The sequence below is a fragment of the Corythoichthys intestinalis genome, chromosome 3, assembly GCF_030265065.1.
Source record: "Corythoichthys intestinalis isolate RoL2023-P3 chromosome 3, ASM3026506v1, whole genome shotgun sequence".
Classification (NCBI taxonomy): domain Eukaryota; kingdom Metazoa; phylum Chordata; class Actinopteri; order Syngnathiformes; family Syngnathidae; genus Corythoichthys; species Corythoichthys intestinalis.
Genome location: NC_080397.1, coordinates 9,198,495 through 9,270,583, shown reverse-complemented (window position 1 = coordinate 9,270,583; position 72,089 = coordinate 9,198,495). Strand labels below are relative to the sequence as shown.

Below are 72,089 nucleotides of genomic sequence, written 5' to 3'. Positions count from 1 at the left end.
CAACTATTTTTGTCAATCAAAAAAAACTTTGCCTCATAAAGACCTGGCATCTACATACGTAACATTTGGTATAATATGTGTGACCTACCTACATGACCCAAAATGTGATGTCCATTTACTGTATGCAGATGCCAAGTCTCAATTATAAATATATATATTTTTTATCATTAATAATCCCCCTATTTTTATACATTTTAATGGAAAAAATACAATATGAATTATGAAAAAATTAGGGCTGTCAAACAATTAAAATTTTTAATCGAGTTAATCACAGCTTAAAAATTAATTAATCGTAATTAATCGCTATTAATCGCAATTCAAAACATCTCTAAAATATGCCATATTTTTCTGTAAATTATTGTTGTAATGGAAATATAAGACAAGACGGATATATACATTCAACATACTGTACATACTGTATTTGTTTATTATAACAATAAATCCACAAGACGGCATTAACATTAACATTCTGTGACGGGGATCCACGGATAGAAAAACCTGTAATACTTAAAAGATAAATGTGAATACAAGTTTTAGTAAATTTGATAGTTTGTATATTGTGACTAAATATTGCCATCTAGTGTATTTGTTGAGCTAAACTTAATGTTTGAATAGAGTATTATTTTGCATAGCTATTTTGATTGGGAATGCCAGATCTCTTTGCATTGAGCGTTTTTCTTTTTGTGAACATTATTTTATTTTTGAGAGATAGGAATATTATTTTTGTTGCACTTTCACTAAATGATACTGTAGCGACTTAAATGTTCTTAACTGCCCAAATGCATGATGGGAATTTGAGCAACCATGAGTCACAGTGGTTGCTGCAAATGGTATATCTTCTCTGCGTTGAGTTCAATACATGGTGCTAAGAAAAAGATTATCTCCAGTTGTTCTTCCCCATGTCCCTTGCCACAATAGTTATAACATTTGTGAAAGAGATGCTACCACTTATTCCATTAAATAGCGCGGCTCCAATAAATGACTGCGTTTACCAATTCGCCCTTCTTGGTAATTGGCGGTGCTAAGGACCGGCGATTCATGTTGGCTCGTTGTCGTCGGTTGGCTCAGTTCGTCCGATTTCCTCCTGAGGAAGACTGCGGCGTACATATAAACACCGAGAGGCGTTGGATGGCTTTTTGTGGGTACTTTTATTAACAAAACAAAAGCATGTGGGGGGCGCAGCACTTGAACCTGTGCTAAAAGCGCACTATCTCTACTCTCGCTCGACCACTTTCTTCCTCACTGCTCAATCTGACAATGCCGGTCACATTGAAAATAACAGCGGCCCCCTTGGCGGGTGCCGGTAAAAATAGGCGTCCACTCCACTTGCTTGTCTCTGCACTTAGCTCTCAATATACTTCAAACGGCGTAATTGTAGTCTGTTCGTGGCAATGCTTGAGTGGGTCGATCCGTGCATGCGTTAATTGCGTTAAATATTTTAACGTGATTTTAAAAATTAATTGCCGCCCGTTAACGCGTTAATTTTGACAGCCCTAGAATAAATAAATAAAAACTAAAGTACACTCTGGTTATGCCCCCATTAACACAAGTCGATAAATATAACCATTTTTAAAATTCAATTTTTAATTTTTTTTTTTTTTTAATTAAACAATAAATAATTCAAGAAAAACATTTTAAATACAGAGGATAGTTAGGCAGTTTCATCTTTTTCTATCTAAGGGATAGAAGTGATCGCTGTATAGTCAAAAATTTTATTTGGAAATTAAGTTGAAATATATTATTTGGAAAATAATAAGGTTAAAAATAATGTTTACTTTGAAATTCATGATTAACTCATGGCCTGCCATTGATAATGACAGAATGGTCATCTTGACGTGCCATTGCCGGTGCTAGACGTCCAATCTATTTTGACTGAGACAGGCTGGCAGTTAAAGCAACACTATATGTTTCCAGTTTTGGTCTTTTTTAGCGACGCCAGTGGACAAGAGCGGTACTCTTTTGCCTTAAGGAAGACTGCGTTTCCAACGCACAAATGTGTCGTAAAATCATCAATCAGTCAAAATTCATCTCCCTGTCGCCTGCAGATGAATTTAACGACATTTCTGTTTCCAGCGGCTGTGTGAAGGATGAATAGTAATAAGGTAATGAATCCATATGATGGTTAGCAAACATGTGGCTTAGGGTGGCTAACACCCCCACCTGAACTCATCATGCTAGCGAGTGAAAGCAGGGCCAATGTTTATTCTTGAGTATCCTGGTAGCCTCCTTTTTTTTTTTTCCTCCTCGGATAAAACTTTTTATTTTGTTGTTCTGCCATTCTTGCAGAATTCGTGCGAAAGCGTTCGCGTCGACTTCAGTCTTTTTAATGAGTGGTGAAAGGGGTAAGTGACGGATGCCGTAAAGCAGTCAGCACATTTGTAGTTTTTTTTTGTGTGGCAGGGTTCCTGCCACCTTCCTGAAACTTCATTAGTGCTAGTGAAAGCAATACAGACCCCCTCAAGATATAAAAGACGTGTCATTCAACTAGTTGTCAGTTGAGATATCGCAGATGTGACGAAAATATTTTATAAAATAAAGGTTGAAAAATGACCTAGTGTTGCTTTAATAATCACTTTGCAATGCCATCCTATAAGTTGAATGAGTGCCCTATAAAAGGTTTAGCCAATTAATTGATTTAATGACAATATTACTGTAAATTTCCCACCTGCGATCCTCAGGCCTCTCTGGAACATGTCGTAGGCCGTCCTGGTGTCAGGGTGGTAGAACTCCAGCAGCGAGTCATCTTGAAGCAGAGCCGATCGACGGCAGCTGGGATCGCCCTAAGTAACAAATGACAACACTAAAATCCAAAATGGCCGCTAAAGGTACATGTGCGTCCATGAACGTACATTGACAGCTACAGACTGTGCCTGAAGGTCACAAGGAGGCCGCATAGGGCGAGGACGGGTCACCAGCCAGTATGCGGTAAGGGACGCAAACGCTCCTAAACCCAGCAGGGAGAGCGAGGACAAGGATAACGATGAAGGCAGGGACGGCAGTAGACTCCAGTCTAGTCTTGTCTGATCTGATTCGGAGATTTTCAGTCCCACGTTTGCTCGAAGTGTCTGTAACCACTCCTGGAAATGCATCGCTGAACAATAGAGAAACAAGTACATTTAGCTTCTGACGTAACTTGATTTCTAAACCTGTTTATTTAACTCCAATTTTTTATAATACTAATTCTTCAAAACTGAAGGCACACTTAAAATGCTTTGTTTGCCCCTCATATTTGACAGTGCATCTGAGGTATAAATTTTGGTTGTGCGTAATGACTTCAAACCAATTTTGTTGGAGCATTAAGGCTGTTGTTGGCAAATGTTATAACAATTTGCAATTTCAGTTAAAAAAACCAGTGGCTTTTATATTGATTTTTACATGTCATTTTATGTAATTAACTAACTATCCCATAATAAAGTGTTGTAACCTGACATTTATAGCCCATTGTAACCAGTGTGAAACCGTCCAGCCAGTGCGGCAGGAGAGCATTGGTAACCACTAGGCTAAATGCCCAGGCTAGCAGCTCTAGCCGCTAGCGTGCTCTGTTGAAGGCACCGGGATGGAGTTTTCCTATGCGACGCACAACTTAAAGGGTACCACGGATAGAAAGACGTAGTTCTCAAAAGATAAATGTTAGTATAAGTTATAATAATTTGATATTAAAACCCCTCAATGTTTTCGTTTTAATAAAATTTGTAAAATTCTTTTAACTAGTAGGTCGCCATTGTTGTTGACATCGCAGGGCTCTGACGTCACATGAGTACCAGACTTCCACAGTGTCACTCTTTAACTACATAAACATGTCATCTGTTCTACCCTTCCAATTTGAACCCGAGTGGAACATTAACGAGAAGGACAGCAAAAGCAAAATGAACAGGAAAGACGGAAATTAGACGAATAGCGTTCATGTACCAAGTTTGCTAGTGACAGCACTCTCCTGCTATAGTGACGAGAGCAGGAGAGTGTTTGATGTTAAAAACTGTTCGTAAATCTTCACGGTAAAACTATTGTGTGATCTAACTTATTCCAGTATTATTATGAAGATAGTTAGCATCAAGAGCTGTTGTGTTTGATTATTTTTGCTGATAGCCTGGGGCGTGCATCACAACACACTAAAACATTGATGCAGTTTGCCTCTATCGAGACCAGAGGTTGCGCTAGACATTTTCGTTGTCTGTCATTTTGACTGACAGGGTCATAAAAATCCGGTCATAGTCTATTTTTACCCGTCACTTAAATTTTTAAAATGATAATGATGACATATTCAATAGTTTAGTTTTTATTCATTTTTAATTAATATTGTAACGCTTGCTTGGCAGCGAAAAATTAGACACGGAAGTCGTGGTATTTTTCTCCCTTTTTACTCTGCTTACCGCCAACAACTCCGCCCCCAAAGAAAAAGAGGCAACGATATAGACCCCAATCACCAACGTCACACAATGATCTTAATTGTGGTTGTCAGCCCAAAATATTCTAAATATATATTAAATGCATCTTACCAGATATAAAATGACTACTACATAGTCTGTGGTGATCGTTTGGTGCCCAGATTTCTTGTCGAATTACAGCAGTCCATCGCGCTCTCATCTTCGGGTCTCTCAGAATACGGTAGAACTTAAGTCTCTCCGTCTATCTTCTCTGTTACAGCAACCAACCGCCACACACGCCTTCACCATTTTGATTATTAATATTAACGAGCAGAAAAACACGCTGTAATAGGAGGCATGTACGTAGCGGTAATGTGTAAACATGACGATATGGCGGCTCCAGTCAGGGGGGCGGAGTTGTGACTGGGGTGGTCATGTGATTGGGGTCGATACACAGGTGGCAATCTTGTCCATCAATTGGATGACGCACTGGCACACCGGGTGCATCGATAAGAACCTCGCGTTGATGTGTCAATCACGGTGCCGCTGCCAGACCCCGGTGACGCTACAATATTCTGACAGAAGAGCCAACGACGTCATGCATTAAGAGAGACAATAGCTAATTAATATGCTAACTCGCCACCCTGTGGTCTGGGCTGTGAATTGCAACCTGTCAAAATGACGGACGGACTTCAGCTTTTTCCGTCACCGTTTTAAAAAACCGGTCAACGACGGAAAATATCCGGTTAACGCGACCCCTGATCGAGACGTCTAATGGCGTCTAATGACATCTTACCTTTTTTTTGTCATGTAAAAGCAGGTGTCCAGATTGTTGATCATCCTGCTGGTGTTCTCAGATTTATCAGACTTATCAGATGTTGCTCACATAGCTTGCTTCCCGGTGAATAAGCGAAACAAAAAAACGAATAAATGTATTAAACTTTATTTAATTGCTGGCTGTTCGTATCATTTTCTGCCTAACATAATGATGCCTTATTTTGCACATTGAGATCTAAGAGGCAGAGAAAGGAGAGCAGACACATGCGTTCAGATTCGTAGCTCGGACCGCGCCGTTTATTGGCAAAAGCTTCGGCAAGTCCTTCACAACAAACATAGTGAAAATACAGGGTATTCCAAAATGGTTGACCCCATTCTAAATGCCCATATCTCGGAAACTACTTGATGGATCTTAATGAAACGAAATATACTTTATGTTGGAGCCTTGGAGGTCATAATTTTTATTGGTTAAATTTTAAAAGAAAAGTATAAATATTTGTTGGTTGTATGACAGATTTTCATAAATGTTCAATATGAGCGCCGCCTGCAAAATGCCTTATCAAAATGCCTTTTCTTTTGAAGTGAACAGCATTTCTTAACCTGAAAAGATAGAAATGCCAAACGTTGCACACAAAAACTTAAAACGTTTCTACAAAAGCGGTGAAAATTTGAGGTCATTCCTACCAAAATTGTCCAAATTATTGGCCTACAAAATGGAGTCAAACATTTTGGAACACCCTGTACAAAATATAATAATATTCATATCTCTCATAAAAATAATAGTCACAAAAAGAATAGTGCTTCAATCTGTATTAATGAGGCCCTATTCTCACACAGTAATACAACAATGCAAAGAGAACTGGCATTCACCAATTCACAATCAAAATAGATATGCAAAATACACATAAAACTTACTCAGACTTTGGTCAAACTATTTAAACAGTAGCAGCTCGTTTAGCTCAACAAATACACTGGATGGCAATATTTAGTCACAATATACAAACTATGATGCTGGGAGCCATTATCAGGAGTCTTGTATGTTGTGAAGACAACATACAAATGAGGACAAGGCACAATGGACCCGCACTAAAAAACAAACTACTGCGTCAGTCGAGGGAAAAAACACACTCATTGGCTTGGTCTCTAATTAATTTAAAACTCACCATTGACACCTTGTAGAGTATTTGAAATCATTACCTTACATAGTTAAAGAGTGACACTGGAAGTACGGCAGCGTCCCCATGTGACGTCACCAACAATGGTGAGCTACAAGTTTATTTTTTGGTTTAAAATTTTACAGATTTTATTAAAACGAAAACATTAAGAGGGGTTTTAACATCAAATTATTATAACTCGTACTAACATTTATCTTTTCAGAACTACACGTCTTTCTAACCGTGGTACCCTTTAACTTTTACACACATATTTACTATACAGTATTTTGTGATATGCTAGCATATGCTTTATTACCAAAAAAAAAACTATTGCAGTAGTTTGAAGCAGTAGTAGTTGAAGTGGTGAAGTACATTTGACATTTTTGGGCCACAAGCTGCTAAGTTTTCCTCCTGCTTTGAACCCTGTGGTTTATATAGTACAGGTAGTCCCCGGGTTACAACGTACCCGGCTTTAAGACGGCAGATTCTCGTCTGCCATTTTGTCTCCAGCCTTTTTTTGGTTGGTTGGTTTGTTTGTTTGTTTTTTTATTATGTTGACTTTTGTTTTGTGATGCCTGCTTTTATTTTGCCGCAGGAAGCATAAAGCAGGTAGTACTTCCGCACGCAAGAGAGCATGTACACGCGAAGAAGATCATATTTGCGCACACGAAGAAGAGCGCGCACGCACACACACACACACACACACACACACACACACACACACACACACACACACACACACACACACACACACACACAAAGTAAGAGCGCATTTGCTCCCACTAAGAAGTCGCGCAGCTGAGTGAGAAAGAGACGGGATAAATTACAGCTGCAAGCCTGCACGCACATTTGTTGCTTTTGAAGCATCCACAAAGGCAACACCTGTATATAACACCTTTTGCACCGTTTATTGTGGGTTTTCAATTGTTGTAAAATATTTAGGGCAGGTTTATCTGATTACTTTTGATGTTGTGCGGATGCAAACTGATACACGCTAAGCGTTTGTGTGGATTGTTATTGCTCTATCAGCAGCTAGTTATAGACGCAAATTTGAATTGCTGCTATTGAAGCTGAAACTGATTTAATTTCCTTTTCTTTTTAGTTTCATTCTGCAAGTGTCGATGTCATGAGCAGCTGAATAAAGTCACACGGACGTCTGACATCGTCTTTTCAGAGCTTAGCTCGCTGTCAAGCTAGGACTTAGTTTTAAAGTCTTGGTGAGGACAGTACAATGACATATAAGACATGTTTTTGGATAAAGGTTAAGGGGGAGTTAGGTATACTTAAAGGGTTAATTCCTGCTAATACGGAAATGTGGGTTACGTCGCCAGCGCAGGAACAGAGGGCGTAGGTTTGCATAGGGACGGTTGGGACAAAACAATAACTTGTCGGGATGCTGAAATTGTCCCCACCAGCTTTTAAACAACCTTATTTGCGTTATATAATGACTTCAGTTATATAGGTCATTTAGATTGTCTTCCTATATGTTTTAGTAAAGTGGTGTTTAGTAACTGTCCCCACCATTATTAAGTGAATTATTTTCATTATTATTATGTGTACCTCTTTTCACTAGCTGAATGTGCTAGTCCATTTTATGTCTTTTCTTTTTTTTACTCCAAAACGCACATTTGATTGGCTGATGACTTGACACCCCCCCCCCCCCCCCCCAAAAAAAAAAAAAGTTTTTTCAGTTATATTTATTTATTTAGACAATATTGAGTGGTCTTCAGACAAATCTTTGTTTTTAAATTCCTGGATAGTTAATAGATAGTTAATAAGCTTGTATTTATTTTGTGTGTTACTATAATGTAATTGATGTTCAAATAATGCAATTTAAATTTACATATACATATTTTGCATTGATCATTATGAACGTCCCGTCCCCAGCAAAAAGTGTACATGCAGGTTATGCCATATCGTCCATACCAATGTTGAGATCAAACCTACGCCCTACGTAGAAACGGAACTCGTTCGTAACCCATATACAGGTAGTATATGGATTTTTACAGGCCACCCTGCCTACTGCCCATAGTTAGCTGGGATATGCTCCAGCACCTATAAACATCACTGAAGAAGGATTTATAATGAGCTTGAGTATAATGAGTCTTTTTGTGTAAATACCTCATAATACAATGTGAACGCTTGAAGTTAATAATTTAGTGCGGCTTATACTGTACATTTAAACAATTTAAAAACATTTTGTGAAAGTTTGTTGGCACATCTTATACTCTGATGTGCCTTATAGTCCAAAATTAGGGCAGTAGTAGTTTAATTAGTAGTTTTGTAGTTGTAATTTAATTTAAACGTATTCATTTAAGTAGAACATACATATAGCATTAAAACATGACAAATTAATGAATCAAACAAAACTACAGGGCTGCAGCTATCGATTATTTAGGAGTCGATTAATCGATGAACTAGTTAGTTACAATAATCGAGTAATTGGATAGGGAACATAAAAAATTACAATACCTCTAGCTGAGCCTCAAACGGTGTACAAAAATCAATGAGGATCTAAGTACGACAAAAGAACACTTGGCTAACTTACATAGCAAAAGTCAGCTAGCTTAAATGCTATAAAATGCAAACTTTTTTTATTATTATTTTCTTTTTACAATGCTGTCAACAAATCACTCTAACACATATTCCCACAAAAACGGCTCATTATACCTATAAACTAAGTTACGAATTAGGGCTGCAGCTGCTGATTATTTTAGTTGTCAATTAATCGATTAACTAGTTCGTTCGAGTAATTGAGTAATTGGATAAGGAACATAAAAAATGACAATGCCTGAGGTGAGCCTCAAATGGTATAAATAAATGAGGACTAAGTACAACAGAAGAACAATTGGCTAACTTACATAACAAAAGCCAGCTAGCTTAAATGCTATATAATACTAAGGTTTTTATTTGTTAGTTGTTTTTTTTTTTTTTTTTAACAATTTTCTTAATAGTTCAAACACAGTTTCGCACAAAAAGAAAACAGCTAAAAGTACCTCAAAACTAAATTACGAATGCATAAAAAAACATTAGCTCAAACAAAAACTTGGCTTATGTTGGTTTTATGAGGTAGCAACTGGATTCAGCCATGCAAAATGAGTTATATTTACTGCTGCCACTGGAGGGCAGTGTATGGACCCAAAATAAAACTAAATGCAAACATTCAAAACAAACCATTACAACGCCACGTTAATTAAACGAATACTCGAAGCAGCTCAATTTCATTCGAAGCTTTTTTCTAATCAAATTACTCTAGTTCATCGATTAATAGTTGCAGCACTAGAAAAATAGTAATGTTAAACGCAGTGCATTGATACACGAATTATGGTTCGAATAGGACAGTAATTAGACATTTTTAAACTACAAAAGCAAAGTCATTGTTGAATTTTCGTTGCTGCTTTCAGCTTTGCTGAGGAATCGGATGAAAAGAGCGAGTCATGCTGGGACACACACTTGGCATTGCAAAGAGAATCTGGAGCAAGACCAGGAAGTAATAATGAAACCAGTGGACCCCAACCCCCTCTTAGCCACGTTGTTCCACTTTTCCACCAGACGTGAGGAGTACGTCACCCTGCTTACAATTGTGAACATTTGCTGGCGAGATAGGGTGAGGGGGAGGAACGGGCAACGACCCATCCTCAATGCCCACCCCCGTTCCTCTGTGTCACTTTATTTTGTTCATATTCCAATTTAATGAAAGCGGACAAAGCAGAATGAGGGAAACAAATTTTAATTGAGACTATTTAGTCCCTTCAACAAGCTCATCGTCTTGACAGAAGTTTGATCTCATGCCAGCCTGGGTATTTTTCCCAAATACATGAACACACACGAACAGGACAACCTTTCACCCACTTTCATTCTTTTTTGCCCAGTAAAAAAAGGGGAAGCTTTACAACCACTTGGCTCTGTGGGCAAAGTGGTGCCCACACTCATCTTTGTTGGATTCACAGACGACCATAGCATTGCTTTTACAAGCCTGTCACCAGTTTACACCTCAAGCAGACGATCTGCAAGTTTAACTCATTCGTTGCCCGTTAGTGCTAGGTTATTTGAAGGTATGTGTATATACAGTATACTGTATATACAGTGGGGCAAATATAGTATTTACATGGTGACTCTCCGAGAATGTGAAAAATTTCAAATTTGCATTTGCGTCTCCATTCGAACAATGTCGCAATTCCGCATGAAAACGATGTAGTATTAATGCCAGGACCTAGGGGGCAGTGCAGATTTACGAGGCGACAAAGAATGATGCTAATAATAATTGCTCCCACAGTTGATTTCTTTACACCAAGCGTTTTACCTATTGCATATTCAGTCTTCCCAGCCTGGTGCAGGTCTACAATTTTGTCTCTGGTGTCCTTCAACAGCTCTTTGGTTTTGGCCATAGTGGAGTTTGGAGTGTGACTGACTGACTGAGATTGTGGACAGGTGTCTTTTAGGGCTGTCAAACGTTTAAAAATTTTAATCGAGTTAATTACAGCTTAAAAATTAATCGTAATTAATCGCAATTCAAACCATCTATAAAATATGCCATATTTTTCTGTAAATTATTGTTGGAATGGAAAGATAAGACTCAAGATGGATATATACATTCAATATACGGTACTGTATTTGTTTATTATAACAATAAATCAACAAGATGGCATTAACATTATTAAAGGGATCCTCTGTTTTTAAGACAAGTAATTCTTAAAAGATACATTTTAGTATGAGTTATAATAATTTGATATTAAAAGCCCTCTTAATGGTTTTGTTTTAATAAAGATTGTAAAATTATTTTAAGTGATAGATTGCCATTCTTGTTACGTCGCAGTGCGTGACGTCACTGGCCCCGTTGCCGAAATTCCAGCGTGTCACTCGTTAGCTTTCCCAAGTATCGTCAGTTCTCCCCTTCCTATTTGAACCAGATCTGAAAAGTAAAGAACAGGACAGCACTGTCCGTCGTTCACAAGATGAGCTTCAAGGAAAAATGCGTGCAGCAAAAACATGATAAGACAAAAGTTGGGCAAAACTGGTGATGCGAGAGAGTCCTGTTGGAAAGTCCGGTTGGGAGCGAGAGTGTATGCTGTCCGGTTTTATTAGCAGATATTCAAGGTAAGCATATTGCGTTTTCAAACTTATCCCAATATAATTATGTAGATTGTTAGCATCCAGAGCTGTCATGTGCTTACAGTACAGGCCAAAGAGCACACCTTGTGTAATCCATGTCTTGTACATTGTAACGCGTGGTAGCTAGGATACGTGTATAAAAGTACCAAAAAGGGGAGAAGCTTCCACTTATGCAAATTTATTCACAAAAAATAATAATATTCCCACCTTGACCACTCTTCACTTGGGAGCTCAGCAGTACGCAAACACGCGTTGCCTGACAAACTCCCAGAGTCACTGTCGTCACTGGAGCGTGCCATAGTGCTTTAATTATTTAGTATGATTTGGGGAAAACTCCCACGAAGAATAGTCAACAAAAAAGACCGCAATAGTAATCCAAATCCGCGTTTTTTACTGACTCGAAGATCCAGGAATTAGACCGATCCAATGGCAATGTCGCAGCCGTCGATTCCAAAAAATAGACTGGTCCTAAAAGCCGCTGTGGGACAAGCGAATAAAAAAAAATGGACAGATCCGAAACCAATATTGCAGACGCGGTGGGACCGTCGGATCCACAAAGGAGACGGATCCCTTACTTGACTGAGGATCAAGGAAAAATGTTCGGGCACTAGTTGTAACGCGTGGTGGGTAGGATACGTGCATACAGGGACCAAAAAGGGGGAGAAGCTTCCACTTATGCACATTTATTCACTAAAAATAATAATTCCACCTTGACCACTCACTTCACTCCCCTTATTTCCATTTGACTGGAAATTGCATCCAAAAGCAGCACATCGTGGCGTTTTACTTCGCGAGTTTAGGCAGCAATAAGCAATTGTTGAACACGAAAGATGCCAATGACGTCATCACTGCGAGCCCGCAAATCATGGCACCAACTAACGGTCAAAATATGGACTAAATATTATAAAATATTGCCATTGATTTTACATTTTATGTGTTTTGAACAACATATTTTAGTACAAGAGAACAATTGTGGTTTATTAGAGCCTACATGTATTTAAGTTAGAGGATCACTTTAACATAATGTTAAAGCAATCATGGATAGAAAGACTTGCACTTCTTAAAAGATAAATGTTTGTACAAGTTATGGAAATTTATATTAAAACCACTCTTAATGTTTTCGTTTCAATAAAATGTAAACTTTTCAATCAAAAAATAGACTAGAAGTCCGCCATTGTTGATGTCAATAATTACACAATGCTCATGGGTGCTGAAGCCCATAAAATCAGTCGCACCCAAGCGCCAGCAGAGGGCGCGACAAAACTCCAAAAAACACAAGTAACAAGTGGACATTGCACTTTGCTGTCATTTTAATCTGTTTGAGCGGGGCATGTGCCTTAATTGCGTCAAATATTTTAACGTGATTAATTTAAGAAATTAATTACCGCCCGTTAACGCGATAATTTTGCCAGCCCTAGTGTCTTTTATACCGATAATGATTTAAAACAGGTGCCATTAATAAAGGTAACGAGTGGAGCCTCGTTAGACCTCTTTTACAGCCAGAAATCTTGCTTGTTTGTAGGTGACCAAATACTTATTTTCCACTCTAATTTGGAAATAAATACTTTAAAAATTAAACAATGTGATTTTCTGTTGTTTTTTTTTCCACATTCTGTCTCCCATGGTTGAGGTTTACCCATGTTGACAATTACAGGCCTCTCTAATCTTTTCAAGTAGGAGAACTTGCACAATTGGTGGTTGACTAAATACTTATTTGTCCCACTGTATATTATTAATCGTCATTAACAACTTCTGTCGCCACTATCGTCAAGTTTAATCATCTCTACCGTGCTGATGTCATCCTAAAGATGTGATAAATCCCCACATAACATGAACGGTTGTTGCATAAATAAACAGTTCATGGAAATTAAAAAATAATAATAATGATAAGTGGTAAGGAACACACATACTTTGTATGTGGCTAATTATTATGGTATTCCTAAGTACTTGGTATGAAAAAGTATCTGAACCATTTGGAATTTCTCACATTTCTGCATAAAATTACCATCAAATTTGATTTGATCTTTCTCAAAATCACACAGATGAAAAAAACGTGTCTGCTTTAACTAAAACTGCCCAAACATTTATAGGTTTTCATATTTTAAGTACATAAAACTTGTTAAAGATTTTTAACAAAAGTTCTGAGTATAAAACATAAAAAGAATTTCTCAGTACACAAATCAGTCAAAAGTCCTGTTCATTCAGATGAAAAACAGTGCTGCTGATTGATTTTTTTTTTCTTGTGGGCAAAGCGCTGATATAAATTGGGTCAATGACTCATTTATTTCCTTTAAACAAACGAAACGACAAAATCAAATTAGGAGGCAGACTGTAATGAATCAGTTTTCTATCTTAAACAGTTGTTCATGAATACAATCCAAATTTCAAAGCACACTCTCTTGTATGACAATTTACAGTGTGAATGGAAGTTTGTGTTGAAAGGAGACTTATTTGAATGGGTTTATGTGTGGTTTCTTTCTAAAAAGAAATGAGACAACTTTACTATCTAGCAATAACTCAAGTGCTAAAATGCTTCTCCAAAACACACTTAAGACTGATTAGTAGAGGTGGGAATATTTGGGCACCTAACGATTCGATTACGATTCAGAGGCTACGATTCGATTATAAATCGAGTATTGATGTACACACACCCAAGCTATTAGCTGCTTTTAATGTTTCGTACATTAGTTCCAAAATTGTTCAAAAATCCTCTGAGGCTAAACTAAACTACTATTTCAGTATCAAGTTAACAGTTAAAAACAGTAAGTAAAATACTCAAGTCCCCATTCTGTATCAGCAGCTTTAAACTACATTCAATTCGTTTAATGTTGTGAATCAACCATTAAAGTTGTTAAAATTGCTCCCGTTATTCCATAATTTCCCTTCTGTCTACTTTCGACATGTGAAAGTTTTAAAACGGTTTCATCATTTAAAGAAAGATTCATGTCAAGATTTTGCTGATTTAGGAGTATTTTAGATAAAAAATTAATTAGGTTCGCCACAACAGAGCCTTCCAGAGAAGTCTACTGCTTTAATATGGCAGCTATTTACTCATGCCTTCAAGTCTGACATTTCGCATCTAGTTCTCTATACATGTTTTATCGCCGCCGTCATCATCTGTCATTTCACATCCAGTTCTACATATATTTGATATTTACCGTGGCATTATTGTGGCCGTATGTTTGTAGCGGCTGTCGACCGCAGTCAGGTATTGTTTTTTTTTTTTTTTTTAGTTGAACATGATATTTACTCTCTGTCCGTTCCCCATTGCGTCCCGAACACCGCGTGGACTGTGTTTTAGTTCCGTTTTACCTGGTATAATTCAATAATCGGAATTTGGAATGTGAATCGTTCTCTAATTTTCCACAGCCGAATCGCGAATAATCTAAGAATCGGAAATTTCGCACGCCTCTAAGGATCATCACTAACTAGCTTAGCGATCCGTGCTAAGTCGTAACGTCTCATCAACAAAGAATACAAACAGTACAATTGGCTTCATTATTCACCTCTGACAGTGGATCTAACAACACAAAAGTCAAACTAACTGTGACACTTCGTAATAATATTGATTCAGCAATCCAGCCTGAGTGAACTCTCTCTCTCGCTTGCTCTACTAACTTGCGCTGGCACAGCCTCACAATACACCTATACAATGACCCGAACGCAACTGCTCATAGCTAGGGTTGGGCATCGAGCATTGAGCATCGATGGGACCCGGTTCTAACACTCCGGTTGTTAGGGCCTTCGCCCCTCCTTCCTGAGCCCTGCCTCAGGTGAGGGGAGTTTTGCCCGATTACAGGTCGAACGTCAGACGGGTGGAGCGGCCAGCTGTAAGCAATCATCATCAGCCAGCTTAAAAGCCCAGCGGAAGTACCACCACGTCACCTGAACAACTGTCTGTTTTCCACGCCAGTTGATTCTCGCATCCCTAGTGTATCTATTGACTTTGACCTCCGGCTCACAATATCTTTTCATTGTTTCCAGGACCTGATCAGCGCGCCCCTCGTCGGATACTTCTGCCAACCCCTGCCTGTCAAACCCCCAGCTGACAGCTACACACGTGGCATCCACAGTGCTCACCACGACCATTCCGCCTCCTGCCTCGCTTGAAGCACAAGACCCAAATAAACAAGAATTCTCCCTCTCATCGTGATTTGTCACGTTGCCTGCATTGGGATCCCCCCACCGGTTCCGCGATCCCTAACACCAGTTCTCCCGGAACGGTTCGAATGTTAAAATTTTGATTCCATGTTTCGATGCCCTGATCGCCGAGCGGGAAAAAAAAGCTGCCGAAAATCACGAATTAAAAGCCACAAGAAGCGCGTGTTTGTGCATTGCAACTTGATTACAACCATGGACACGGTGCGGCGGCGTTAATAAATTTGGCTTAACTTTACAGAAAAAAAAAAAGGACCAGTCAGCTCAGTACAACATTTGCAACACAACTATATAATGCAAAGGTGGCTGTACGACCAATTACGCACGACCGGCTTCATGGAATATAGCCTAAGTGCCAAGTGCAAAGCTAGCTGAGTGCTACGGAGTTGACACGCTGCACCGTCAGAACCAGGTAAGTAAAACAATACATTATGTCTGTCTTCCGCTGTCCCAGCGACCCGACTCCGGATTAAGCAGTAAATGATGGATGAATGGAATAGTATGAGAATAAATCGTATTATTACGTTGGGGTATGGTAGATATCACATGTAAAGAGAACTAAATGCGAGATGACAGACTAGCTGGCATTAGTAAACAGCTGCCATCTTAAAGCAGTAGACGCCTCTGTTAAAATCAACAGTATTAAAAGGATTTTTGTTTTGTAATCTGTTGTGTTTCTTATTTAGAAAGAAGCAGCCATATGAAGCATTCAATTACTTTTTTAATAAACGCGTAGCAGTGAAAACATAGCATCACATCACAAAGCATCCTAGCCAGACACTCTCACCTCTTCTTCTCCACGTTATACCTACACACTCGTACAGCGCTACTCACTGGCCTAACTGGTATTGTCACAACATAAACATTGCATGTGTCTGTAAACACAACAGAATCGGTTTTACAAATAAGGAAACCTTATCATTTTGCCTCATCTACATCAAATTATAATCATTAGACGAACTTATACTAATGCTTGGTTGTAGATCACAGCTTAGGTACATGTATGGCAAAAGAATATAAGTAAATGTTTTCTTCGTGAGCTTTTGAAAAATAAACAACTTTGTGAAAGTGCACTCCTGTGAAAAGAAACATCACATTCGAGTTCAAAGACTGATATTTATATACAACCTAAAAATAACGCTGTGAGAAGTTGATATAATTCATAAACTTCATACTAATTTTATTAATGATAAATAATAATAAATAATAATAAAAATACATTTTAAATTCATAATAATAATAATAATGAATTTTAAATTCATATAATTAAAAAAAAAAAATCAAGAAGACATTAATATAAACCACACATGTCCAAAGTCTGGCCCGGAGGCCAAATGCGGCCCGTGGACAAATTTCATCCGGCCCCCAGCCTCTGTCATAAAATCAATAACGTCTGGCCTACACACAGACTTAATAAATTGGTCAGCAGTACTGCTACCAGCATATGAAGTATCTTACACACTAAATGCTGCTCCTTATTTATCCACGAAAAAGCAGCAGTACTCAAAGCAACATTACCCTTTGTGACCCTTTACTCCCAATTTTCCAAAATGGCAACAATCAACAAAAAAAAAGAAAGTTGACTGCGACAGCCGACACTTCAAGGATAGATGAAAATTGGACTATTTCTTCACTAAAATACGCAACAACTGTGTCTGCCTCATTTGCAAAGAGACATTCACTGCTTTTAAAGAGTTCAATGTGAGGCGATATTACCAAACAAGACACGCTGACATGTACAACAAGAGTACAGCGAAGATATGTAGCAAGAAATTGAAGCAATTTGAAGCTAGTTTAATTTCACAGCAGCAGTATTTCGCAAGAGCCTGAGAGTCGAGACAGTACGTCACAAAGGCTAGTTGCAAGATTGTTGAAATTTTTAATTTAAAAAATAATAAAGCAAATGTGACACACAGAATGGCTTGCTAAAATTTGCTTAAATATATAGTTCTAAGTAAAGGAAGTCAGCCAAGGTCGGCCCCCCACATTTTTACTACACCAAATCTGGCCCCCTTTGCAAAAAGTTTGGACACCCCTGATATAAACTAATAAATTTTCGACCCTGCCTTTTTTTTACCCTGCCTCTTAAAAGAATCAGAACCGAGAATCGGTCGGAACCGGAATCGAAACATGGAACCGGAATCAGAAACGGAATCGTTCAATTTCAAAAGATGCCCAACCCTACTCATAGCTGCCTGCAAAAATCGATTATCAAATTAGTTGGCAACTAATTTAGTAATCCATTTTAATCAATTTAATCGATTAGCTGTTGCGGCCTTAAAGAACAGAAATACACTCTGGTTATGCCCCTGCCAACACTAAAAAGCAGATTAATGTATTCATTTATTTATTTATTTAACTTATTGCCTGCTATTGACAACAGTAGACATCCAATTAAGCTTAACATTTCTGTGCCACTGACGGCGCTAGATGTCCAATCCTTTTGATAGCAAATAATTACTGCCAGCCTCTCCCAGCCAAAAGAATTGGAAATCTCGCACCCTCAATGGCAACCAATGAGTAATATAAGTGGGTTTAGAATCTGGGAGAAAGCACAAAATAAGCAGAAAATGACAGCCTCAATTTGCCCATCCCCCTATCTCACCACTTCTCTCTCTCCTGCGCTCTACTCGTTCCTATTCATAAAGACTATTGTCAAGCCCTAGACAGGCACTATTGTCTCACGGCTTTGACTCCCTAGAAACATAAGACAAAAGCCACGTGGAAAAATAAAGACTTCACCAACGAACACAGCTTCTGAACTTAAGCAGTGATTCTTACAGAACTGGGATTTTTCCTGCTGATATAAATAATATGGCTTCCACAGCCCTGTTAAAAACTCAGTTTATTTATAAGCTATACAAAAAAAGAAAATACACCAAGATAAATAATTTTTAGATATGTGACCGAAAATACGGCTCCAAAAACCATCGGCCAAAAATAGGTAAAAATGCCATTTCGGTTTTTGGTGTTGAAAACTGAAAGTTTAACACCGAGTAGTAGTCCTCTTGTGATGACGTCATCAAAACCAGGCGAGAAACAACACGCTGGCCGACGCCGTCTTGCTAATACTACTGGCTAACAGCCAACGAGTCCACTGTTAGGAAGTATCCGAACGTTGATGACATCATCACAAGAGGACTATTTCCTCACACTATTTGGTGGTAAACTTTTGGTCTTCAACACCGAATTAGCAATTTTAGCTTTTCGGCGCCAAATTTTCGGCATATCTCAAATCATTTTTAAAGATGTACTACTACTAACGCGACCTATGACCTGCACAACTCATATTTTCAGCATTTTAAGAAATAAATAAAATAAAATAAAAAAAAAAGAAAAGAAAAAAATAATGTGATTGGGAAAGTTTGCACATCCTCTCCGAAGTAGTACCTCATGTGGCTGTGTCTAAAATTAACCCATCAAATTCAACAGCGTGTGAAACACAAATTCATTTCAAATATTGTAGCAGGTTATTATTGACATTTTGCTCTGAACATTTTTGGGGCTTTATGACCAAAATGTTCAACCTTCGTTTTATTGAACTTATAAACATTTGATTACATATTGTCATGTGTTGGTTCAGCTATTGATCCATGATAGCAAGCTTTAACTCTGGAACAAATAGTACAAATTGGAGGTCAACTAGTCAAAAGGATAGACGTATGTCCCACGCTGGAGGTTCCATTCTGCTTTTCTCATAGCTTAGGTCTACACTAGGATTTATTTCGGTTATTCGGTCAATATTTTATACCAGTCCGCACTACGTTTAAGGTGTGTTTATAAACGCCACGCTCCTGCAAGAGACGCCTCGTGTGTAACGTCATCGTCCGCTCGGGTCACCTCTGAACCAGAAGCTTATCATTTTTCGGCGTTGCTCGATGGCTTCTCCGGATATATTAAAGCATAAACTTTCGAAGCTCTTTGAGTTGTAAAAAGAGGAGCAGGAAAGCCGCGTCGGTACCATTTGCCTCCATTGTTTACAATGGCGTGATGACGCACACAAAAATGGCGATGGCGCGCCCCATAACGTAGGCTCCGATTTTTACACGGTTAGCCTCCGGCTACTCTAGACCGGTTATCCGGCGTTTGACAAGTTAGCTAACTCTAGCCCATGTAATAAAATATCCGGACAAGAGGTACATTAGTGTAGCCGACATGCCGTATAGTATAATAATTTGACCATTATTTGACCATTATCGTTCACAGTGTAGACCTAGCATTTGGTAACCAAAAGATTGGAAACCCCTGTTTGATACTGATGTAAACTACAGCCAACATTAATAAAACTTTGGTAAATAAATATACTGTAAACATCTGACTGTAACAGTGAAAATTGGTTAGTAGTAGGGCTGTCAAACGATTAAAATTTTTAATCGAGTTAATCACAGCTTAAAAATGAATTAATCGTTGTTAATTGCAATTCAAACCATCTATAAAATATGCCATATTTTTCTGTAAATTATTGTTGGAATGGAAAGACACAAGACGGTTATACTGTATAGAATCAACATACTGTACATACGTACTGTATTTGTTTATGATAACAATAAATCAACAAGATGGCATTAACATTATTAACATTCTGGTAAAGCGATCCATGGATAGAAAGACTTGTAGTTCTTAAAAGATAAATGTTAGTAAAAGTTATAGAAATGTTATATTAAAACCCCTCTTAATGTTTTTGTTTTAATAAAGTTTGTAAAATTTTCAATCAAAAAATAAACTAGTAGCTCGCCATTGTTGATGTCAATAATTACATAATGCTCATGGTGCTGAAACCCATAAAATCAGTCGAACCCAAGCGCCAGCAGAGGGCGACAAAACACCCCCAAAAAAAACAAGTAACAATTGGACATGACACTGTGCTGTCATTTTAATCTGTTTGAGCGGAGCATTTGCGTTAAATGCTTAAAAAAAAATTAATTACCGTCCGTTAACGCTACAATTTTGACAGCCCTAGTTAGTAGATAAAATTTGACTAAATCGTAGCATGCGGATGTAACTGGAGGACCACTCTGAGAGCAGACTTCCGCCAAAGCATCCAAATTAAAGCATCAACATATTTAGTAGAGTTGGGCACTCAACCATTGCCTTCTTGCCTGAAAATGTCATCACTCTTTCTCTTCTCATCCCATCACCTACCCTCCAAATTTGAGGTAAAAAGGCTACTTCATTATCAAGTTATTGCAATTCATTTTCTAACCGCCGTAATCTAATACCCTACAATCCCAATATTAAATTCCCACTTCCGTTTTATATTACAAACATATCTTGAAAGTTGCATCGTAATCCCTTTATTCATTATCTGGAACACAAACATACGACCTTCCATAGGTCACCTACTGGCAGAGGTTTATTGCAAATGATATACAGTGGTATGAAAAAGTATGTGAACCTTTTGGAATTTCTTACATTTCTGCATAAAATCACCATCAAATGTGAACTTATCTTTGTCAAAATCACACAGATGTAAAAACAGTGTCTGCCAAACAATTTAAGTCAGGTGTTTGCCCAATCACTGATGAGTGGTTTGCAGCTGCCCTGCCCACTATAAAACACACAGATGGTAAAAATTGTCTTGATGAGAAGCATTGTCTGATGTGCATCATGGCTCGGTCAAAAGAGGTGTCTGAAGACTTGCGATAAAAGAGTGTTGATTTGTCTAAAGCTGGGAAAGGATACAAAACCATCTCTAAAAGTCTGGATGTTCATCGACAGTCAGAGAAGTTGTCTACAAGTGGAGGGAGTTAGGCACCGTTGCTTCTCTACCAAGGAGTGGCCGTCCAACAAAGATCACGCCCAGAGTTGATTGCAGAATACTCAGAGGTAAATAGTGTCTGATAAAGACTTAAAGAAATCACCGGCACAGTCCAATATCCCTGTGCACACATCAACTATATGTAAAACTATGGCCAAAAATGGTGTTCATGGGAGGACTCAACAGAGGAATCCACTGCTGTCCAAAAAAAAAAAAAAACATTGTTGCTCGTTTAATGTTCGCAAAACATTAAACGGACACTCCACAGACATTTTGGCAAAATATTTTGTGGACTGATGAAACCAAAGTTGAATTGTTTGGGAGTAACAACGTCATGTGTGGAGGAAAATGGAACAGCTCACCAACATCAACAGCTCATCCCCACTGTGAAGCATTGTGGAGGGAGCATCGTGGTTTGGAGCCGTTTTGCTACCTCAGGGCCTGGACAACTTGCAATCATTCATTCAAAAGTTTATCAACATGTTTTGCAGGAAAATATCTGAGGCCGTCTGTCAGACAGTTGAAGCTAAAAAGAGGATGGATGCTCCAACCAGACAGTGATCCAAAACACAGAAGTAAATCAATTTCAGAATGGTTTCAGAAGAAAAAAATACACACTCTGGAGTGGCCAAGTCAAAGTCTAGACTTGAACCCCATTGAGATGCTGTGGCATGATCTTAAGACAATTCATGCCGGACATCTCAGGAATCTGACTGAACTACAGCAATTTTGTAGTGAAGAATGGGCCTGATCGATGTGCCAGACTAATCTGCAGCGACAGGAAGCCTCTGGTTGAAGTTTTTGCTGCCGTAGGGTGGGCCACAAAATATTAAAATTGATGGTTCACTTACTTATTTTTTCCTCTTCTATCATTGTTTGCATACTATTCTCATTAAAATATGAAAACCTATAAGTGTTTTGGTGGTTTAAGTTAAAGCAGACACTTTTTTTCATCTGTGTGATTTTGACAAAGATCAGATCACATTTGATGATGATATAATACAGAAATGTCATAAATTCCAAATGGTTCAGATACTTTTTCATACCACTGTAAGACATATTAGTCAAACGTAAAACTCAAAGCACAAACCTAGCAAACACTCATCAAGCTTTCAAATTCATGCAGCTTCCTTCTACTAATTAGACACTGTTACCTTTCATCTTACGCAACTCTAGCGAGTGCAGCCACCTTGTAAACGACACAAAAACCAACAAAACACATCGATGACATCCTGCTTGAGTGACACAATAAAAGTGAAGAATGCAACTTCGCAACCAGACGTGTAAGAGCCTGAGGCAGCCTGCAGGTCTGATCACATCCATGCCACACACTCATCACAGATTGTACACTCGCAACCATATTTGTAACATATTTTTGCTAACCAGCCAGTATTTTTCTACAAGTTATTCACTTACTGAACAATTTGACATGACATACACGTGTAAGCATACTTTTCCTTCAAATAGACTTCATGAAATCGATTGTGCTGATTTGAAACACTGATAAGAAATGTCAACCTGACATGAATACTAAAGCTGCACAGTAGCCGATTGACAATGAGAGTAATCCCAGGGAATTCCTCCCTCTGACCCAGAAAACTACAGGAGGTGACACGGGGAGGGGGGAGAGGCTTTTAATGGGCCAGAGCGACAGTAACCAAAGGACCCGCTGGAGGAATGAAGTCGTTCCTCTGTGCGCCCACAACAGTGCGACCAAAGTAAGGTGAGCCAGCATGATGGAAAACCACAGAATGAAACGTTTTCCATATAAAAATCACAAATTCAGCATGAAAAACTAACACACTTGTGAACGGTTGTCGAAAATAGACTAAAATTGATGGCGATAGACATCCAATCTACTTTGAATCACTTGGATTGGACTGGATTAGGCCCGCACAGTATATCGTTTGAACGTCGCCATCGCAATGTGCGCATGCGCAATAGTCCCAATGCAGGACGTGCAATTGGTTTTTAATGTAAACTTTTTTTTTCTTCGTAAAAGCAGCAATTATGCAGAGACATGGCTTCCTTGATCCCTTTTACACGAATCTTCATCATTAACAGATGAACCCCCGTCGCCTGAATTAAACTGTATTATATGAATACTAGTAAGAATAAAGTTTTTCTTTTTTTTTTTTGCTTTGACGCTCACGCTGCCGAGAAATGCCTCTCAATTACACAATGAATGAGTTGCCACAGGACACCTCAGCCTGTATACCAACCTTAATGATGATTAACACATTTGTGCCTTTGATGGTGGAGCTATCAAGGTGTCTCCGGCCAGATCAAAGCTACAAACCTGTCAATCGCCATAACTTAAAGTACCAAACACTAACTGCACTGGTGACCAAGAAAAACAGCTTGGTCGCACTGCTTTTCACCTGATTCCGATACTCTGAAAAATGGCGCGATCGGCTCGATTTCTGATCACGTGATCGGATTGGGACAACTCTAATGAATACAATGTGGTCATAGTGAGTCAACAAAAGTCTTCCCAAACAGAGCTATTCAAGTATCAAATTTCAAATTCTTCTAGTTTTAATATCACAATATATATCGCAAACCCCCTCAAAAGTCACAATGTCAGTATAGCATTCCTAGCGTTTATCACCGTCAATGGCACTGGCACATCATTCATCATCGGGCGTCTGCAATTTCCAGAGGTGGGTAGAGTAGCCAAAAATGTTACTCAAGTAAGAGTAGTGCTACTTCAAAAATATTACTGTAGTAAAATTAAAAGTAGTCAGACAAAAAATTGATTCAAGCACGAGTAAAAAAGTATTTGGTGAAAAGAATACTCAAGTAATAAGTAACATTGTGAGTAACTGCTTAGGATGTCTTTTTTTTTTTTTTTTGAAAGAATAGAATTTTTTTCTCAGCACAAAGCTATCCATAAGAACTGTTATTATATATTTATATAATATATATATTATTATACTGCACAATTACCCATTACATAACCAAATTACGCCTAATACAAAAAACATCAGGCAAGAAAAAAAAAATTAGAGAAATGAAACATCATTCTTCCATAGAGCATGAGCGCCCTCTAGTGGAGAAAAGAGTTCCTAGTTTGAATAGTTGAATGGTAATTAGTTCCTTCATAGTTCCTATTATGAAATTAAAGGGTTCATATCTCCGGTTTTCCATGGTCAATCAGTGCTCAAAAAAAAAAAAAAAAATGGGAAAGAGTTTAAAATCCGCGCTTTCGAGTCATATTAACGGCGATGTCAAATACTTATTTTTTTACGGTGCTTTATAGACAACGCGTGTTTGAACAGGCCGGCTTGATCATTAAATGGCAAGCTTGAGTCTGATTGGTATAATGGAGTCATGTGATTATTGTTGCCACGTCTCATTGGTGATACTTGTAGAGCTAAAGTTGGCATCGCTGGGGGGGGGATTCTAATATGTAGAATAAAGAGGAAAAATCTAACGAGTGTACCCCAAAATAGTGGAGTAAGAGTAGAGTTTCTTCTGCACAAATCTCCTCAAGTAAAAGTATTACTACTCTTAAAAGTACATTTTTCTCAAAAAGTTACACAAGTAAATGTAACAGTGTAAATATAACCCACCTCTATCAATTTCACAACAAAACAATCATATGACATCAAACATAAACGTCGCTACTCCCTAACATCACTTCAACATAATTGACAGTAATTACTATTTTCCTGTTTGCCAGACTTTGTGAATATTTGTAATTAATTATTGGCTTGTGCAGGTGTACCTAATAAAGTGGCCGGTGAGAGCACGTAGAACAAAGTTGAATGGTCAAACGGAGAGAGCTGATGAATTTTGATTGACTAAAAATTGATTGAAAGGAATGTGTGACTAGTGTATATGGGGTGAAAAGGTTTTTAAAGTAATAAGAAAGTTTGTCTTTCGGTGACGTCGCGTCTCTGACGGCCACGACGACAAGGAAGCCCAAACTTGACCGAACATTAGAGGTGAAATGAAGGCTTGTAAGGAGTAAATATGAGAAAAATAAGAGAGAAAAATAAAGGTGGGAAAAAAGCTAAAGTAAAATCACCTGTTAGTCTCCAGCTCCGCGCTTGATGGCTTTGCGCTGCAAAAGTGCTTTCCGTTCATCCATCGGAATCTGCTTACAAAGCTAAACAGCAACTATTTCCCGTCACCACTTTCAAAACAAAACCCTAACGGGCGCTCGAGAAATTACTTTCTAAAATTAAAGATGTTTTTTGTTTTGTTTTGTTGCCACAAAGCAAAACAAGTGCTCTATATTGTTTTTCTTTAATCATTATTTACATGCAGAGGTACTCAAATGTGTCACTTTCTGTCAGTGTAAAAATCAACATGTTTACTCAATGTAGCTCGCCCCCTCCAAAATACTTTGGGTACTACAACCCATAGCAAAGAGTATGGAATCACCAGTCTCGGACGAGCACTCACTCAGACATTTTATTATGTAGAACAAACTCAGATAAAAAGCTTGAAAAAAATAATGAATTAGTTTAAAAGTGCAACTCTTTAGCATTCAGAAACACTAAACGAAATGAATAAAAAACATTGTGGTGGTCAGTAAATGCTACTTTTATAGAGCAAGTGTATGGAAAATTGGAAATAAGTATAGAATCACTCCATTCTGAGGGAAAAAAATATGGAATAAGTTGAGTAATTCCATTTTGAGTAGAAAATACAGACACACTCAGTCAATTTCCTTTCCTTAATTGGGCCCCTGGCTCCAATTAGATCTGCTCGTTAGTCAGCAGTTAAAAACAGTGCAGTTATCACACCTTGAAGGGCTGCTGGACAATGTTCCCTCTAAACTGCGCGCGTGCGCAATCGCGCACTGCTGGCACCTACTCTGCGCACAAGAAATTCAATGCTGCGCACACAAAAAAAAAAAAAATCAACAGAAACGTATGTTGTAACTCGGTGAGTGACAGGTGTCCAGCAAATGATACGATAAGGTTCACTTCCGCTACGCAGCCAATCATAGCATTGACATTGCTTGTGTATTGCCCAGCCTACACGCGCGGTGTAGCTTAGCAAGCTGACGACAGTGCGTGAATGCGGCGGAGTTGAGAGACGTAAAGGCCAACCCCTTATCATGGCGAAACGAACGGGCAGCGACACATCCACTCACCAAGCCAAAGTAAAAAAGAAATGCGGTCCATATAAGAAGGAGTGGCTGTCATAGCATGTGCAAGTAGACGAACAAGCGGTGAAACTGAAGCCAAAGTACCAAGTGAGTTTTCAGAGGGAAAAATGTGGACTGAATGGAAGTTGGACTACCTCAAGCGTCATATTCAGCAGAAAAGTCATTTGAAAGCTGTTGAAAATTACAAAGACTCAAGTTGCGACAGGGGATTGGTACATTATTGCGGGAGAATGCAAAAGACCGACAGAAGAGAAATGAGCTGTCCCACAAAACAAAATCTGACCCAGAGCAAGTTGAAGTTCTCATTGACAATATTTTACTCACCATCGAAATGAATGCGTCAATGGTGTCAGTTCCACAAATCCACAATCGGCAAAGTATGTGAGTATACCAGAAAGCTGGCGAAGCAAAAACTATGCCTTTGAATTTGTAAACTCAATCAATGATATACTGGAGAACGAGACTATGTGCAGTGTTAAAAATGCACCCTGGCATACACTGATAGTAGATGAGAGCACTGACATATCAGTACACCAAATGCAAGTCCTATATATGTTAAGACGTGAAAAATAAGGTACAATTTAAGTCAGATTGGTGTGTATTCCAGTGACATTTATTAAGATATTTTAATTATGGATATTAATCATTAAATGCTCTTACTACTGGATAATTTACGGGCAGTAGAAATGCTAATAGGCGTGAAAAGGCATGATACTGGTGTGTGGCCGCTATTTACCGTATAAATTGCAGTTTTTTTCTTAGTTTGGCAGAGGGTGCGTCTTATTTTCTGGAGCGACTTATACGTGAACTTATTCACACATTATTATATCATTGTTGCTAGTTAGCATGTTCTTTATGCTATAGTTATCTGAATAACTCTAAATAGCTATGTTACATTGACATACCAGGCATGTTCTCAGTTCGTTGTTTATGAGTCATGTAATGTTATCATACCGTACACTTATTCAACCTGTTGTTCTCTATTGTATTTTTATTCTAAATTGCCTTTCAAAATGACATGTCTGTTTTTGGTGGTGGATTATACCAAATAAATTTCCCCCCAAAATGGAAATGATACGCTGGTACGACATACATGTTTTTACTTTTTTATTGCGCATTTTTTGGCTGGTGCGACTTATAGTCCAAAAAATACGGCACACATCTGATGTTGCTCACCGTGGGCCGCAGTGTGCTCAGGGAGATTGTGTGTTTGCTCAGACACATGAAAAATTAGAGGGAACATTCCTGCCAAGGATCTACAAGAATCATGGCTCCAACAATAGAGATGTCTCTTGAGACCAAGAAAAGGATTATCAAACTTCTTGGAGAAGGTACCGCTACAGGCATGGTTGCCAAAGATGTGGGCTGTTCACAGTCAGCTGTAACAAAAATCTGAACCAAGTACAAACCGCATGGCAAGGTTGTTAACGTTAAGCCTACTGGTAGACATCCAAACGTCATGACAAACAACTAAAGGCCATATGTCTTGAAAACAGAAGATGTACAACAAGACAAATGAAGAAGAAATGGAAGGAAGCTGGAGTCAAGGTATGTGACAAAACTGTGCAAAATCGCCTAAAGGAAAGGGGATTTTCATACAGAAAAGCTAAAAGGAAACAATCATCGACACTTAAACAGAAAAGAACAAGATTGCAATGGACTAAGGAAAGGCAGTCATGGACTGTGAATGACTGGATGAAGGTTATTTTCAGTGATGAGTCAAGAATCTACGTACATTGGACAAGGTGATGATCCTGGAACTTTTGTTTGGTGCCGTTCCAGTGAGATTTACAAAGATGACTGCCTGAAGAAAACATCAAAACTCCCTCAGTCCTTGATGATATGGGCCTGCATGTCAGGCAAAGGCACTGTGGGGATGGCTGTGGTTAAATCTTCCATAAATGCACAAGTTTACATTGAAATTTTAGACAGCTTTCTTATCCCTTCAATTGAAAATATGTTTGGAGATAATGAAATAATTTTCCAACATGACAATGCATCACGCCACAGAGCTAAAACTGTTAAAGCATTCCTTGGAGAAAGACTCATCCAGTCAATGTCATGGCCTGCAAATGGCCCAGATCTCAACCCTATTGAAAAGCTGTAGTGGAAATTGGAAAAATAAAATGGTCCACAGCAAGGCTCCGACCTGCAAGGATGATCTGGAAACTGCAATCAAAGAGAGTTGGCACCAAATTGATGAAGAATACTGTTTGTCACTAATCAAGTCCATGCCTCAGAGACTGCAAGCTGTCATAAAAGCCAGAGGTGGTGCAACTAAATACTAGAGATGCTTTGATTGTTATTTCTTTGTTTGTTTCTAATGATTCCATATTTTTTCCTCAGAATGGAGTGATTCTATATTTATTTCCCTGCACTTGGTCTATAAAAGTACGGAGACCCCCGGGTGCCAGGGTAGAAAAAATTTAAAAATCATAGCTAATCTGTACCCACAGTTTACTAATCTGTACCCACAGTTTACTAAACTGTACCCAACAGATTACTCAACTGTACCCACAGATTACTAAACTGTACCCACAGTTTACTAAACTGTACCCACAGATTACCAAACTGTACCCACAGTTTACTAATCTGTACCCACAGATTACTAAACTGTACCCACAGATTACTAATCTGTACCCACAGTTTAGCAATGACCCGGAAACTGTAGGCACCAATGTTTGGCGGGGACTCCAAACGCCGAGGGACCGACCAAGCAAGCACCTGCACCTTTTGCCCTCGGCGAACAAAGGGGTTTCATAGGTGACTATTGCACATTTTCTTTGGTAGCCGTCTACATTTTCAGGTGTCATCAATCAATATGGCATGTTGTGTGTTGGTAGTCGCTAATGCGCCTCCTAAAAATAGCTAACTGACAAATGAACACTACTTGAATTAAGTACTAAAAATAGCTAACTGACAAATGAACACTACTTGAATTAAGCACGGACACGACAGCAGCACAGAAAATGTGCAAACACAATATGCCATATTGAATGATGATGACACCTGAAAGATGCCTACCAAAGAAAACGTGCAATAGTTCCCTATTAAAACCCCTTTGTTCGCCGAGGGCAAATGGTGCAGATGCTTGCCCGGTCGGTCCCTCGGCGTTTGGACTTGCCGCCAAACATTGGTGACTACTGTTTCCGGGTCATTGCTAAACTGTGGGTACAGTTTAGTAATCTGTGGGTACAGTTTAGTAAACTGTGGGTACAGTTTAGTAAAATGTGGGTACAGTTTACTAATCTGTGGGTACAGTTTAGTAATCTGTGGGTACAGATTAGTAAACTGTGGGTACAGTTTAGTATACTGTGGGTACAGTTTAGTAAACTGTAGGTACAGTTTACTAATCTGTGGGTACAGTTTACTAAACTGTGGGTACAGATTAGCTATGATTTTTTATTTTTTCTATCCTGGCACCCGGGGGGCTCCGTATAAAAGTAACATTTACTGACCACCATAATGTTTTTTAATCATTTCTTTTAGTGTTTCTGAATGCCAAGGAGTTGCACTTTTGAACTAATTCATTATTTTTTTCAAGCTTTTTATCTGAGTTTGTTCTACGTAATAAAATGTCTGAGTGAGTGCTCGTCCGAAACTGGTGATTCCATACTTTTTGCCAGGGGTTGTATAAAAGGCGTAGGTACCTACGCCCTTTTAGGGACGATATACAACAGCATAACCCGCATCCATGTACACTTTTTGCTGGGAATGGGACATTAATAAAACCCAAACAGATTGGGTGAACGGGTGTCAGGGCTACATTTCTCAATAATATGAACCTAATTAATTGATAGGCTAAATGATTAAAGCGAAAGAAATCTGTATTGCTTTATACCAACTTTCACACTGCAAATTTCTAACTTCATAATCTGATCATTTTTCTTAAATCTGGTCGAATAATTTTTCTCCATCTTGTTTTCAATGTTAAAGGCTAGTTAACAGATTAATGCGTCAGATTATTCCATTTACTTGAAGTAAATATTACTGTTTGTACCTATTAAGCCCATACATCTTAAAGTTGGTCATTTTTCACCTAAATCAAGAAAAAATTGCTTTCAAATAATGAACAATATCTAGTTGTATAGAGTTCATTTTGCCTACACTTATATATTCGTCAAACCCTTTCTTTTATCCCAGGCAATAGTAGGTGGTTTTATTTACCTGACATGTTTCGGCGGGAACTTCCGCCTTCGTCAGAGGGTCACTGATGTTGGTGTGACGCGTCTTTATCAGCTGATGGATGAAGGCGTGACTCACCTGTCAGAATGCCAGAAGGCCATTGAGATCTGCAAACGGGGCCCGAGGACCATCAATAGGGACGAGGGGGCATACATGCTCTCTACGACCTGGAACAGCATCTTGGAAGAGTGAATGGGCAGCAGAGGGCGTGACTCGCCTGTCATTCTGACTTCATCCATCAGCTGATAAAGACGCGTCACACCAACATCAGTGACCCTCTGACGAAGGCGGAAGTTCCCGCCGAAACATGTCAGGTAAATAAAACCACCTACTATTGCCTGGGACAAAAGAAAGGGTTTGACGAATGAACAATATCTATTCTTGAAGTATGAAAGATGTGGGTTTTTGCTGTGCATATGTATTGGTCCAGGTGATACACCGTTCAATTCAAACCTTTGTTTTCAAAAACTACTAAAGAAACATATTGAAAACTTCCAGAATAAATGCCTGGATTTTATAAGCAGATTTAAAATTGCAATACTTGAATACAGGTTATATTAACATAGACAAGAAACACAAAGTTGTTAATCCTCTCTCAACTATCCAGAAATTTAAAAAAATAAACATTGTCTTCATACCACTAAAATTGTCTGTCTAAATTAAATATCACAAAAAGCTTCTTAGTGAGGGAATAACAAAAATAAATAAACACGGAGCCTTCCTTCAGGTAAAACACGACTGCTTTTGTTCACAAGCACAGCCAAACTCAACAAAAAATGAGAACTCCTTTGGGCTGCTTTAAAACCACATGAATAAAATTAAAATGAATGCTGGGGAGAAGGGGGTAAACCTAAGTTCACAACATTTCATATTGTTTAATTAACGTTAACAGTAGAAAACATTCAGGAGGATATTTCTCTCAAAGCAGCTTCGTTCTCAAATTCGAGAAATTCACACAGATTAATGTTATGCTACTCTGATGCAGGTCGGACTTTCAGTAGCAAAATTAGTGGCATGTTCCCGATCCGCCACAATATTGATGTCTTTTTACATTACTTACAGTGGCTGCTGCTTGCGGGAAAAAACCTGTAATATCCCCTGTCATAGACATCAAAATACTTGACTGGAAAGCTCCTTCATTCTCTGCGCCCGGCCTGCCCTTAGGAGGCTATGTGACTCAGCTTCATTTATTAAACGTCGGTGGGAGTGAAACTGTCACGCATGCTTTTGACCACAATGTCGTTGAAAAGGTACAAAAGCTGGACCGCATACTAACAAGAAGGATAGTCCCAGGAAGTGATTTGTTCAAGGATTCAAGGTAATTATTATATTTTTCGTACCATGCATGCATTTTGAAACGTTGTGAAAAAAATCAATTGGAGAAATTAGCCACTCCATAACTCGCAATATTTACGTAAAAAAACTGCCAACTGCCCGGTTTTTGCCTTGAACAATAATCGAGACGGTTTTACGTCCATATCTCTAAAGAATTCAGGGATTTAAGCATTTAATCACAAGAATTTCAACGTAAAAATCTCTTTGTTGTGGACTTGTGGTAAGGCGGCGCCACAGTAAAAAATAGGAGAAACCCGGTAGTGTTCGTCGAGTGACAGTGACAATCTACGTCATCACCCCAAGCCTCCATTGTGCGCATAGAACATACGCCCTCCATAGGTCAAAACATGCACTAAATATTATAGATTTTTAAATCAATGGCAATATTTTATGTGTATCTAATAACATATTTTAGTAAAAGAGAACATTGTGGCTTACTAGAGCCTGTAAGTCTTTAAGTCCGAGGTTCCCTTTAAATTGTAATCATATAAAATAAGGGTTGTTTAAATAAACTACGTGACGTAATATGGTCAACAGATTAACACTCTGCTTTAAAACTTGCCTGGCACAGCCAGACTGTTCTCCCTGTATTTTTCAAACACTGTGAGAATAGTCTGGAACCCAGCTCCTTAATGGCCTCTCGAGGTGAACAAAATCCTCCGTTCAATCAGATTCGATTATTTGCGTGACGTGTTCTTAAATAACGTCACTGTTGAGGGTTGGAAGTCGTCTCCACAACAACACAGATGGCGAACGGGAGAGCCGAGAATTTGTTCAAATCCGCAGTAAAATCAGTTTTAAATGACCAAAAACACATCGACACAAGTCATTGACAACAGTCTGTCTCGCGCTCGCCATGTTGACTAAACCCCATTCTCCACTCGTGCTAGTTTCTTGTCCCTTTACCAACGTCACGTCCACCCGTTGCTGATTGGTCCACTCCGCTGTGACTTTCTCCGCCCCGGGAATTTGATCTGGTTGCCGGACTTGTACCATGCAACAATTCATGTGCTAATTATAACGGAAACAGTTGAGCTATGCGAAATATGGGGGGATTTCTGATGGATAAACTTCCTTTAGGTTTGTCGAGAAACAAAATCACTGCCTGGCAGGAGGAACCAATTACCAGTATATTTGATATTATCAGCCAGCCGTTCTTGTCTGACAACGAGCACATGCTTGTCTCCAAAGAGCACAATATATTATTTTGTAAGTAAAAAAAATATGTGTGCCTCAGTGATGTCACTATAATTTGATGCAATAAACAGCTTTGTCGAAATCTGAATTTTTAATTGGGATAGTTTTCATCGCAAAAATATGTGAGTGACGACAAAGTTTCACCTTAAAGCAAAAATGGAAGAACATAGAGGAATCTTTCTATTTTCATTTTATTTTCAAGATAAAGTGTTGCAAACAGACTAGTAAGAATTTAGGCTCTCCAGTAAAATAACAAGTACGGGTAATTGATGGTAGCTTTCCAGGTAATTACATCACATCATATATACATCAACAAATTCCGGACGCTAAGGTGCACAAAAGTTCTCTTCGATTTTTGCTAAAAATGTACAGTTTCGCTAAAAGTTGCCAAAAAATGATGGAGGGGAGTTAGTAGCTTATTTTTCTTTTTAAGATTTCTGGTTTCCAGTTGATAAGGTCACTCTCTTCTGTAGCGGTGTCATCTTCTTTGTAGACTTTTATGGTCTTGTCGGCCTCGGCCGTGATCAGACGGCTTTCAGAATTGTCAAAGATGCAGGCGAAGATGCCCGACTCGCTGTCCAGGGAACCGGGCTGCACGGCGGCGTGGATCCGCTGGAAGTTGTAGCCGGTCCTCCAGTCCCACAAGCGGACGGTCCCGTTGTCGGCTCCGGACACCAGGACGCCGTCGGAGTTGACGGCCAGCGTGTTGATGATGGCGTTGTGGCCCGACAGGTTCTGAAAAAATTTACCGTCTGGGAACACCCACTGTTTGATGTTGTCGACCGAACTGGAGGCAAAAGTGTATTGTCGTGGGTGCAGCGCAACGCTTCTGACTGACTTCTTGTGATTAGTCAGCGTGGCTCTGGTTTTGCCCGCAATCAAGTCCCACAATCGGATGGTCGAGTCGTGGCTCCCGGTGATGACTTGCGGCTCTGCGGCCTGACACCGGACCGTGGCCACCGTGTCGGTGTGACCGGTGAGCGTGCACGCATTGACTTTGGAGCGGATGTCCCACACCCTGGCCGTGGCGTCTCTGCCGCACGTCACCAGCACGTCTAAGGTGGGGTGCAAGTCCAGGCCGTACACGGCGCTCAGGTGGCCGTGGTAGTGTCGGACGACCTTGTTGTACTCCAAATCCCAACACTTGACTTGCTTGTCCTCGCCACATGAAAAGAGGTAGGGGCTGCGACTGCTAACCGCCACGCCGCGCACCGTGCTAACGTGGCCCGTTAGCGACAGCTTCAGCTTCCCGCTCGCCAGGTCCCAGATCTTCATAGTCCTATCAGCAGAGCCGGTGACGAACCACTGATTGCCTGGCTCCACGGCGATGGAGCGCACCGAGCCGAGGTGACCGCTGATGACCCGAAACAGTTTCCACGGTGGGCGCCACTGAGGCTTCGGCATGCTGGGCGCTCGCCTGATGAGAGCGGACGTTCTGGTGCCGCCGCCTTCCGCCAGCGACGACGCGGTGGAAGGCGGGAGCGATCGCTCCGCTGCCCGGGTGTGCCGATGGATGTCCGGAACGCCGTCTTGGCTCTTTTCCTCCAATGCGAGGTACTTTGTCGCTTGTTCGGACACAAAAGTGTCATGAGTCCTCTTCAGCGAATGCTTCCGAACGTCCTCAGGCATTTTACTGATAGCCAAAAAGTATTTCAGGCGACAAAAATGTTGTTGTTTAAAGACGAGTTTTAGTCGAGCTTTGGCAATCGTACATCAGACGTTCGGATGAACGAAAAGTACGACAGAGCGTCCGTTAACCCGGAAGTAAGTGTGAGCAATGAACAATGCGTAGTTTACTGTTGCGCCACCTAGAGGATCACCCATTCATTTCTAATAGCCAAAATTTCCCATTCCTTTCCAATGACCCAGGGCCCTGCAATGACCCTATTCGCCATTCATTTCTATGGCACCGAAAACTGAAAATGAAATTTTAGCTATTTTCGGCGTCAAATTGTCGGTCACATCTCTAATATTTTTATTTGGCTAAATTGAGCTGGTTTGCACTTGTAAATTCAATACATTGATCATCTTGTTCCAACCAATGTTTGTTTAGGCAATATTTATTTACTCTATTATGTTTTTATGTTACGGGGCTACCCAAGTGACAGGGTAGGGAGAAGAAATCTTAAAACATTACTAAACTGTGGGCACATTTTAGTAATTTGTGGATACAGGCTAGTAAACCGAATACGATTTAGTAATGTTTACCCACTGTTTAGTCTTCCGTGGGTACAGATGAGTAAATAGTACCCAAGGGCTAAAGTTTGCATCGGGACATGGCACTACCAACTTTTCAGGATGCTGAAATTGTCCCCTTTTAAGCAACGTTATTTGCATTATATGACTTCAGTTGGATAGGTCATTTAGATTGTCTTCCCATATGCTGTAAGGATATAATTGACCTGACCATTATTAAGTCAATTACAGTACTTTCATTATATTCACTTACAAGGACCCCTTTATACTTGTTGAGTGTGCAAGTCCATTTTTTCCCCCTCAAACGCACGTTTGATTGGCTGATGACTTGACCCCCCCCCTTCCAACTGATACACACAGACGCATTCACAGCCCGACAGAAATACAACACGCTGCCTCTTCTGAAGACGAAGCAATAGATTTCATAATACTTGACATCAGGGGTGAAAGTAGGCCAGAACGGTCAGGAACGCAGTTCCGATATATACGATTCAGGGCCGGAACGCTGTTCCGGTACACCGTGCTTTGATTCCGAAAATATGACGGCAACTGTCAAAACGCTATGTGATAAAAAATATATATATATATATATATATATTTAAACTGGCACACATGCATTTAATTTCCAAGAAGACAACAATCTACCAACATCAGATTTACATACACAAGTGTTAGCAGCAAGCATAATAGTGCTTGTGTAGCGTAATCTGTTTCCACCGATATTTATTATATATTTTATTCCACGGACGACTTGGAGGTTTCCCTGGAGTCTGACGATGATGAGTCACGTCAATGTGCAAATGCACGCAGCAAAGCAAAATGCCTGGACTCATTTATCCGTCCAACTGGCTGACATATTGACATGTGATCAGCCGAGATGGTTAGCTATGATTGGTTCAAATGTGGATGTTTTCCGGAACAAATCTTCAGATCAAATCTTTAAAAGCAAGGAAAGAGTTGAGGAGGCTTATTTATCATATTTAGTTAATTTGCTCTGATGGGGAGGTTCAGAACATCTTAGCTGTCAATGTGGACTTTGGACTTATATTTGTTCATTTATGTTAGGCTACTTATTCATTAATTATGATTTAGAAAAGTTTAATGTTGCCATTTATTAATATATATTTCATTTAACTCTGCATATTGTAAGTCATTTGTACTTATTTTTCTGAATGTATGTTACTTATATCTTAAATATTAAAACAAAAAGTAAATGTTTACATTAACTTCAATTTTAATATACATCCTGTTCTTAAGTTGTTAAAATTGAGATTTGGCATTTAGTATGTGAGGACATGAGGGAAAATAAAAAATAGGAGATGGAGGTTGGGGTTATTGCTGTTTTTGTTCATTTTTACTTTGCAAATCATTAAAAAAAAATACAATTTTGAATGAAAATCAGCTTTTGTATGTGTTATAGAAATAACTCTGCTAAAACAAATTTCTTTGAATTTCAGTAGTTTAAGAGTTTTGATCCCCCCACCCCCCAAAAAAAAGAAAAAAAAAAAAAAGAAAATGAAATAACATTTCTAGCTCCGTGGCGACCTTCACATTGGGGAGTTCCGGCAAGAAATTCTAGCCACTTTCACCCCTGCTTGACATTACATGGGAAACGCGGCCGATCCGTAGGGGGCCTATTTTCAAAACTTCAAATTCAAATATTTTCAAAACCAAAGCTGCTACCGACCTAAAACCAAAACAGGCACCTACCGTGGCCATATATGAGTCTCCATGAGCAGCGGCACCAAAAATTTTTTTAAAGTCTTTCGCTTATTAAATCCTGATTAACTATTTTTTATATAGGTATAACATAACTTAAAATGGCTATAAAATTAACAGATTTTACACTAGATACACAAAAATCACTAAATGCAGAGATAATCACCTATATTTTCAGGATCAATAGCAATATTTAACATATAAGTTTTAGGCCAAAATAGCAACTTAATTTTTTTTTACTCAATTTACCATCAGAAACTTAATACTTGAGGAAAACACGCAGAATCAATTATAAATAATACATAAATCGATTATAATTCTGTTCTATAATAAGTTGTGATTGTATATAGAATTTACTAATAATCTATTTATATATTACTTTTAATTCATTCTGTATGTTTTCCTCAAATCTTAAGTTTCTTATGTTAAATTGAGTGATTTATTAGCTGTTGAAAACTTGCAGTAAATTAAAAAAAAAAACATAAGTTGCTACTTTGAACAAAAACATATATGATATGTTAAATATTGAATGAATGAATGAATGAATGAATTTATTGTCATTGTCATCATCATCATAATCATTGACAGTTTCAGAGTGTGGGATATTTTGGCCAGAAAGGAGAAACATTGACACAGACTAAGGAATAATTTGCCGGAAAAAAAAGACGATGACAGACAAAGGAAAACGGGAAAAAGCAAATGCTTATCGATACCCGTCCCCCAACAGCCCGGGACGCACAGTCTAGCATGTTTGTGTTACAGTCCAGTTATTTTCAGGGGTTTTTTTTGTTGGTTTTTTTTTAACTCACATATCATTCAAAAAGTCATTGATTGTCATGGAATTTCGCATATTGTCAATTTGAGTGGGTTCATTGGATCAGGTGATGTCCAAGTTGGTGTAGGGAGGGATGGCCGGGGGTATCATGGAGGCCCACGTCTGCTGTATCCAAGAGGTCCTCGACGTCCTCAATCTGGAGAGACGTTAAGCATATTGGCCTCCATTTTCCCCAGGCATCCTCCACATAACCAGACGTGAAGGTGTTGGCCGGACATGGCCGTTGGTTTGGTGTAGGTCTCATTGTAGAAAACATTTTGTCCAAAGAGCTGAGTATCCAGTCAACAAGCTCCATCTCACAGCAGGTTAAACACAGCACTCGCGTTGCAATGGCAGATCAGTAATCTAATTTTACTGGAGGGCATATCTTCAGAGCAATGTTATGTCTTACTCTCTTTCCATGACATTTAATCATCCTTTGTTTGCCATTTTGTTGTGGGAACAATTTGTGCGGATGTGTGTGTATTGCTATTGATCCTGAAAATATAGGTGATTATCTATGCATTTGGTGATTTTTGTGCATCTAGTGTACAATCTGTGAATTTTATAGCCATTTTAAGTTTTGTTATACTTATATTTTAAAAATTCATCGGTATTTTATAAGTGAACGACTTTGAATTTTTTTTATGCCGCTGCTCATGGAGACTCATATATGGCCACGGTAGGTGCCTGCTTTGGTTTTAGGTCGGTAGCAGCTTTGGTTTTGAAAATATTTGAAGTTTTTGAAAATAGGCCTCCTACGGATCGGCCCCGTTTCCCATGTCATGTCAAGTATTATGAAGTATATGCCCTCGTCTTCGAAGGGGGCGGAGGAGTTGGCGTGTTGTATTTCTGTCGGGCTGTGAATGCGTGTGTGTGTATCAGTTGGGGGGGGGACGAGTCATCAGGCAATCAAACGTTCGTTTCATGGGAAAAAAATGGACTTGACCATTCAGCGAGTGTAAATGGGTCATTGTAAGTCTGAACATAATGAAAGTACCGTAATTCACTTAATAATGGTCGGGTCAATTCTATCCTTACAACATATGGGATGACAAACTAAATGACCGATATAACTGAAGTCATTATAAAATGCAAATAAGGTTGCTTAAAATTTCAGCATCCTGAAAAGTTGGTAGTGCCATGTCCCGATGCAAACTTTAGCCCTTGGGTACTATTTACTAATCTGTACCCACGGTAGACTAAACAGTGGGTAAACATTACTAAATCGTATTCGGTTTACTAGCCTGTATCCACAAATTACTAAAATGTACCCACAGTTTAGTAATCTTTTAAGATTTTTTCCCCCCTACCCTGTCACTTGGGTAGCTCCGTAATATAAAAACATAATAGTGTAAATAAATATTGCCTAAACAAACATTGGTTGGAGCAAGATTATTAATGTATTGAATTTAAAAGTGCAAACCAGCTCAATTTAGTAAAATAAAAATATTAGAGATGTGACCGACAATTTGACGCCGCAGTTTTCGGTGCCATAGAAATGAATGGCGAATAGGGTCATTGCAGGGCCCTGGGTCACTGGAAAGGAATGGGAAATTTTGGCTATTAGAAATGAATGGGTGATCCTCTAGGTGGCGCAACAGTAAACTACGCATTGTTCATTGCTCACACTGACTTCCGGGTTAACGGACGCTCTGTCGTACTTTTCGTTCATCCGAACGTCTGATGTACGATTGCCAAAGCTCGACTAAAACTCGTCTTTAAACAACAACATTTTTGTCGCCTGAAATACTTTTTGGCTATCTGTAAAATGCCTGAGGACGTTCGGAAGCATTCGCTGAAGAGGACTCATGACACTTTTGTGTCCGAACAAGCGACAAAGTACCTCGCATTGGAGAAAAAGAGCCAAGACGGCGTTCCGGACATCCATCTGCACACCGGGGCAGCGGAGCGATCGCTTCCGCCTTCGACCGCGTCGTCGCTGGCGGAAGGCGGCGGCACCAGAACGTCCGCTCTCATCAGGCGAGCGCCCAGCATGCCGAAGCCTCAGTGGCGCCCACCGTGGAAACTGTTTCGGGTCATCAGCGGTCACCTCGGCTCGGTGCGCTCCATCGCCGTGGAGCCAGGCAATCAGTGGTTCGTCACCGGCTCTGCTGATAGGACTATGAAGATCTGGGACCTGGCGAGCGGGAAGCTGAAGCTGTCGCTAACGGGCCACGTTAGCACGGTGCGCGGCGTGGCGGTTAGCAGTCGCAGCCCCTACCTCTTTTCATGTGGCGAGGACAAGCAAGTCAAGTGTTGGGATTTGGAGTACAACAAGGTCATCCGACACTACCACGGCCACCTGAGCGCCGTGTACGGCCTGGACTTGCACCCCACCTTAGACGTGCTGGTGACGTGCGGCAGAGACGCCACGGCCAGGGTGTGGGACATCCGCTCCAAAGTCAATGCGTGCACGCTCACCGGTCACACCGACACGGTGGCCACGGTCCGGTGTCAGGCCGCAGAGCCGCAAGTCATCACCGGGAGCCACGACTCGACCATCCGATTGTGGGACTTGATTGCGGGCAAAACCAGAGCCACGCTGACTAATCACAAGAAGTCAGTTAGAAGCGTTGCGCTGCATCCACGACAATACACTTTTGCCTCCGGTTCGGTCGACAACATCAAACAGTGGGTGTTCCCAGACGGCAAATTTATTCAGAACCTGTCGGGCCACAACGCCATCATCAACACGCTGGCCGTCAACTCCGACGGCGTCCTGGTGTCCGGAGCCGACAACGGGACCGTCCGCTTGTGGGACTGGAGGACCGGCTACAACTTCCAGCGGATCCATGCCGCCGTGCAGCCCGGTTCCCTGGACAGCGAGTCGGGCATCTTCGCTTGCATCTTCGACAACTCGGAAAGCCGTCTGATAACGGCCGAGGCTGACAAGACCATCAAAGTCTACAAAGAAGATGACACCGCTACAGAAGAGAGTGACCCTCTCAACTAGAAACCACAATTCTTAAAGAGAATCTACTAACTCCTCTGCATTAGTTTTTGGCAAATTTTAGCCAAACTGTACATTTTTAGCAAAAATTGAAGAGAACTTTTGTGCACCTTAGCGTCCGGAATTTGTTGATGTATATATGATGTGATGTGATTACCTGGAAAGGTACCATCAATTACCCGTAATTGTTATTTTACTGTAGAGCCTAAATTCCTACTTGTCTTTTTGCAATACTTTATCTTGTATCTTGAAAATAAAATGAAAATAGAAAGCTTCCTGTATGTTCTTCCATTTTTTTTCTTCAAGGTCAAACCCTGTCGTCACTCACATATTTTTGCGATGAAAAATATCCCAATTAAAAATTCAGATTTTGACAAAGCTGTTTATTGCATCAAACTGTAGAGACATCACTGAGGCACACATATTTTTTTTTAACTTACAAAATAATATATTGTGCTCTTTGGAGACAAGCACATGCTCGTTGTCAGACAATAACGGCTGATAATATCAAATATAATAGGTTCCTCCTGCCAGGCAGTGATTTCTTTTCCCGACAAACCTAAATGAAGCTTATCCATCAGAAATCCTCCCATGTTTCGCATAGCTCAAGTGTGTTTCCATTATAATTAGCATATGTACCGCCGTTGTTCCAAATGTGTTTAACCTGGGAGAAAAGCAGCACAGAAATACGTTAGTACAAATTATTTCGAAACGTAGTCACCAAAAAAATGTGGAAAGCTTACTTTGGGGCTGAATGGTGGATTTAGTGTTCCTCGACTTAGTCCATCCCAGTTGAATCCTTCAAACCATCTAACGAAAGACATTAATTAATTAATTAATTTATTTATTTATTTATTTATTTATCTTTCGTCCATTTTTAAATGTCTAGCTGTTATTGACAGCAATACACTTCCAATCCCTTTGTTGTTATAATAACAGCTAGCTACATACTGTAGCTAGCTATAGCTTCTATCTAGGGTGACCACTTTCATAAGGTCAAAATGAAGAAGGACATATATTAAAAAAAATAAAAAAAAAGACTTGTGGTGTATTTTCATCAACAATAAAATTTTGCACGGTTTATAGATCATATTTGTGTAACTAAATTGTAAAAAAATACAAATTAAACATTATTATTTTTTAAATGTATTTAGTTCACAGTACTGTGTTTTCAAATTGCAACGTGCCCCAGAACAAGTCTTATTTTGAAACGGTGTTCTGCTAAAATACTGTAAAATACCGTATTGGCCCGAATGCAAGACAGTGTTTTTTGCACTGAAATAAGACCGGAAAAGGGGGTCGTCTTATATTCGCAGTCTAGACATTATACCCATTCACGACGCTAGATGACGCCAGATTTCATTGAAGCGATGTTCTGTCATGACAGCTTTCAGCTACTCTCCCCATTCACGATACTAGATGGCGCCAGATATCATTGAAGCGATGTTCTGTCATGACAGATCTCAGCTTCTCCCAAGTTTAACCAGTTTGTATTATTTTAATGCAATGTTTTTCCTTATTCAGATTTGTTTCAAGACTACAGTTACAGTTAATCACTTTGATGGTTAATGCAGGTATTACAATGTTGTTGTTTTATCACAATAGATTGTTTTTTTTTACATTTCAAAAACCAGAAGCCATTCATTTACGAATGTGATTGCATTTTAGTTTACGTATTTAAATGTTCAGATATTAAGATTTGAATGAGGCCAAATAACATGCTTTTCTCTCAAATATATTTTTATAATCATTTGTTTCGGATGTACTGTAATTATTTTCTGTTTAAAAATTAATTTGGTGTTCAAAAAGTCTTTTTTCAAACTTGAGTCTTGAAAAAGAGGGGGTCGTCTTATAATCGGGGCAGTCTTATTTTCCAGCCGATACGGAACTAGCCTGGAACTCCAATCAAAATCCCAGGGCGGAGCAAGCCACAGCATACAGACAGCGGAGTGGACCAATCAGCGACGGGTGGACGTGACGTTGGTAAAGCAACAAGAAACTAGCGTGAGTGGAGAATGGAGAAGTTTATTCAACGTGGCTAGCGCGAGACAGACTGTTTTCAATAACTTGTGTCGTTGAGTTTTTGGTAATTTAAAACTGATTTTACCGCGGATTGGAACATATTCTCGGCTCTCCCGTTCGCCATCTGTGTTGTTGTGTAGACGACTTACGACGCGCAAGAGTGACGTTGCTCGTTAAGAACACGTCACGCAAATAATCGAATCTGATTGGACGGATGAATTCGTTTGCCTCAAGAGGTCATGAAGGAGCTGGGTCCCAGACTACTCTCACAGTGTTTGAAACATTTTTCCAATTCCTTCAAAGCGGTGAGATGTCCAACACATGCCCACATTGGTTAAATTTGGTGAGTATTGTGTTTTTATTGAATCTTTTATTACCTTTTCATTGCTTCAAAATACTTTTTGCACGTGTTTCCCTCTCATACTTTTAAGCATTTTGTTCTTGTAATAGTTTTAAAGCAGATTGTTAATCTGTTGACCACTTTGTCACGTAGCATATTTAAACCACCCACCACATTTTATATTACTATGTTAAAATATTTTCTTAAGACATCTTTAGTATGTTCTGTCTGTATACATCTAAACAAAACAAGCTGAATGCGCACGGTGGTATTTTGGGTGTAAAATTCGCCTCTTGTAGGACGTTTTGCCGGTGTAGCATATTTTTGATCAACACCGTTTTTTTTTCTTTCTACTCTCGTCTCATCCTGTCTTTCCTGTTCATTTTGCTTTTGTTGCTCGTTTTGTGAAATATCAACAGTGCTGTCATGCTCATTAATGTTCCTCTTGGGTTCAAATTGAAAGGGTTGAATAATAACATGTTTGTGCTGCTTGAGTCATACTTTGGAAGCCTGGCAGCGTAACCACGGCGACCTACTAGTTAAACTAATTTTTCATATTGTATAAAAACGAAAACATCAAGAGGGGTTTCAATAGCAATTTATTTTAACCCACAATAACGTTTATATTTTAAGAACTACAAGCCCTTCTATCCATGGATCCCTTTAAGTATTTTTCTTAAAGCATTTTTAGTACGTTCTTCCTGTATGCATCTCAACAGAACAAGCTGAAAGCATGCATTTTTAGGGTGTCAAATTCACCTTTGCTAGACGTTTCGCTGGTGTAGATATTTTGGCAGAACAAAAGTATTAACAAGGAACATTTGTAACGAACAAAATTCTTAAGAACAAGATTTTTTTGTGTAAAAACAATGTGAGCATCGAACTGCTCAAAAGAAGTGAACTCTTTGTAAGAGGAACAACTTTACAAAGTTCAGCTGCAGTTATTTTGTTATCCAGAGGCGATGAAGGTTTTCGAAAAAAATTTTCAATTTCGGCACACCTACGGCTCCCCTCATTCTTTTATGTTTCACGCTCTCCACGAGACGTTCTAAGGCCGCTTTGCCCCTGCTGCTCATGTCTACGTCACATCGGCAAAGCGCGCAGAAACCGTGGAACGAGTCTTGACTGCTTTTGGCGAGGAAATTGTGCTCTTTCTCCATTCAATTTAAAAGATGCATGATAAAAGATGTTTTCCAACACTTGTAAAATCTCGGCGACGAAATGATGTCGTCAGATAGCCATACGTGAAGCTTTATTTACATTTTATTGAACCGATGATGGAGGACGTTTTTAAATGAAGCCACTCTTGGCCAATCACAGACCAGTCGCATCACAAAAACTGAACCGCGGCCCATTTTTTTAAAAAGCCAGACAAATAGCGTCCGGCTAATGGGATGTGAAGGATGCCTGACACATCACCGAAAAGGCTGAGTGTCCGTACTAAAATCGGACATGTGGTCACCCGACTTCTGTCCCTTAGAAAAAACTAGCATAAAAAAAAAGATTTGCAACCCTGCTACTGTTACTGTGCAAAATATTGTAAATATCCACTCAGTCCAAACGGATTGGACGTTTATCACCGCTAATGGCAGTAAATGAGTGTATTTTATAACTCCACTCCCAGGAGCAATGAAACCTGTCTTACTTGTGCTTCTGAATGTCCTTGGCCCCATTTCTTCGACTACCCAGCCTCTCCGAGGGATTGTGCCTTGGCAACAGAGAAGAGAGAAGACATAAAAATACGTACACCATCACCATTGCGTCAGTCATGGCGCCGCATCTTCGGCATGCTCGCTTTCAAGACCTGCACAGTTTCTTGATGAGACTAGAAGCACTCTTGCTGATTGCTTTGGGGAAGTCGATGTTATCAATGCCACGCGTGGTCTCGCTAAGGAGCCTCATTGGGTCAATGCTGTTGAACGGAAGCCTGGAGAAACAAACAAGGGCGTAGGTTTGGTCTTAATATTGGTAGGGACAATATAACAGCATAACCTGCATGTACACTTTTTGCTGGGGACAGGACATTAATAAGACCAAACATTCAGTGAATGGGGTCAGGGCTACATTTCTCACTAATATGAACCTAATTAATTGATAGGCTAAATGATTAATGCTGAAATTAATCTGTATTGACCAATACTAACTTTCACACTGTCATGTGAAATGATCCAGGCTAGTTATGTATGATTTTCTGCTTCGAAGACTTTGAAACATCACTTGGTTCGGGTTAGCATGTCGGCTAGCTGTCACGCCTCTTGGTTTGTTTACATTTTCCGAAGCCGGGGAAGGGAAATGACAGGAGCCCGATTTAGGTGGCATAAAATATTGTTCGGGAGGTGCGACAGTAAAGGTGAAGTCGACAGTTTTGACCATTATGGAGTAATTTTGCCATGTCGTCCTGAATAAATGCATTTTTATTATTTCATATTCCATTTAGCAGAAGACTGTTATTTGTCATATCCATGCTATTTATTTAGCTATTGGGGAAAAATACTTGGATAAAAAGAGTATTCTGTAAAAATATGGGAGTAGAGAGACTGAAACAATAACATTTTGCGATTCTCTTCGTTGCGTTTTCCTCGTTCTGAATAATTGCCCCTAAATGGGCTGTATACTAAATCAGATGAAATTGTTACTCCGCTGACGTCATCCTCCTGTTGGGGACGCTAGAGCCCTATAATGGTAGGCGTGGCTAACCGGCAGATTAAAAGACTAATTTCTCGTCATCTGCGCTTTGCTAAATTGTTGTATATAGTCAAATCGTCTCAAAATATGATTCTAATTCACATAATAATGCTATTTAAGACTTTTTTTCTCCTGTTGTACGCACTTTAAAGGCTAGTTAACAGATTAATGCATCAGATTCTTCCACTTAATTTAAGTATATATTGCTATTTGTTCGTATTGTCCCATACATTTAAAAGTTGGTCATTTTTCACCTAAATCAAGCAAAAAAAATCTTTCAAATAATGTTTTGAACAATATTCTTGAATTAAGAACATTTCTGAATGTTTTTCTTTTAAGATTAAATATACAAACTTTTTGCTTAAAATAAGTCTGTTACGCTTATTTTCAGCTAGCTGTTTTTCTTATTTCAAGAAATCTAAGTGAGTACAATCGACTTGAAGCACTGTAGCAGTAGCAAAATTAGTGGAGAGTTCCCCACCTCCACAACATTGACGTCTTTTTATATATAGTGGCTTCTAATATCCCTCGTCTTTGAAGGGGGCGGGGGAGGCGGCATATTGTATTTCTGTCGGGCTGTGAATGAGTGTGTGTGTGTGTGTGTGTGGGGGGGGGTGTTAAAGTCATCAGGCAATCAAAGGTGCGTTTGAGGGGAAAAAAATGGACTGGCACATTCAGCGAGTGAAAAAGGGTCAGTTTAAGTCTGAACATAATGAAAGTACTGTAATTCACTTAATAATGGTAGGATCAGTTCTATCCTTACAACATATGGGAAGACTATCTAAATGGCCTATATAACTGAAGTCATTCTATAATGCAAATAAGGTTGCTTAAAAGTTGGTGGGGATAATTTAAGCATCCTGAAAAGTTGGTGGTGTTATGTCCCTACCATCCTTATGCAAACCTATGCCCTTGGAAACAAATGTTCTTTTGTAAATTGGGTTCAGCTTAAAAGTGAAACATCTGGCAAAATTCCAAATACATTAATACAAGTACAAATACAGTAACGTGTACTTATTGTGTGAATTTGAGTTGTCCTAAAATCAAAACACTGAAGTCGTATCATGGCTAACATTTTGTTTTTGCCATCTACAGTAGAGGAAGCGATAGAAAGTGAGCTACATGACTCAGCAGGAATGACATCATCACCCTAATGTAAGTCATTTTTTTGGTCAGTTTTATTACACAGCTGGTAATAAGACAATCTCTATTCGTCTCCCCATAAATGAAGTAAAAGAATGGTAACATTAAATTAGAATTGGAATCCAACGTAACATAGTTTAAAGGGGAACTTTTACCAAATTCAACATTTTCCCCCACTACAGTGTATCACAAATGTGAGTACACTTCTCACATTTCTGCAGATATTTGTCTTTTCATGGGACAACACTGACAAAATGACACTTTGACACAATGAAAAGTAGTCTGTGTGCAGCTTATACAATAGAGTTAATTTATTTTCCCCTCAAAATAACTCAAAATATAGCCATAATATAAACCCCTGGCAACAAAAGTGAGTACACCCCTTAGAAACTACATCCCTAAATGTCCAAATTGGGTAAATGTTATTTTCCCTCCAAAATGTCATGTGACTCATTTGTGTTACCTGGTCCAGGTGTGCATAGGGAGCAGGTGTGTTCAAATTTGTAGTGCAGCACTCACACGCTCTCATACTGGTCTCTCAAAGTTCCAACATGGCACCACATGGCGAAGAACTCTCTGAGGATCTTAAAAGACGTATTGTTGCGCTACATGAAGATGGCCAAGGCTACAAGAAGATTGCCAACACCCTGAAACTGAGCTGCAGCACAGTGGCTAAGATCATCCAGCGTTTTAAAAGAGCAGGTTCCACTCAGAACAGGCCTCGGGTTGGTCGTCCAAAGAAGCTGAGCACACGTTCTGAGCATCACATCCAAATGCTTTGTTTGAAAGATCTTTGCAGGAGTGCTCTCAGCATCGCTGCAGAGATTGAAGAGGTGGGGGGTCAGCCTGTTAGTGCTCAGACCATACGCCGCACTCTACATCAAATTGATGTGCATGGCTGTCACCCTAGGAGGAAGCCACAAGAAAGCCCGCAAACAGTTTGCTGAAGACACGTCAACAAAGCACATGGATTACTTGAACCATGTCCTATGGTCTGATGAGACGAAGATTAATTTGTTTGGTTCTGATGGTCTCAAGCATGTGTGGCGACGACCAGGTGAGGAGTACAAAGATAAGTGTGTCATGCCTACAGTCAGGCATGGTGGTGGGGATGTCATGGTCTGGGGCTGCATGAGTGCTGCAGGTGTTGGAGAGTTACATTCCATTGAGGCAAACATGAACTCCAACATGTACTGTGAAATACTGGAGCAGAGCATGATCCCCTCCCTCCAGAAACTGGGTCGCAGGGCAGTGTTCCAGCATGACAATGACCCCAAACACACCTCCAAGATGACCACTGCTTTACTGAAGAGGCTGAGGGTAAAGGTGATGGACTGGCCAAGCATGTCTCCAGACTTGAACCCAATAGAACATCTTTGGGGGATCCTGAAGCGGAAGGTGGAGGTGCGCAAAGTCTCAAATATCCTGCAGCTCCGCAACGTTGTCATGGTGTGGAAGAGCATTCCAGTGGCAACCTGTGAAGCTCTGGTCAAACTAATGCCCAGGAGTGTAAAGGCAGTTCTGGATAATAGTGGAGGCCACACAAAATATTGACAGTTGACATGTTGTATGTTAATATTGACAACTTTCACTAAGGGATGTACTCACTGTTGTTGTCAGGGGTTCAGATATTAATGGCGATATTTTGAGTTATTTTGAGGGGAAAATAAATTAACTCTATTGTATAAGCTGCACACAGACTACTTTTCATTGTGTCAAAGTGTCATTATGTCAATGTTGTCCCATGAAAAGATACACTTAAATATCTGCAGAAATGCAAGGGGTGTACTCACTTTTGTGATACACTGTATTTCATACATAAGATAGGGCAAAATTAAAGTCCCTATATCACGTCAGGGGATACTTTACCAAATTTGATAGTTGTCCTTTACTAAGCCACAACCTGTAGTCCTTTTGTTTGTAAAATGTAGCAAAAAAAAAAAACACAAAACACAATGTTAACCCCATTTCGCTGTTGGCCAGGAAGCCAGCGTCGGTAATTGGAAGGGATGTAATCAAAGGCAGCGCACTTATCTGTTTTCGTTGCTGTGACAGCCAGCGTTTTAGTTATTTTTCCAAGGAATTCAATCGTTTTTCATTTTAAAAAATGGTTAATATGTATTGTCTACGGAACAATGATTAACGCGTGTTATGGACAGTGGCGCCACCAGGGGGTGGCCAGGGGTGGCCACGGCCACCCCTATTCATTGGTTGGCCACCCTACTGGCCACCCCGCTTGCCAGCATATCGTTAGATTGTTGTAGCATCAGTTATGCATTTCATCCCAAATGAATGCATTTATTTTGTTTTGTTAAATGTAGGGCTGTCAAATTTAGCGCATTAACGGGCGGTAATTATTTTTGAAAATTAATCATGTGAAAATATTTATCGCAATTAACACATTCGTGGTACGACCCATTCACGCATTGCCACAAACAGCCTACAATGGCGCCGTTTTACTTATATACAGAGATAAGAGGCAGTGTCAAGTGAGTGGAGTAGATACAAGCATTCATTGGGGCCGTGCTTTTAATTGGCAAAAGCTTTGTCATCTCTCCCACAGCAACTATAAATACTGTGGGAAGCGACATGTGGAAGAATGACAGGAGTTGAACTTTTTCTTAACACCCTATAGTGTACCTAACGCAGAGAAGATATAGCATTTGCAGCCACCACACACAGTCATGGTTGCACCACTTCCCATCATGCATTTGGGCAGAACAGTTAAGTCGCTACAGTATCATTTACTGAAAGTTCAACAAATACACTAAATGGCAATATTTAGTCACAATATACAAACTCACATTTATCCTTTAAGAATTACAAGTCTTTCTATCCGTGGATCCCTTTCACAGAAAGAATGTTAATAATGTTAATGCCATCTTGTGGATTTATTGTTATAATAAACAAATACAGTACTTATGTACAGTATGTTGAATGTATATATCCGTCTTGTCTTATCTTTCCATTCCAATAATAATTTACAGAAAAATATGGCACATTTTGCAGATGGTTTGAATTGCGATTAATTACGATTAATTAATTTTTAAGCTGTGATTAACTCGATTAAAAATTTTAATCGTTTGACAGCCCTAGTTAAATGTACACCTTATGCCTAATAGATACATAACACAATAAAATAGAACTGTTGTGGAACTCAAAATGTTGACTGGACAGTTATGAACTATGCAGATTAAATCATTAGTAACATCAAATATTACACATTACACCAAAGTATATCAGTAGCCGTGTCCTTAAGTCTTTCTGATAGTTTTCCCCTGACTAATAATATAATGAAAACCTGAAATTAGGGCTTTTAGTTTTAGCCACCCTAAGATTTTAAGTGGCCCCATCTGGCCACCCCTATGAAAAATTTCTGGAGGCGCCACTGGTTATGGAAGAAATTGCCTGTTAGGTTTTGTGTTTGTTTCCTCCTAGTGTGACTTGTCACTGTGATTGCCCATTGATTTCACGTCTTGTGCCTGCTCCTAGTATATTCTCCAACCTGCATCCTTCTGTGTCTCCCAACTGTTTCTCGTTGACTCATTACCCCGTGTCTGTGTGTATATAGTATAAGCTCCCCGTTTTTGTTGAGTCTTGTCGCGACATTGTCTACATTCATGCCAGCGTCGATTCTTGTCCATTCCTACGTCCCAGCCCCGTGTTCCTCTGCCTAGTAAGTTTTTGAAACCAGTCTTTTGTTAGTACCCCAAGTTTTGTTTGCCTCTGTGTTTTTTGGATCACCTCAGTCTTGGTTTGTACTTTGCATTTTGGTTGGCTCTAGTTAAATCACTTTTGCACCGCCTTTCTGCTTCGCTTCCCTTTCGCTGCACTTTCGCTGCACTTGGGTCCACACCACTGCCTGCCTGCCTGCGTTCCTTGACAGAACCACCAACTGCCCGCCCGCGTACCTTACATTGCCAGACAATTGCGCGAGTCACTATGATCCGGGTCACAAGTAAATCCCAAGTCTTAACTGTTGTGGGCAAGTCGAGTCGAGCTGAGTCACAAGGTTGTAAAGAAAAGCCATGTCGAGTCAAAATGTTGTTGAGTCAAGTGAAGTCACAGGTTAGTCAAGGACTTCACCATTGTTCCTCAGCCCACCCACAAAGCACTTAGGTTTATGTTTGAGGGAAACCATACTGCCAATGAAGTCAATGTAAAAAAACAACAACAACTAACTAACGTATGCAGGATAGTCCTCAGGGAAATTTGATTAATTTGTGATTGCTATAATGTTCCGTGAGGGCATGGCGAGAGCAGCCAAGGTGACCAAGGGAATCACTGGCAGGTGGAAACCAATCTACAATCAAAGTTTTTCGAGTCAGCTTGTCTAGTCTCGAGTCATTGTTTTATGAGTCAAGTCGAGTTTCGGAGCCTCCCATCTCAAGCGAGTCAAGTCCGAGTCTGTTTTTTTTTTTTTTTACCTTCAAGTCGTGAGTCGAGTTGCGAGTCATCAAATTTGTGACTCAAGTGTGAGACCCTATGACTTGAGCCCAATTGTCTGTTTTTTTCTGTCCGACAGTGAGCTGAGTGGATTGAGCACATAGAATGGGCCAGCTGGTACGTAAGTACTCTGTTGTTTTGATCAAAACATTGAATTGAAGACTGCTTTGACCAAGTGACAAATGGCATGTTAGCAATGACATTGGAACGAAGCAACAAGGCTTTAGCCATTGCTGTTGGCTGCGGCGTCGCCAAAAGTGACCCAGTAAAAAAATCCCTGTTTTAATTTAATTAGCTAACAATAACCCCAGTATGTTCATCGGTAGCATTGGCATTTAATAATGAATTTTTTGTTGTTGTTTTTTCTCCTCCTCTTCCGTCTGCTTCCTTCCTTTCTGTCTCCCATACACCCCTTCCTGTTTGCTGATTTCTCCTAATAAATTAAACATAATGAAAAACCACATTGGGAGTATATCAAACTCCGATGTCATAGATTAAAACTGTTCAGGCCATAAGGACACTCGGATTATTATTATCTGTGTCCAAGCGGCTGAACAGGACAAGTAAAAAAATTAATACATGAAAAATAGTCACCTGTCCTATACAGTAAGTGGTTTAATGTATGTTTTCAAGAGTTTTTTAATGAATGAACTTAGTATCGTATATTTCGGCCTATAAATCACAGTTTTTTTCATAGTTTGGCCGGGGGTGCGACTTATACTATGAAGCTACTTATATGTGAAATTATTAACACATTATTATACTATTTCACATGTTATTTTTTTACAGTAAACCGCAAGAGGGCGCTCAAGGCCTGTGTTTTAACATTGGCAGTACCTTAAAAAAACAAATAAAAACAACTGAAAAGGGCTGAACAAAATGGCACCGAAAAGAAAATCATATTATGCAGATTACAGTAATCCATAGGGTTGCCACCTGTCCGTTAAAATAAGGAACAATCCGAAATTGGGAATTAAATACTGCGTTCCGTATTGAACTAAATGCGTCCCATATTTCTTATTTCTGAAAGGTGGCAACCCTAGTAATCCAGCATCAGAAAGAAAGTTTGACGCTAGCGAGAAACATGTAAGGGACTGGCGAAATACAAAGGTTACTTTTACTGAAATGAAGAAAAAAAATCTAATTGTGGGCTCAAAGCTAGGTGGCCACAGCTGGAGGAACAAGTTGGCGATTTATTCTCCAATGCGATTTATATGTTTTTTACCTCTTCGTTGCACAATTTTTGGGCTGGTGCAATTTACACTTAGGATGCGACTTAGTCCGAAAAATATTACTAACAACCACAACACATAGTCTGTGAATGCTTTGGTAAATAGTGTTTTTTTTCCCCACTTCAGCTATTAAAAAAACTCACCCGCCTGTCAGAAGCTCAAACACAAAAACCCCCAAAGACCAGAAGTCTGCCGCGACACTATGGCCTTTGTTGTAGATGACTTCCGGAGCCATGTAGCCCGGAGTGCCACACAAGGTGTACGTCTTCTTCCCCACTTCAATCTTCTTTAAACATGTGGATCCTTTCTAATATTAACAAATACAGAAAGTACAGTCACAGGAGTGTTAAGCAGAAAATTCCGATAATTGTACATCACCAAATGTTTTCTTCTACCAGTTTTGCATATCCTCGCTCATCCAGCAAAACATTTTCAGGCTTGACGTCTCTATAGATGACATTTCGAGCATGAAGAAAGGTCAAGGCCTGCGTCACGCAAGCCGTGAAGAATTTGGTGCTGCTCTCGTCCAGGCAGACTCTGCAGAGTACAATTCCACACATGGTTGTCAAGGTCTTCATCACCTTCCGTTTAGAAATAAAATACATACTTGTCTTTGAGCAAGCTGTAAAGATCGCCATGGAGACAAGCCTCCGTCAGCATATAGAGGCGTTCGTCATCACGGAAGGTTCTGTGCAACCTTGGATTCACAAAGGGACACCTTTTTTAATACTGCTACTCCAACATGACACAGAAAAGAGTTTCTAATCCACAAAGCTAAACTCATTTGTCTGGGCCCAGTCAAAATTGATTCAACATCTATCAGCCTCCCTGTGTTCCGGGAAAATAATAATAATATAAAAACGTTTTTTAAAAATGTATAAAATAAAATAATAATATGCATAAATTCATTTACAGAACAAATACCAAGAATTGCATGTTGTTTATTAAAAATTAACGTAATTTGAAAGAGTTGGAGATTTGTTGATGGACTGAAAAGCTGGAACAACAAATCAAGCCCTCGACATTAAAAAAAAAAAAAAAAAAAAAAAAAACTTTGCGGCATCTGGGGAATAAGCAGCCAGGATCAAACGGTATTTCAACATGCCGAAAAGACAGTTGCGTTTACTGTCTTTTATTCAAAAAGAAGCAAGATGGTTCAAAACAAGTCCGAAAAGCAACAAACGACGATGAGGGCAACTGCAGCAATCATGCTAATGGGCAGGACCGGGTGCAGCAGGAGGCTAGCACCACAGCAGCTAGCCAGGTTCATGGACAGCCAGCTAAGCCGGGGCAGGAGGCTGCTACCGTGGCAGCAGCTGGTCAGGTTCAGCGCCACCGGAGTGGGGGCCAGCAACGGCGCCAGCAGTCAGCCAGGTGGACCACCAACAGCTGGAGCAACAGGCCAGTACCTTATGGGAAATTCGGGTTTGGGCTGCACAATTTGTAAGGCGGTGGGAACTTTGGGGCCAGAGAAGACGGGGGGAATGAAACTTGCAAATGAATGGGTTTGTGTTATTTATTGTAATCTCTGATATTTTCTTTTATGTTTTACGAGTTTGACCTGTTGAGAAACTAATTGCCGTCTATGTACTGTAAGTCCCACCTGAAGTTATGTGGGCAATTGCCCATGCTGTGCAGAGTATAGCCTAAATTATTGTAAATTGTTGTTATAACATTTATACCATGGATATTATCTGAAATTGAGGCTTCTAAGTTCCACAGCATGACAAGTGGGCATTTGGGTGTTGTTTTCAGCACCATTTTCTGCATATGTTCCGGGACCTGTGCCCGTCTCGTCATCCATGCGCTGTCATATGTACTTTGCGTTCCGGCACCTTATGATTTACAAATTAAGCACTGCCTTAGATCCTCCTCCTACATACACCTGTCTGTCCCCCCACTCGCCTCAGCACCATGCGGAGCAGAGCATTCAGCCGCTCGGCTCCCCGTCTTTGGAATTCACTACCACCTGACATCAGGAACATCGACCCTCTCCTCCTTTTTCAATGCAGACTCAAAACTCACCTGTTCGGACTTGCCTATCCACAATAATCACCATTCTTTTTGTTTTAGTTTTCCACTATTTATTTTTATCTACAGCATTTTTATTGTGAATCTTTTTTATGTTTAATATTTTAAATCTGTCTTACATGTTCTATACCTTATTTTCGCTTATTTATTATTACTGTTTTTTAACCTTAAATCTGCCTAAATATTTTCAATATTGTACGTCGACTTAATTGCCTTTTAGGCGCCTTCAAATGAAATGTATCATTATTATTATTAAAATATTTTTTCCCAGTCAACATGGACATCTATTCCTGTCAAGGGAAGCCAATAAGTTGATGAAAATAAATAAATAAATAATAATAATAATAATAAAATACTGTGTGCATATATATATATATATATATATATATATATAATTGTTTTGTTTGGTTTTTTATTTAGTTAGAAAATGGTGGGGGCTGGGTGATTTCCAGCCTCTTCAATTCAAAATAGATTGGATATGTATACCCTTCAATGGCACTGAAAGATGGGCATTCGCAGCCATTCCTCCCAATTTAAATAAATATAAAGTCTATCGTTGTCACTGACAGGCAATGAGTTAAATCATATGAAATTTTATATAAATAAATACTTCAACTTTAAAGTATTAGTAGTGGCCATAATCAGATTCTATTTCCGTTTTTATTTATTCAAATTTGCTTATTTTGTTTTTATTAATTTATAATTTTATCTATTCGTTAAAAATATATATGTAGGCCACACCTGTACACCTAATGTTAAATATTGCTGCCTACGTGACATGAAATGTGACATCCAAAAAGGGTTTACCAACTTCCATGATACATTCAGTGAATGAGTTAGCGAAACAATCCCAAAAAGTGTCAACACCTGACAAGGAATGGACACGAGGAATCCATGAGTATGTTTCGCTCTCTCAGAATATTCTCTCTCAGGTTGTTTTGGATAATTGCCTTCTTGTCAAGGACCCTCATGGCAAAAAGACCCTTGATGTTGCTCTTGAGTTGCACCTAGAAAACCAGAAAGGATGACATTGCAAGGCTATGGAAAGTGCAGCACTACGACAACCTCACCAAGTCTGTGTGTCCGAACGTCCCTGCTCCTAAAGTGCTGATGATCTGGAAATCACTTAAGGTGGAAGATGAGAGAAAGGCAGCATCCTTGTCTTCTGTCCTGCTCACAAGTGAAACAAAGTAGGGGTTATTCCAGAATTGGGGGAAATTTTGACTTCAAACTAATTGGAAAATAAGCCATATCTATTTGGATTTTCTGCTCCATTTTTATCAGTAAACAATAATAAACAATGAAGTGCTTGATTATCTCAACTGTAAAATTGTTCTGACATTATTTATTTGATATGTACAATATTTTGCATAATCAGTGATAGGGTTGTAAATCTGTATAAATGTTAGGTTTTTCTAAAAATGAGAAGCTAGCTAGCTAGCTGTTGTAATAATACAGTGGTATGAAAAAGTATCTGAACATTTTGGATTTCATACATTTCTGCATAAAATCATCAAATGTGATGTGATCTTTGTCAAAATCACACAGATGAAAAAAGTTTCTGCTTTAACTAAAACCACCCATATATTTATAGGTTTCCATATTTTAATGGGGATAGTATGCAAACAATGACAGAAGGGGGAAAAAAAGAAGTAAGTGAACCATCACATTTAATGTTTTGTGCACCCCCTCAATAACTTCAACCAGACGCTTCCTGGAGGTGCAGATCAGTCTGGCATATCGATCAAGACTAATCTTGGCTCATTCTTCTCCACAAAACTGCTGTAGTTCAGTCAGATTTCTGGGTTGTCTGGCGTGAACCGCTGTCTTTAGGTCATGCCACAGAATCTTTAATGAGGTTCAAGTCTTGACTTTGACTTGGCCAATCCTGAATGTGTATTTTGTTCTTCTTAAACCCTTCTGAAGTTGATTTACGTCCGTGTTGTTTTATCATTGTCTTGTTGCAGCATCCATCCTCTTTTTAGCTTCAACTGTCTGACAGACAACCTTAGGTTTTCTTGCAAAACATCCTGTTAAACTTTTGAATTCATTCTTCCATTAATGATTGCAAGTTGTCCAGGCCCCGAGGCAGGAAAACAGCCCCAAATCATGATGCTCCCTCCACCATGCTTCATGGTGGGGATGAGGTGTTGATGTTGATGATCTGTTTCATTTTTCCTCCACACATGAGGTTGTGTGTTACTCCCAGTTCAACCTTGGTTTCATCGGTACACAAAATATTTTGCCAAAACTTCTGTTGAGTGTCCAAGTGCCCTTTTGCGAACATTAAACAAGCAACAATGTTTTTTTTAGACAGCAGTGGCTTTTTCCGTGGAGTCCACCCATGAACACATATACACATATACATAGTTGATGTGTGCACAGAGATAGTGGACTGTGCCAGTGATTTCTGTAAGTCTTTAGCAGACACTCTAGGGTTCTTTTCTCTGAGTATTCTGCACTCATCTCTTGGCGTGATCTTTGGTGGATGGCCCCTCCTTGGAAGAGAATCAACAGTGCCAAGCTCTCTCCAGTTGTAGACAACTTCTCTGACTGTCGATTGATAAACATCCAGACTTTTAGAGATGGTTTTGTAACCTTTCCGCTCTATATACAAATCAACAATCCTTGATCGCAGGTCTTCAGACAGCTCTTTTGACCGAGCCATGATGCACATCAGACAATGCTTCTCATCAAGACATTTCTTACCAAGTGTGTGTTCTTTAGTGGGCAGGGCAGCTTTAAACCACTCATCAGTGATTGGGCACGCACCTGACTTAAAATGTTTGGTAAAAATTGGTTTCAATTGCTCTTTAAGTCTCCTTAAGCAGTTTCCACTTAATTATTTCCCCCTTCTGTCATTGTTTGCATGCTATTCTCATTAAAAATGGAACCTATGAATGTTTGGGTGGTTTTAGTCAAAGCAGACACAGCATTTTTATCCGTGTGATTTTGAGAAATATCAGTTCACATTTGATGGTGATTTTATGCAGAAATGTGAGAAATTCCAAAAGGTTCAGATACTTTTTCATACCACTGTATATTTTTTTTTAAACAAATGTTCTCACAGTTACAAGAAACAGCAATGAAAGAAATAATTTTAAAATTAAATTTGGTTTTAACTGTTTTATTTCACCCTTTGATGCACAAATTGTGACTTCAATATGATCAATCAACTTTAGAGTGTTACTTAGGGCCTTAACCAGTGTATATTTCAGTTTTTTTCCATTTCGATTTTATCATACTTTCCGCACTATAAGGTGCACCGTGTTATAAGGCGCATGGCATTGCAAGGCGCATAGAATAGATGCTACAGTAGAGGCTGGGGTTACGTTATGCATCCGTTAGATGGAGCTGTGCTCTGAGTTGCTGTGAGACCAGTTGCGGCTCAATATTGATTCAAATATAAGGCGCAACGGATCATAAGGCGCACTGTCGGCTTGTGAGCAAATTTAAGGCTTCTAGGTGCGCCTTATAGTGCAGAAAATATGGCAGATTTAGTTTTTTTTTTTTAATTAACATCGGATTAATTCATAAATGTAGTTATAACTGGAAAATGCCATTTCTAGAGAAATTGTGACGGCAGCATGCTGTGATGGTAGGTATATCGGGTTGCTTCCTGTTGATGTTAGGGGCATTTCAGAGTCACTTCCTGTTGATTACAAGTGACTTCCTGTCGATAGAATTGACATTCATGGACATCATTTCAATGGTCAATGGCATGGCCAGTTGAATGCCAATGGGTTTTAATGGGCAGTTTTTTGGTCAAAAATCAACAAGCACCAATAGTGATTTTTGGGTGTGCCAAAGTAGATTTTTGCAGGTTTTTGCATTGGAAATCAATGGGAATGAATTGGAAATTTTGGATTTTTTTCCTTACTCCTCTTTGCATTTAGTGTTTTGTTGCACCTCTGGACTACTTTCAAAAACCATCCCTCCAATGATGTCTCTAAAAGTCCTGGAAAATAAAAAATATATTACTGGATGCTTGAGGAAATATTTTACAGACTATTCCCACTAAAGTGTCTTACTCTCTGTCAATGAGGAGACACACGACGTCGCTAGCCGCAATCACATTCCCAGCGCGTACATCCTCTCTGAATGAGGAGAGGATATTGGATTCAATTGAATTCTATGAAAAGCACGAGATGCCAATTGAAGTGATAGTCCGTCGTACCCCCACAAAGCTTTTTCTCCAAACCACTGCCGTTCCGAAAGCTCGGAAACGACTTGCTCTTCATCACCCGGCTTCTTTTCGGTGACTATCACCTGCCCGATCAAAAGAAGAAAAACGCAATGAATAAAGGTGACCAATTCAATCACAGCTGTACCAGAGAAATTGCTAAAGCTGCGCTGACATTCGGCCCTCATCTCGCCGGCTTTACCTGGCCTTTGTTAATGATATAAAAGGTGTCCCCAGGGGCGCCTTGTCGAATGATGTAGTCGCCTTGAGTGTAGTGAGCCTGTGGAGAGACAGAAAGACGGAAAAAACAATCAAATGGAACATTGAAGGTCAGGAATGGAGGCAGCTTTCAAGGCGTAATCAATTGGATGGAAAAATGGATGGTGAGGAAGTTGTTTGCATTGAAAGTGACTGCTCAGGCTGAAAAATGTACCTCTTCCATGAGATCACACATCTTCATGATGGCGTCCTTTGGCAAGGACAGCAGAGAGGGTACACTGCAGACACAGAGTCAGAATTAGTTTGGGTCACATTCTGAAATGTCAAACCCATGTCAGATTTAAAAATGGCCTATAAAGGCAACAACAACAACCCGTTACATTTAAGGTAAAATGCTAGCAGCTGTGGTCAAAAAGAACCAGGAAAAACATGACTTAAACTGTAAAATTTTACTTTGAATTTTTTTTTGGTCTGGAATAAAAATAATATTTTCCAGACTATAAGTCGCATTTTTTTCATGGTTTGGCCTACAATGGTGGACTGGTATACAGGGACACCGGGGATTTCCCCGGTGGGCCGGTATTGCGAGAAATAAGTAAGGGCAAAATTCCTATAATAAGTAGGGTTTGGTGTCACTACACATGCACGAACTGCGACCCTACGTGTTTCACACGTACACAGGAAAAATAAGTACAGGTAGTCCCCAGGTTACCAGTGAGTTCCATTCCTGCGCCGGCAACATAACCCGAATTTCCATGTAAATGTTAAAACCCATAAATACCCCCCCAAATCTCAAAATAACTATCCAAAAACGTGTATTATATGTCATTATACTGTCGTCGCCAAGATGTTGGAACTAAGTCCTATCTAGACAGTAAGCTAAGCTCCGAAATGACGATGTCAGACGTCCGTGTGGTTTGCTGAATTTATTCAGCTGCTCATGACATCAACCCTTGCAGAATTAAACTTAAATAACAATGAAATTACAGCAGTGGTTCTTAACCTTGTTAAAGGTACTGAATCCAAAAGTTTCACATGTAGATTCACCGAACCCTTCGGAATTAGATAATAAAGCATTTTTTTTTTTCAAATTGAAAACAAATATATCTAAGCTAGCAAGCTAATAATTTAGCAAATTCCCATTCAAAATTTTTCTCATTTTGACAGCATCTTTTATAAACAGGTCAAAATTTGATATGACTCTGACCATTGATCTTTTGTATTCCCTCATACTAATTGCGAGTCAACCTTCCACTGAGCAAACCAGTTCCTCCTCCCATCAGATCGAGGACTAGCAGTTGAAAGAAATGGATTTAGCCTGTAAATTGGGAGCAAACCAGTCAAAAACCTGGTCTAAAAAGCCACTTTAATTTAACTTTAAATTTTTAATTTAATTTTTTACACATAATTTTAATCAGCATACGAAAATAGGGCTCTACGTTTTTTTACATTCGCCGAATCCCTTAGACTTACTCACCGAACCGCTGGGGTTTGATGGAGCCCGGGTTAAGAACCAATGAATTACAGTTTTTCACAATTGCTTTGGTACGTTTCTCAGATCAGAATTGAAATTCTCAAAACTACTTGTTCAATTCTCACAACATGTCTAACAAGTAGCAAAACAAGATGGATCACCTGCAAAAGCCAGTTTTTTTGTGCAAAAATACTTGATGATGTTGATGATGATGCTTCTTTATTTCGAGCATGCACAAACAAACAGAAATACAGTGTACTTAGTACAGTACAGTACTTAGTCTATCGCTCAAAATTAAAATTTCTGTGTCAATGAACATGTCAGTGCTGTCAGAATGACAAGTCCTTGTTTCATTGTGTACAGACAAGACAGTCAAATTGCTTAGTCATGCTCTCAATTGAACAGTTACTCTGGTGGAAGGCTCTGATGCTGAAGATGGTGTACATAAGTTTTGATGAAAATGGCAAGTTACACCTTTGTGTGTGGGAGACTCATTGCAAGAGACTGGACAAGATTCAGTTTGCACTTTTACTGTTTTTACAATTTCTTGACAGACCATGTCAATGTGATACAGAAAGCAAAAGACAGCACTGAGTATCACAAAGAAAAAACAAAACAAAAGCAAATTTAGAAATGTGAACATAAAACAATCGGCACAACTAAACTTTGAATGCTATATGTCAGGATCCCCCCCTGCCATTCTTTCTAAACATCTTAACATTCCTCCCTGTTGGGCCACAGATTTTCATCCGCGTCACAATGGATGTCTTCTCTTGCTACACAGCATGGACAGAATCTTCTTGAATGCCTTATCTAGCATCTGCAGGCATCTGCTGTGATGTCACTGCATGCTGCATTCATGGCATCCAGAAGAGTCATCTGAGTGTGAAGGTGGCGATCATACACTTGCCATCTCCATGTGGAGAAACATTCTTCTATGGGATTAAAGAATGGGTAGTATGGTGGGAGGATCTCCATTACCATTCTTTTGTGGGTTTGCAAACCATTCCCTGATTATGATTAAACTATCACAAATTTGGGTGGGTTAAAATAAGTTATGTAAAATAAGTAATGAAAATGCTTAAAAATAAGCACACACATGTTGACATATTTTGACAGCATGTTCATCCATTTTGCATGTAAAGACTTATGTAATGAAATAATAACTAAATGTTGTGGGTGGTGAGACTATTCAATAGAGACCAGTGTTGTTAATCATACTTTTAAAAAAAGTAATTAATTACAGTTACAAATGACTGCTCCCTAAAGTAATTGAGTTAGTTAGTACCTGAATGTAAGAGTAATTAGTTACTTGGCAAAGTAATTGGTGTTACGTTTCATGTTTTTTTTTTATTCCAAAAAAAAAAAAAACACGGTAACCTTTGCTATATTTGGTAGTCATTTAATGTTCTGAATCAACCCTTAAAGTTGTTAAAATTGCTTCCGTTATTGCATTAGTTCCCTTCTGTCCTTCGACAGGTGAAAGTTTTAAAACTGTTTCATCATTTAAAGATAGATTCAAGTCAACATTTTGCCGATTTAGGAGTATTTTAGATAAAAAGTTACTTAGGTTCGCTAAGAAGGTTCTCTACAACAGAGCCTTCCTGAGAAGTCTACTGCTTTAAGATGGTAGCTGTTTACTAACGCCAAGTCGATCATTTTGCATTCAGTTCGCTATACATGTGCTAACGCCGCCGTGTCTGTCATTTCGCATCTAGTTCTATATACACGTGATATCTACTGTAGCATCATGTAAGCGTAGTTTGTAGACTATCGGTATTATTGGAGCCACCTAACATCATGTTTGCAACGACGTCACAACTGCCTTCCCTCCTCTCCACTCCTGCTCTGCTCTCTCGTCTCCATGAGTCCGTGTCTCTCACAGACTTCTCGGTTCATTCAACCAACGTAGTAACGCATAGTAACGCACGCCTTAACATCCTCAGTAGCGGTAACGGCGTTGCCAAGATGAGAAAAGAAATTAATTAGATTACTCACTACTGAAAAAAATAACGCTGTTATACTCTAACGCCGTTATTAACAACACTGATCGAGACCCCTAAATCATGGGCCATGATTCCATTTTGACCATCATGACAGATGCAACTGATAATGTAGGAAACAGCAGAGAATTGTACAAAAAATTGCATGGATGCACAAAAACATCTGCAACTTGTTTTAAGAAATGAGAAAGTGCTTTTTTGATGTGCACTAGTGATACAATGTTGTGAGGAGTGAACAAGTAGTTTTGAGGATTTCAATTCTGATCTGAGAAACGTACCAAAGCAATTGTGAAAAAGTGTAAATCAGTTTCATCTTCAATAAAATCACTTCAAAAAATGTGCTTTTATTACAAACTGCTGATACAGCAATACCAATCCACACAAACGATTAGCAGCTGTGAGGAAAAAAAGCCTTTTTGTTTTGCCTGTTGTACTGAACCTGCACCGAAACTGTGACCCCTGTACCGAGGTACTTACTGAACCGTGACTTGTGTATATCGTCACACCCCTAATATACGTATATAGATATATTTTTGAAAATGCAGGAGAGGCTCTGAATCTCCTGCATCTCCCAATTTTGCTCTAGTTGTTTTGATTACAGGTTCATGGATATGTCATTCAAAAAATGTTAATGGCAAGTGACTATTTTTGGGAATTAAAAAAAATATATATATATATTATTACATTGTAGCATCTACAAGGACAACGGCAACTTGGTGATGATAATGTACACTCAACAGGAAAACAGTAGATTATTTTCAATTATTTGTACCCAGATGGACGTCACGAATTGTATGAAAAACAAGTTGTCTGCGAGTTTTAGAGGATGCTCGCCATGCTAAATGCTAATGAGATATTGTTTTGAATATTTGTACCCCCTGGCATATTTGTGTTTGATTTATATTTATTTGATTTTTGGTATGTTCGTTGATTGTTCATGTTTTGTCTCTTACTCATTTTAATTAAAAAAAAAACACACAAAAAAACACGAATGCTATGCTAACGCGCCGAGCCATCATTGAGCATAGAGAAAAATAAAGAGAGGAAAGTGAGTAAGATTCCTGTGCTGATTTGCTGAAGCCACATTCCGCTTCCAATTTGCGCAGGCTGTACAGTATTAACTAATACCTAAAATTAGAACTGATATAGTAGTTTAGTTTGTTAGTACAATAACATTATTTCTTTATCATTTAGCTTCTTTGGTTTGGGATCATCTTGAAATAACCCTTTGGTCCTTTTATGATGGAATGGCTGTCGGAACATGTGCACTTTTTTTTTTTTTTTAAACCTGTCCCGTAAAGCTGCTTAGGCGTGGAGAATAGGAATCTTGAGTGGGCCAAATCAATTATATTAAAATTAAATTAATGACAATTGCTACTGTTTTTGATTCTTTTAATAAGCCATGTAACTTGCTATGATCCAAGGTTTTGAACAAGCGTGATACTGATGCGTGGCCACAGCATACACATCTGATGTTGCTCACAGTGGTCCTCAATTTGCTCATGGAGCTTGTGTGTCTGCTCTGACGCATGAAAAAATAGAGGGAACATTAGTGGTGACATCTTTATGCTCCTTTTCTTATTCGTTCAACCGCGATAGAAACTCACACTGTCAGTGTGGCAGTCAAGCGTGCTGACTACTGAGGAACCAAAACCCGGCTGGTGAAAGTACCGTCTGTTTCGAAGGGTATGTATGAACAATTTTGTTTATGATGTTTAAATGCTCATAACTAAAGAATGAAACTTTTTTTATGATGACAGATGGGAATCTAATCTCTATTTTTGTAAATTGTGTGTTCATGTAGTCATAAAACACAATATTCTGTGAACCTTGAAAGAAAGGATGTCTTGTTTGGTAGTGGATGCGTTAAGAATGTGCTGGCGTCTGAAACTAGACCGCGCTATTTGCTCAGTGGTCTACACGCTCGGCTGCCATAGTGGCAGTGATGTCATCATCATAACAGTTACACATGCATACTTTTTGCAGTTTTTTTTTTTTTTGCAATAAAGCAACAGATAAAACATAGTTCTTTTATTGAGAGTTTGTTAACTAAACAAACTTTTTTTAATGGTACAATTCTGGCAACCACAGCTGCCAATATTTTACCCTAAATATGATGTTTGTTTGTTTGTTTTTAGTGAAATGGCAATACATTTCGTTGTCGTTCACCTGCTCAGCAGCGCCGACGTACGTGCAAGGCCATCTTGGCCGCTCCGCATGAGCACTGTCTGGTAAGTCTTGCGCTCAATAACCCACAGCTTGCTTTCCAACTGGGCTGAGGAAGCAAATGTGACAATGACAGCACTTCCATCAGATAGACTATCATGAATATATAAGCGGACATTATTATTAATAGATCTTATTCCCTTGACTATAATTAAAGTCTTTTCATAATAGAACTGGATGTCTGAATAAATAATGACTTGCAAATTGGTTCGAGCTGATGTCTGAAATGTCTAATTACGTCCACCATCAATGGCAGCCGATGCGTTAACCTCGTCTCCAAATTTAAAATTCACAAAGACGTAAAATCCCATCTTTATCACAGAACGAGTTTATATCTCACTAACAGTGTTCATCATAATTTTAACATAACATTTACTGGCAGACAGTTTACCAGAGCTCTTGTATTGGGTCCTGTTTAGATTAGATTGCACCGTTATGCTAATGTGATCTTCCCAAAGGTGACATTTCATTCCATCTGTCAAGATCGCAGATGGCAGACAAACACTTTTGATGCTGATAGAAAGAAGATCTATTAGAGGCGAACATGCCGCAAAGGATGGCGATGTATTGTCAAGGCGCGATAACAAGGACAAACAAAAGTTGTTTTTCAATTTTAGCTGTCAGAGTTGGGGTCACTGTCAAGATATGAGACCATGTTGTTTTTCAAAGCCGAAATCCTGATTGTAATATTCCATGAGCACCTTCAAGGTTTCGTCCTATTTTAAATTCCACACGTACAGCATGTGATGTAACGTATGTACCATGTTGTCTGTGACCTCTAGCTGCAATTTAACCCTGTTTGTGATAATCCCTCTCCACAGAGATGAATCCCATCCATACCTAATCTAGACATTGGAATTCCACAAGGACCTCATCTGTTCACATAGGTCTATCGGACTGAATTTTAAAACACGTAAACACGAAACACATATATGTTGGTACCTGTGTTGTACCTGATAGAGTTTATTGAAATAAAATTTAATATTTTGGGAGAATGCTTACAGAGTAGTCCAGCGTGGATAATGAGCTGATTTTTGTTGTTGTTGCAAATGTTCTATAATACAATGTAGAAAACTGCATTTTATTGTCCAGTGGGACATATTCAGTGAGGACCAGAAGTATTTGCACCCTTTGTGATTTTGCAAGTTCACCCACTTAGAAAACAGATAGAGGTCTGAAATTTCAATCATAGATGCATTTTTACTCATAGAGACATAATCTACCTTAAAAAAAAGTCCACCTTAACCCCATGATTAACGACCCACCCACCACCCATTTGAGCTCAATACTGTCACCCGCGCACCCCACAGTCAGTCATAATCCAACTACTACCATGTGCAAAAACAGAGAGCTTTCGAAAGACACCAGAGAAAAAAATTGTTGAGCTCCACAAATCATTGGTAACCAGATTGGTAAGAATAAAAATGGAAAAGGCTAAACATAGCTGATAATCTACCTCGGACTGGGGCTCCATGTAAAATCTCTCCTCGTGGGGCATCACGCATGATAAAAAACGTAAGGGATCAGCCAAGAACTACACGACAAGAGCTAGCCAATGACCTGAAGAAAGCTGGATGCACAGTTTCAAAGGCTACTGTCAGAACAACCCTACGGTGCAATGGTTTAAAATCATGCATTGCTCAGAAGGTTCCCCAGTAGAAGCCAGTACATGTGTAAGCCCGTCTGAAGTTTGCCAGGGACCATCTGAATGATGCAGAGGGGTCATGTGAGAAAGTCAGGTGGTCAGATGATACCAAAGTAGAACTTTTTGGTGCAAACTTTACTCGGCGTATGTGGAGGAAAAGAAGGATGAGTACAATCCCAAGAACACCATCCTCTCTATGAAGTATGGGGTTGGAAACGTCATGCATTGGGTCTACTTTTCGGCAAAGGGGACAGGACAATGTGCTGTATAAAGCAGTGGATGAATGGTGAAATGTATTGTCAGATTTTGAGCCATAACCTCCTTCCCTCAGTCAGAGACTTGAAGATGAGTCGTGGCTGGATCTAGCAACATGACAATGATCCAAAGCACACAGCCAAGCTGACCAAGGAGTGGCTGCGTAAAAAACATATCAAGGTTCTCGGGTGGCCTACCCGGTCTCCAGACCTCAATCCAATAAAAAATCTTTAGATGGAGTTGAAACTTCATGTTTCTCAACGACAGCCACAATACCTGAGCGATCTAGAGAAGATTTGTGTGGAGGAATGGGCCAAAATGGTGCTTTTGCTTTTTTTTCCCTCGATACTTGTACTTGTTGCACCTGTATCTGTACTTTTACTTAAGTTAAAAAAAAGTGAGTACTTCATCCAGCACTGCCAGAAAGATGCTAGGCAATAGCCATCGGCAGAGCAGCTATAATTATGTTACAATCAGGAAACTCTTAAGAGCTGCGAGTAGCAGCCCATACCGCATTTTTAACTTTTGTATCATGACATTCTTTTCATAACAAGAGGCAACATTTTCTCCGTTGAGGCATGTCGCAACCTGAAAATTCTGTATGTAGAGACATTCGTAAGCAGAGGTGCCACTGTATTTTGGTTTTATGTATATTTTTGTAAACTCATCTTTGCCTTAATTCATTGCCTGCCATTGACAACAGTGCACATCCAATTTGTCTAAACAGAGAGGATTGGCTGTAAATGCTCATCTTTTAGTGCCATTGATGGTGCTCAACGTCCAATCTATTTTGACTGGGGGGTTGGCAGCAATCATCCGCAAGGAAACAATAAGAACGAATGACAATGAATGCCTAAATATTTTTTTCATATGTTTAACAAAAAGAAAGGTAAATAAAGTCAAAAACTTTTGTTTTAAATATTTTACTCTTACCGTATTTGTGCTGTCAGCCCACAGATACAAAATAATGGAATAATCTATTGAACTAGAAAAGGAAATTTCTGACGAAATTGCGTGGGGTTACTTTGCTCTCACTTCCCAAAGATTTTTAGTCACTTGCTTTTCATTTTGCATTTTATGGTCACTTCCTTGTTATGTCTAGGATGTCTAGATCAGTCAATGGCAGGCAATGAGTGCCGTATAAAGACTAAAACTAACAGTTTTCCATAGTTTTTCGTGAATTTTTTTACTGGAGTGTTTGGGCTGTTCAAAGGCCTCCCCCCCAGTTTTTAGCAGATTTGTGAATTTTACCCGGAGTTTTGCGGGGTATTTTTCACTTTTTTGGGGGGGGGGGGGTTTACCTCTTATTGCGGTTATTTTGCATTTTCTTGTTTTTTCTACTTTTTTGTTTTTTTGCAGCTTTCCAATTTTTTTGATTTTTCATAATTCTAGTGGTTATATGGGTTTGTCGACTTTCTGAGTCCTTTTCTGTAGATTTTTGAAGCTTTTTAGGTCACGTCCTGTTGATATTGAGTCATTATTTTTTCCCATTGGAAATGAATGGGTCCATTGGGAATAAATTGAGTTAGTTAAGTAAATTTTGGTAGAACCATACGTTTTGGCCAAAACTTTTGTGTGCCTTGATCTCCTGAATATTTTTATGCATGGCTTATGGGAATCGGATAACAACTCTAGGACAAGATACATTTTGAAATTTAAATGTTTTGAGGGCTTTTTTGTCAAGATAGACATCTTTTTGGCACAAATTTGAATGTTTGGGACGAAATCATAAGAGAGTCTCCATTTTTCGAAAATTTTTTATGTTCGGAGTTGGCACGGTGAGAGTAGTTTAATGCGTACGGGCTGGATGGCATGCTGAAAATGTGGACAGGACAAAAAACAAGAATACAGGTAGTCCCCTGGTTACGACGTTCCCGACTTAGGTGGTATCGACTTTACGATGCCGGAGTCTCATCCGCCATTTTGTCTCCAGTTGTTTTTTTTTTTTTTTTTTTTTTTTTTTTTAAATAATGTTGACTTTAGTTTTGTGATGCATGCTTTTTTTGGTTCAGGTAGCACTTCCACACACGAGTAAGAGTGCATTTGCTCCCTCAAAGAAGTTGCGGAGCCAAGTGAGAGAGAGGGGGGGAAATGGCAACTGCAACCCTGCACGCACATTTGTTGCTTGTGAAGCATTCACAGAGGCAACACCTGTATTTAAAACCTTTTTTGATGTTTATGGCGTGTTTTCAATTAGGGTCAAATACAAGTTTATGTGATTGTTTTTGATGATGTGCGGATGCTATCTGATACATGCTAATCATTTGTGTGGATTGTTATTGCTGTATCAGCAGCAAGTTATAAACACAAATTTGAATTGCTGTTATTGAAGATGAAACTGATTTAATTAAATTTTTACTATAGGTTCAATCTGCAAGTGTTGATATCATGAGCTGCTGAATAAAGTTAGCAAACCACACGGACGTCTGACATCGTCATTTCGGAGCTTAGCTCGCTGTCTAGGTAGCACTTCGCTCCAATATCTTGGCGAGGACAGTACAATAAAGTATAAGACAGGTTTTTGTATAGTTATTTTGAGATTTAGAGGGTATTTAGGAGGTTAATTCTCAATTTACGCAGAAATTCGGGTTACGTCACCCGCGTTGGAACGGAACTCGTTTGTAACCCAGGGACTACCTGTATTACAAGTGGGGATCTTTGCTTTGCAGAGCAGCCCCACAATAACTGTATGCTAGGTTTTCTTTTAGGCAAAAAACAGCAACATTGTTTTTTTTTTAAAAAAAATAACTAGCAATAAAATTTTAAATTAATTCATAAAATCGATTAATTGCTCGGGCCTACCTGTGACAGAGTAGATTTGTTTGCAGTCGTAGAGCAGCGCCACCTCTCCGAACACATCCCCCACTTCCATCGTTAGCAATTTCTGTCCATCTTTGGTCACATCCAGTCTCCCTTCTGTGATAACGCACATGTTGGTTGAACAATCATTGAATTATTGCGCTTTTAGTTTGCCATGGTGTAGAAATGCACCGTGTCGAAAAGGTATCATGAGGAGAGGGAAAGAAATCAGGAATCCAACGCTTGCCATGCTTACTAATCATATCCAATCTGGCATGATTAGCATTGCGGCAACACCATTTACCTTGCACAACATAAGCCTGCGATCCAAAAGTCCCTTCCTGGATCACGCAGAAACCACGGTGAACGGCTATGAGCCGTAAGCAGGGCATCACGGCTCTCGTTTCATCTTCGTCCAGGTTCTGCAACAAGTCGCTCTTCAAAAAAGCGGATTGAATCAATTTCTGACATCTGGAAAAACAGAGGGTGGATAATCTGGGTTATTGATTTGTTTATTTAGCATTAGCTGCCATTGATGGTGATGGACCTAGAATTTATTTGGACTGGGAGGGCTGGTAATGATCATTCAGTTCAAATGGATTGGACGTCTATCGCCATCAATGCCAGTGAGTAAAGTTAAGCAAAAAAAAAAAAGCTTCTTTTCTGCCTTTTTTGTGTGAACTTACTCCGGGTTTTTGTCACACAAGGTGTCCGGATTGACTGAATCAGGAGTGAAGGATTCTGAAATGATTGTCTTCCTGTTGGCAATTCGCAAAAGGTCTTCACCTTGAGTTGAGCAGCCTGCAGTAAAAAAAATGAAAGCAGGTGACTCAAAACAAACAAATTTAATCTCAAGCAGAACGTCAAATACCGGCCGGAGAAGGTCCCGGCAAGACCACCGAAGCTCTGTATCGATCCAGCTCCTCTTGAAGTCTCCGAATGAGTTCATCTTTGGTGTCGAGCTCCAATTCTAGCTCGTCTATCAAGGCGTCCCTTTGACGGAGCTCCTCAATTTTTAGCTGCAAGGCGAACTGAAGGTCTCGAAGCGTGCCCATGACCTACTTTTTACGTGCAGACGCAAGTGTAAATGTTGCAGCAGCTACAAGTTGCAGTTATGTCATTGCATTGTAGCAAATTCAATGACAAAATGAGGTTATTCACCAGCAGGATTACGTGAATTATTCAGTAAAGAAGTTATGGAACATGGGAAAAATCACAAAGACTGATGGCACTTACCAAATGCAGACGGTCCATTCGACAGGTGAATGCAGCGGACGTCCTCTGCAAGCGAAGAGAAGGATGCTCCCTTCTCTTCGCTTTGGAGTGAGGGGCTGTGGGTTGGTACGGGGGGGGGCTAGACTGAGACGGCAGCAGCCTGTCACGTGACTAGAGCGCCAGTCCAGGAGGATGAGATGAGATGAGACAAGAGGGGAGCGGGTCAGATGGGCTTTTGGGGAAAGAACTCAGGGCTCATTTGACGATACGAGAAATATAGACAAGCGACAAGTAGTGTGATCATAATTTGTTCTCAGTGTTTTATTATTAAAAGCTGTATGTTAGTGCTTATTTGGGACTCTAAATTATGAATGGGATTGTAGCCTTGTTTTTAACTCATTCACTACCCAAGACGTATAACAATGTTGTTTATGGCGTTCAACTACTCATAACTAAATAAAGAAAAAGAGTCAAACTTTTTATGATCAAAGATGGGAATCTAATCTTTCTTTTTGTAAATTCTGTGCTAATGTAGCTATAGAACACAATATTCTGTGGGGTTTGAAAGAAGTGAATGACTTAAACTGTTCCAGATTGGATTCCAAGAAAGCGTTTTGGTGTATTATATGGCATTTTGATGATTTATCTTCAGTTAGACATTGAGGCGAAAGGTCAGTGCTTAAAATCCATCCATTTACTTCCTATAGAAAATTGCCCTCATTACTCATTATTCGCTGACCCAAAATGGTAAATGGTATTACACTTGTATAGCGCCTTTCCACCTTTTAAGGCCCTCACAACGCTTTACGCTGTCTGCTCATCTACCTACTGGTGACGCAGCACCAAGTGGATTGTACGTCTATCGCTGTCAATGGCAGTGGATGATTAAGTTGAAAGCTCACCCTGAGGCCAAAGGAATTTGTGTTTGGAGAAAATGTTGTTCATTTTTTTAACTGCGATGTAATGAGAAGTGTTTTTTAAAGCAAAATTATCTAATAAATGCATATATTTTAAAGATAAAAGTCTAATCAAAAGTTACATTTCATGATGATATAAAAGTTAGAATTTGGCGAAAGAAGGAACACATATGAGAAATACAACTTCATTTTTTGCTACTTTTATAAACAACACAAATGACGCCTTAATAATATATATATATATATATATATATATATATATATATATATATATATATATATATATATATATGTGTGTGTGTATGTATATAAAATAGATTGGACATGTATGCCCGTAAATGGCGCTATGGCCATCTATTTTGAACTGAAGAGGCTGGAAATCCCCCCCACCATTTTCTAACTAAATA

General features: G+C 39.3%; 3 protein-coding genes and 1 pseudogene across 3 annotated transcripts in view; 1 reads left to right on the top strand and 3 right to left on the bottom strand.

The window, feature by feature from the left end:
* The window catches only part of acsl2 (acyl-CoA synthetase long chain family member 2), a 64,168-nt gene extending 38,710 nt beyond the window's left edge, over positions 1-25,458 (bottom strand). Inside the window, exons 1-3 of the mRNA XM_057832911.1 lie at positions 25,357-25,458; positions 2,850-3,091; positions 2,666-2,780 (exon numbers count right to left, since the gene is read on the bottom strand). Coding sequence (XP_057688894.1) covers positions 2,666-2,780; positions 2,850-3,089 — 355 coding nt within the window. The 5' untranslated portion in view covers positions 3,090-3,091; positions 25,357-25,458. The remainder of the gene's footprint in view (positions 1-2,665; positions 2,781-2,849; positions 3,092-25,356) is intronic.
* A 7,924-nt stretch (positions 25,459-33,382) lies between these two features.
* Positions 33,383-34,911, bottom strand: LOC130913938 (pleiotropic regulator 1-like). Its single transcript, XM_057832913.1, has one exon. The coding sequence runs from the start codon at positions 34,792-34,794 to the stop codon at positions 33,574-33,576; it is 1,221 nt and encodes a 406-aa protein (XP_057688896.1). The 5' UTR covers positions 34,795-34,911; the 3' UTR covers positions 33,383-33,573.
* Positions 34,912-39,511: 4,600 nt separating this feature from the next.
* LOC130913065 (pleiotropic regulator 1-like) lies at positions 39,512-40,880 on the top strand (annotated as a pseudogene).
* A 409-nt stretch (positions 40,881-41,289) lies between these two features.
* On the bottom strand, positions 41,290-70,927 carry prkg1l (protein kinase cGMP-dependent 1, like). Its single transcript, XM_057832912.1, has 20 exons — positions 70,787-70,927; positions 70,422-70,611; positions 70,237-70,351; positions 69,855-70,021; positions 69,554-69,667; positions 64,795-64,900; positions 59,363-59,426; positions 59,132-59,209; positions 58,924-59,015; positions 58,778-58,843; positions 58,627-58,704; positions 55,817-55,916; positions 55,614-55,753; positions 53,323-53,412; positions 53,111-53,252; positions 52,859-53,022; positions 45,014-45,136; positions 44,855-44,917; positions 41,591-41,657; positions 41,290-41,511 (listed from the first exon to the last, which is right to left on the bottom strand). The coding sequence occupies exons 2-20, from the start codon at positions 70,603-70,605 to the stop codon at positions 41,425-41,427; spliced, it is 2,040 nt and encodes a 679-aa protein (XP_057688895.1). The 5' UTR covers positions 70,606-70,611; positions 70,787-70,927; the 3' UTR covers positions 41,290-41,424.
* Positions 70,928-72,089: the final 1,162 nt, after the last annotated feature.

What these genes read in the sequence shown, in the direction of transcription:
- LOC130913938 (XM_057832913.1), bottom strand. Translation starts at nt 34,794, where the DNA reads ATGCCTGAGGACGTTCGGAAGCATTCGCTGAAGAGGACTCATGACACT.
- prkg1l (XM_057832912.1), bottom strand. Translation starts at nt 70,605, where the DNA reads ATGGGCACGCTTCGAGACCTTCAGTTCGCCTTGCAGCTAAAAATTGAG. An exon ending in GCCGGGACCTTCTCCGGCCG is followed by an intron (nt 70,352 to 70,421) that starts GTATTTGACGTT and finishes TTTTTACTGCAG; the next exon opens with GCTGCTCAACTCAAGGTGAA. An exon ending in TTGTGTGACAAAAACCCGGA is followed by an intron (nt 70,022 to 70,236) that starts GTAAGTTCACAC and finishes CTGTTTTTCCAG; the next exon opens with ATGTCAGAAATTGATTCAAT.